Here is a 72,089-nt window from a genome sequence, read left to right as displayed (position 1 = left end):
ATAGATGGGGTCCCTGTTCCCAGGAAATATGGGGTCCCTGTCCCTAGGGGAGAAGGTGTCCCTGTCCCAAGGGGAGAAGGGATCCTTGTCCCTAGGGGAGATGTGGGTTCCTGTCCCCAGAGGAGATGGGGTTCCGGTCCCTAGGGCATATGGGGGTCCCTGTCCACAGGGGAGATGGGGGTTAGTGTTCCCAGGGGAGATGGGGTCCCTGTCCCTAGGGGAGATGGGGGTTCCTGTCCACAGAGAAGATGGGGGGTCCCTGATCCCAGGGGGGATGGGGTCCCTGTCCCCTGGGGAGATGGGGGTCTCTGTCACTAGGGGAGATGAGGGTTCCTGTCCCCAAGGGGAAATGGGGGTCCCTATCCCTAAGGGAGATGGGGGTCTCTGTTCTCAGGGGAGATGGGGTCCCTGTCCCTTGGGAAGATGGAGGTTCTTGTCCCCAGGGGAGATGGGGTCCCTGCCGCTAGGGTAGTTGGGGGGGATAGGGTGGGATAGAGGATGGTGTTTGGGGGATGGGTTTGTCTCACTCACTGTGACTGCAGTGCAGGGTCAGGTTGATGTAGTGCGGTACTAGATCCCAGCCAGCATGTCAGACTGTGCACACTGAAGCTAGCTGCACTCCAAGCACTTATCCATGGCTGCTTTGGCTCCCTCCAGCAGCAGAACAGAGAGGACGTTCAGCATGGGAAGCTGCATCTCAACTCCATGGGCTCTCTAAAGGGAGATTTCTGCGTGAAAGGGGTTGGGGAACTGAGAGAAAAGTCTATGGTGTCTACCCGGAAGCCTGCTCTGATAGGGCTGCACCAGTGTGCTAGAAGTTTGTTTGTCTGGCACTGGAGGGCTCGCACTGGAGGGCTCTGTGCAATGGACGGAATGGAGGTGACTCGGAGGTCCCAGGACTCTGGCTGGGGAGGACACTGGACTGAGTGTCATTCTTTGGGGAAGGAGAAAGGGAACAGTCGAGGATGCCAATGGGAAATGTGAGACTGAATAACAGCCACAGAAAGCTGGCGACATCCCTGGGTGGAGTGGTACCTATCAGTACGCTCTGCTTGTTAGGACAAGCGGGCCTGGTGTCACCCTTCTGGTGGGTGCACCCCCATAGTGAAGGAGAACATAAATAGTCTGGGGTCTGGTGAAGCCCAGGTCTTATCCTGCTAGAGAAGTTCCCAGCCTTAGGGGCTAATGCCCCTTTTAGGCAGCTTGCTGGAGTTGCCATAGTTCATCAAGGTCCCAGCTGTGGCAGAACTGGGGGGGTATTCCTAATCATCTTTGGAGCTAACCAGTAGTCTTACCTAAGGATTTGGTATGAATGACTTATTGAAGAGAGATGAGTGGAAGCTGGAAAGTGTGTGGTTGTCTTGTGGCACTGTGAATAACAGCCATTCCCTCACTGAAGATTGTCTGTCTGGTGGAAGCTAAGAACGGAGCAGAGTCCTAAAGCATAAAGAAGTCTGAAGGAAACTGGGGGAGCTCAGCTTTCCCGGAGAGACTTTGTGAGAATAGACCTGAGCTCAAGATCCAAGTGACTGTGTGCTAATTTGGAAAGATAAGTGCCAGCAGTGTTTCTTTCTGAGACAGCTCTTGCTTGGTCTCAGCTCTGGCCATTCCTTTTACCCCTGGCATAAAGACTGTTCAGAGAAGCTTAGCCCAGTTAAGAGTGTCCTTCTGTTACTGTTCAGCATGCTTTAAGTATCCCTCCCTTGAATATCTGCATACTTGCAGCTGCTGGGGAGCAGAGAAGCTTTCCAATACATAGGGTGCTAGAATCATTAGCATATAAATGCTTTTTGTGAACTATTTGTAGAAAAGACCCTGTGGTGACTGGGTGACCTTAACTTTGAGCCCACGATCACATTGATGGTGGGTTTCAAACTGGAATTTCAGCCTGGCTTCGGGGGGGGGGGGGGGGGGGCGATTTGACAGACATCTGTGCAGGTTCATGCACAGATGTCTATTGAAATCACCCCCAAAGTCGCCAAAAGTTGTGCAGAAACTACATTTGGAAATTGGTGCTGTGCCGCAAAGTTGGCTTCGCACAGATTCGGACGGTGCCTTCGTCAGCAAAAGGCTCCGATTTGGTATGCAATTTGACATGCATGTCAAATCAGCCCAATGTGAACGTGGGCTCAAGGTCAATTTTGCATATACAGTACTTTTAAAGCATCTTAGCCCACTTTCACTATTTCCACTTGTACAGCAATATTTTGGAGCCGCAGTCTCTACCTCAGACGGGAACTACAGTAGAAACTGAAACTCCATTTTACTTCCAGAACGTGTCTTTTGCAATAACTATAGTATTTAATAGATCAAAAGGGAGCAAATAAGAGACTTTAATATTTAGGGTTCACAAACACTATAATGAACTTATTTTATAACCATGCAAATCAGAATCTAAGCTTGCATTTTTTTCAAATTATCAAACATTTCTAATCTTCCAAATAATGCAAGAAAGTATAGACAGATGAGCACATTTCCTTCAGAATATCCTTAACAATGAATTCCAGGTATAAATATTTTTACAAAGTGACATTGGTCCAGCTTGAACCAACGTAACTATATATGCCATTCCTTGCCAATGCCCCTGGAAGTTGGAAATCACTGAAAATCACTGAAGTTAACAGCGCTATTTTAGTGCTCTCCACTTGTTACTAGGTCCTGTGCTAAAAGTCTGCCCCACTGCTGCATTCTGAACACAGAAGGTCTGCCACTCTGCACAGGAACCATTCAGAGAACTCTTTGTAATTTCTGAACGAATGCAAAACATTCTCTAATTGAATGAGGTGGAGAGGAAGGGTGGTGATGCCACGTTCTCCACCTCATCCAATCAGAGAACACTTTGCATTCATTCAGAAATTCCCTGAATGGCACCCATGCCTCCAATATTTACAATATTCATAATACATCAGGACAGCTTCTCAGTATGGGACCCGGAAGCAAGTGAAGATCACTAGAGTGTCTATTTCAGTGATTTTCAGCTTCCAGGGTGATCAATCACATATGGTTTATGCATAGTTACATTAGTCCAAGCTGCACGCATTGTACTGTGGACGGATGGCTCTTACAGGCATAGTGACATACCTATATGTCACTGGCCTCTAGTGACATACCTATACCTCGCCCCCCAACTCTCGCTGTAATTGGACACAGAGGGTTTTTGTCAGCAGATGAAAGCCAACTACTCACACCTGGAACCTTCTGAATAGCTGGGTCCAATTACATCCCAGAGCCCTGTGTTGACAAAGGTCTCTGTACAGAGTGAATGATCTCTTTGTTTCAAAGAGATGTTTAGCACATAATACACAGATTAAAGCCCCGTACACACGATAAGAAAATCTGTAGGGAAAATTCGTCCTACGACCGATCTGCCGATTTTTGGATTGTTAGTATGGTACTTTCGACAGCCGACTCCGACTTTTCGGCTGACAAAATCCTGGTGTGCAGGCTATAAAATTTTTGTTGTCCGTAATACAACGTCCGATTTTCGTCTCATTAGTGCAGATTTCGACTGAAAAAAATCTTAAGAGCAAGACTAGGCATGCTCAGAGACGAAAGAACACATACAAAGCAATCCAACACATGACATCACTTCTGAAGTAGAATTCTGTCATACGGGAAAATTCTTATGAAAATAACCTCTTCACTTTCCACATCAGACTAGCATGCTACAAAGAACGGACGACAGATCGTTCGATAATCTGATCGTGTGTAAGGGGCTTAACACGTTACCACCAATTGCCAGTACAATTAGCGCAGTGCAGAATAGCAAAAAATGGCCGGTCATGAAGGGAGTAAAACCTTCTGGAGCTGAAAGACAACTTCACCATTAGTTTTGTGTAGTATGGAGAGGAACCAGCCATGTTAAACAGTTAAAAAATGAAAATCATAGCAAAGCCACAGTAAACGCTTCAAGCATTAAATATTTTGTTCTTTTCTCACATCTATAGTTTTATCAATGTAAGAAAACATTTTATGTAATTAAAATATAAAAAGTGCATTTTCTGGAGATTACAGCTCATCATTCTTTCTGTTCCCATAAGTAAGGCCCCTCTACTGTTTGCATTATACCTCTTTAATGGGCAGACTTTTTGCCATCATTCATTGTAATTTGGAATTTAGAAGCAAAAACATCTTACTGATTGTAATGTTATTTTCACACAGCAGTAAATCATTGTGACAGTGAGTGATTTTTATAACACTAGGGTAGGTAATGCCAAAAGGTTTCAAGGTTCTGGCAGTAAGAAACGATCCCTGAAGTGGAATTCATGTTCTAGAATCTTGCAGACCCATTTCATTGCATTGTTAAATTGAACACATTGATGTTTTTGAGGATAAAATTTGTAAGTATCATAAATAAATGTATTTTAAATCAATATAAAATAGATCCATGTTATTTTCTTACCTGTTGCTGTAATGTTCGGTAGTAATAGAAGGGCTACAATAAAGGATGAGAAAGGAACCTTCATCTCTCTTCTTTAAAACTACTGTGAGGAAAGAAAACAGCCTTAAAATGATAGCACCAGGAAATGTACTTGTGTGTTCACGCAGAAAAGGAAAATCTTCTTCTTATTTACCGTGGAGGAGGAACTGACTGTTGGGTAGGTGTCTATTGCTATACACGCACATTAGGGTCACATAAAAGACCCATCTGCCCTAAAGTTTATCTAAACCCATGAACAAAAATATATTGCAGTTTACGTGTCCCGTGACGGCTGCATTAGTTCTCATTTTGTTACACTACGAACATGTTTAGAAAGCACATAAAAATGCTTGTTGATTCTACCAGAAATGCTGTGTCCTTGTCACTTTCTTTTAGCTTATCTGAAAGCAAAAAATAACGTTGTCTTCCTTCTGTAAAACACTAATTTCCCCAATTCCAATGTAATAAAGAAGAAGAGTTTAAAGCTGTTGAAGATGTTGGTGCCAAATTGTATGATTACTCACCCTGCTTCTTCTTGAATAGGACGACCACCCACTTGTGAAACTCTCTGCCATCTTTTGTCATTTTCCTGGCCTGAGGCCCGCTCATTGCATTCCCAACCAGAGGCCTTAATGTTTAAGAATAAAGGAATGTCCATATACAGATGCATTTCAGCACTTCACTGTAACTTCTTGAGACATCCTGGCAGAATCTTTGGCATTTTGTTAGAGTCATTTTAGAGAGGGGCAGAAGTATACATCTTTTAGGTCATTGTCCCTTCACACCGGCATTCCTCTCCTAGGGGGAACCAAAGATTTGGGATCACTTTCCTATGTATATAGCATTAAAGGAGTTGTAAAGGTAGAGGGTTTTTATCTAAAGCATTCTATGCATTAAGATAAAAAGGCTTCTGGGTGTAGTAGCCTTCCCAGCACCCCCTCATACTTACCTGAGTCCCAACTTTGTCAAGCGATATCTACGAGTCCCTCAGCCATCCGGGACTCTTCCTCCTGATTGGCTGAGACACAGCAGCGGCGTCATTGGCTCCCACAGTTGTCAATCAAAGTCAGTCAGCCAATCAGGAGAAAGAGGGGCAGGGCCAAATGGCAGCTCTATGTCTGAATGGATACACGGAGCTGCAGCTCAGCTCGGGTGCCCCCATAGCAAGCTGCTTGCTGTGGGGGCACTCAACAAGAGGAAGGAGCTAGGAGCAGCAAAGAGAGACCCGAGAAGTCAAAGTTCCGGGCTGCCCTGTGCAAAACCAACTGTACAGAGGATTACCTCCTCTGTACAGTTGGTTTTGCACATGGCAGCCCGGAACTTCGACTTCTCGGGTCTCTCTTTTCTGCTCCTAGCTCCTTCCTCTTGTTGAGTGCCCCCACAGCAAGCAGTATAACATGTTTGATATTTAGTATAAACAGAGGGGACAGCTAGCCAACAAAAGGATTAGTAAAAAATACAAGTATCCACGTCCCAATTAAATGTAGAAAAGGAAAATGGATGGGCCAAGGGGACTTTTAAAGGGATACTGTCATCGAGACAAATAGCAGAGAATCCACATATATGTAAAAACACACAAATTTTATTGATACAACACCAAAAATAAAGAAGAAAAACATTAAAAGTAACTATTATCGTGTTGACAAAACACTAATAATATTACAGCATACAGAGCAATTGGGCAGTACATACAATATACAGGCTTGGGAGAGCCAAATATCCACGGAGGGTGGGTGTAGATCACGCTGTCCACTGCAGACCTTTACCAGAGATGGTAGGACTGGTGGGTCTGGTGTGATGGACCTGGGTGTCTAAACCCAAACCCAGCCCGACATGTTTTGCGGGTGACCGCTTCCTCAGGGGCAAATAACGTGGGTATGTATATCAACAATGCTACTAGAATTATTAAGAGAAAGCAAAGTCAGTGCATATCTATTTGAGAAACATGTCACATAATAAATCTCATAACGGTAGGTCAAAACAGAGGTAAGCGCCAGCCAACATATAACCCACCTGTGTAGCCGGTTCTAAAAGCAACTGGAGACCTAGGGGATCACGACTGGGACTAATACCCCCCCGGCGGACATGGGAGTAGTCCACACCAAACAGGGGTCCAAATCACAACGTTTAAGGTAACTGTATTCTGGATAATGAGAAGTATATAATTAAAATGTCTATCCCAACTATCCCATTTTAATTATATACTTCTCATTATCCAGAATACAGTTACCTTAAACGTTGTGATTTGGACCCCTGTTTGGTGTGGACTACTCCCATGTCCGCCGGGGGGGTATTAGTCCCAGTCGTGATCCCCTAGGTCTCCAGTTGCTTTTAGAACCGGCTACACAGGTGGGTTATATGTTGGCTGGCGCTTACCTCTGTTTTGACCTACCGTTATGAGATTTATTATGTGACATGTTTCTCAAATAGATATGCACTGACTTTGCTTTCTCTTAATAATTCTAGTAGCATTGTTGATATACATACCCACGTTATTTGCCCCTGAGGAAGCGGTCACCCGCGAAACATGTCGGGCTGGGTTTGGGTTTAGACACCCAGGTCCATCACACCAGACCCACCAGTCCTACCATCTCTGGTAAAGGTCTGCAGTGGACAGCGTGATCTACACCCACCCTCCGTGGATATTTGGCTCTCCCAAGCCTGTATATTGTATGTACTGCCCAATTGCTCTGTATGCTGTAATATTATTAGTGTTTTGTCAACACGATAATAGTTACTTTTAATGTTTTTCTTCTTTATTTTTGGTGTTGTATCAATAAAATTTGTGTGTTTTTACATATATGTGGATTCTCTGCTATTTGTCTCGATGACAGTATCCCTTTAAAAGTCCCCTTGGCCCATCCATTTTCCTTTTCTACATGTTTGATATTTAAAAAAAAAAACAAGACTTTACAATCACTTTAAGCTTCCATCACAAAGATGAAAGACTTCCATCGCAGAATAATAAAAAAGTAAAAGGTTGGTACCGGCGCTACCTGGTATGAATATATATAGAGACCAAGATCCTATGAATATCTAATAATGAGCCATATAAATAAATATATACACAAGTGCAAATTAAAGGGCAAATGAAGTGCAAGTGCAAATGGCAGAATCTCCATCCGGGCTGACTTAAGTGCCCTAAAAGTGCTCTGTGCTGAGAGAAGATTTAAAAAACGTAACAATATTATATATATATTAATTTATTCGTGAAGTGCTGACGGTATGTATCCAGTATAGAAATATGAATCAGGATATAATAAGCAACCTGAGTGACAATATAAATCAGATAAAATAATAGTGGACTGATGATATAGATCAAATAAAATAATGTGGGGGAGAGGTCCCCTTTAAAAATTGTGCTGGGAACAAGGCCAGTGACACCTTAAAAACAAAGGGTAGTGGGTGAAATATAATGAACTATTTGGATCCAGTGCCTATACTTTTGGTGCCCACTAGGTATCGCACTCACCCCTATTTCCACCTTTCAATCTAAAAACGTTGATTGAGGATAGGTTGGAATTCCAAGTTCAAGCAAATAAAGATGGTGTATAGGGTCCAATCTGTTGTAATGAGCCAAGTTCAGGTGGATACTCAAAGAAGGCAAGAACAACGATATGACGCACGCAAGCACGCTGCGGCCATCTTGGATTTCCACTGCTGTATTCATGCAAGAAATGTTGTGAGTACCTGTCTTATACCTTTTAATAAACTTGATTATTTGAACGTATTACACGATCGGATGCCTTCTGTTTTCCTCATGGGGTTCATGCTGCTCTGTGACTGGTGGATTAACAGAGGGGAGCTCATATGTCACTAGCGCATTCACCTACATTCTGGTCCCTGGTTCTGGAGAGGTTCTGGAAGCTGATGACCGGGCTACTGATCCCTGCCACCCATGCCTGTTTGATGACCATAAGCTGATCTCTGTCATACATGTCTGTTTGGCTTTTGATCTGGTAAGAGTACCCTGGGATTCACATTCTGGTGGTGGATATCAGTCTTCAGTGGGAGCGGCTTCCTGTCATCACTCTTTTCCTTTTTCCTCAGAGACTGCCTTACGATTCAAAAACTGTACAATTTTTCAGTTTATTTGATTCATTTATTCACCTTGGTTGTGTCCATGATTGGATACCTCTATCCATGTTTTTATGGTTTATGTATATTATGTCTGTATGCATATAGAATTTTTTCATTAGGCGCTGCACTTTTTATTTATTATTTTGCTTTTTGGATTTGTACTCCTGTTGTGCTGGCTGCCGTACCCATTGGTATTTAGTATATGCTGAGCATTTATTTGTTTGGTTTTGGAAATCACATCGGTCCATTTGCTTATTAAGAGACTAGCGCAACTTTACCCACACACATTTCTTTTGGCTGTGGATTTTGTATACTTGGATTTTGCAAAAGAGTTTGACACAGTTCCCCACACACGGCTAATGTGTAAGGTTAAGTCTACAGGCCTGGAAAAATCAGTTTGTAAATGGATAGAAAACTGGCTAAAAGACCAGATTCAGAGATTATTGGTTAATGGTTCATACACTGAATGGTCTAAGGTTATTAGGGGTTCACCAAGCTATGCAGTGGAATACTGCCCTTACAGGATGTCTCCAACTTACAAGCCAACCTCAATGTACTATTTAATTGGGCAACTATGTGGCAGATGAGGTTTAAAAAAAAGATAAATGTAAAATTCTGCACTTGGGGGCTAAGAATGTGCTTGCATCATACATGCTATGGGGAGTAGAACTGGGGGAATCAATGGTGGATAATGATCTGGGAGTTTTGGTAAATCATAGGCTTAACCACTTGCCGACCGCCGCCCGACTATATACGGCGGCGGTCAGCCCCTCCCAGGCAAAGTGACGTACCGGTACGTCACTAGCCTGGGAGCCAATAGGGGGCGAGCGCGCGCCGCCGGAGGCGCGCTCCCGCCCCCGCTCGTTCCCTAAGCAGCCCGCACGTGTGACCGGCGGACCCGATTACTCGCGATTGTCGGGTAGAGAGGGAGAAAGGCAGGCGGCTAATGTAAACAAAGCCGCCTGTCATTCTCCCCTGTGTAAAAGCACAGATCATACGGTCCTGCTATGTAGGACCGTATATCTCTGCTGTTACACACACAGCCACATCCAATCACAGTTAGAAGCACGCCCCTAGGGACACACTTAACCCCTCCCTCTCCAATAAAGTTAACCCCTTCCCTCCCAGTGTCATTTTTACAGTAACAGTACATATGTATAGCACTGATTACTGTAGTAATGTCACTGGTAACCCCAAAAGTGTAAAAAATGGCAGTCAAGGGTCCAATCTGTCTGCCTCAATGTTGCAGTCCCGCAAAAAAAATCGCAGATCGCCGCCATTACTCGTTAAAAAAAAAAAACAATAAAAATGACAAAAATCTTTCCCATAGTTAGTAAACGCAATAACATTTGCGCAAACCAATCAAAATACGCTTTTTGCGATTTTTTTTTTTTAACCAAACATATGTAGCATAAAACAAATTGGCCTAAAATGTTAAAACATTTTGATTTTTACATTTTTTTGGGGGGAATTTCATATAAAAAAATGTAAAAAATATTGTTATTTTTGCAAAATTGTCACTCTTTTTTTGTTTATAGCGCATGATCAAAAAATCGCACAGGTGATCAAATACCACCAAAAGAAAGCTATGTATGTGGGAAAAAAAACTACTTCAAATTCGTTTGGGTACAGCCTTGCACAACCGCGCAGTTTTCCGTTAAAGTCACGCAGTGCCGAATCGCAAAATAGGCCCTGGTCAGGAAGGGGGTAAAATCTTCCGGGGCTTAAGTGGTTAATATTATATTGCAATACCAAGCTGGGGTTTCCAAAGTGAGCAAAGTCTTTTCTTGTATGAAGAGAGGTATCGACTTCAGAGAGAGATATTATTTTGCCCCTGTACAAATCATTATTAAGACTAGTGTTGAGCGAACACGGACTGTATTATTCGTGTTCGTACCGAATAATTGGATTTTTTGTACCCGAACACGGACACGGACACTTTACTGTATGTTCGGGTAAAAATCCGTGTTCGGTCGTTTTATTTCCGGGTTTTGCATGCTTTGGCGCTCTTTTCATGGCGGGCTTTCAACAGCCAATCAACAATCGTTTAACTGGTGTGCCTTAAGCCATCCCAGCCATGCCTGCAAATGTCTCAGTAGCTGTGATTGGCCGTCTGAAGCATGTGACCAAGTCTTTATAAGTTCGAGGCAGCCGCAGCGGCGTCATTATGCTGCTTAGATTCAGGGACAGAGCACACATCAACGTGCTGGCTGCTGATTAGGGAAAGATAGGCAGGAAAAAACCATTTGTGTCCGGATAGAATTGAGGGACAGGTCGGAGTGTTTAGGCAGGGCGAGTTGTAGGCATTTTAGGGATAGAGTCTGCTGAATTATATAGGGTCAGTGTCTTCTACAAACTACAATCGATATTGCTGTGTGGGGGGTGGGGTCTGCACTCAATCCTGATCTACGATCTCTTCTCAATCCTGTTAGGGACAGAGTCTGCTGAATTTTAGGGAAACTGTGTTCTACAAACTACAATCGATATTGCTGTGTGGTGTGGGATTGGAGATAGGCAGGTGTCAGTGATCCACATCCATTTTTCTGTGTGTGAGCTGCAGTGAACACAATCTTTTTGGGCTGCAGTGAACACAATCTTTTTGGGCTGCAGTGAACACAATCTTTTTGGGCTGCAGTGAACACAATCTTTTTGGGCTGCAGTGAACACAATCTTTTTGGGCTGCAGTGAACACAATCTTTTTGGGGTGCAGTGAACAAAATCTTTTTGGGGTGCAGTGAACACAATCCTTTTTGGTGTGCAGTGAACACAATCTTTGTGGGGTGCAGTGAACAAAATCCTTTGTGGGGTGCAGTGAACACAATCTTTTTGGGGTGCAGTGAACAAAATCCTTTTTGGGGTGCAGTGAACAACATCCTTTTTGGGGTGCAGTGAACACAATCTTTTTGGGGTGCAGTGAACAAAATCCTTTGTGGGGTGCAGTGAACACAATCTTTTTGGGGTGCAGTGAACACAATCTTTTTGGGGTGGAGTGAACAACATCCTTTTTGGGGTGCAGTGAACAAAATCCTTTTTGGGGTGCAGTGAACAAAATCATTTTTGGGGTGCAGTGAACACAATCTTTTTGGGGTGCAGTGAACACAATCTTTGTGGGGTGCAGTGAACACAATCTTTTTGGGGTGGAGTGAACAACATCCTTTTTGGGGTGCAGTGAACAACATCCTTTTTGGGGTGCAGTGAACACAATCTTTTTGGGGTGCAGTGAACACAATCTTTGTGGGGTACAGTGAACAGAATCTTTGTGGGGTGCAGTGAACACAATCTTTGGGGGGTACAGTGAACACAATCTTTGTGAGGTGCAGTGAACACAATCTTTGTGGGGTGCAGTGAACACAATCATTGTGGGGTGCAGTGAACTCAATCTTTGTGGGGTACAGTGAACACAATCTCATACTGAAGGTTTGAGGGTGCTGCCTGTTCCATACTCCCCCTACTCCTCATCTAGCCTTTTAGGGGTACAAACAATAGTAATTGGGGCCTAGTGTGGTTGTGTACGTGTGATATACATACACTTTTTTGGGATCATATTTTCTATTCCGCTATTTAATCAAAAACCTTTGGGGATCAGTTAAATTGGGGGATAGTCTGTGTTGGTACGTGTGAGAGAGATCCACCTTTCCAAGTTGTTGGGGTTCATCTCATACTTCTGAAGGTTTGAGGGTGCTGCCTGTTCCATACTCCCCCTACTCCTAGCCTTTTAGGGGTACAAACAATAGTAATTGGGGCCTAGTGTGGTTGTGTACGTGTGATATACATACACTTTTTTGGGATCATATTTTCTATTCCGCTATTTAATCAAAAACCTCTGGGGATCAGTTAAATTGGGGGATAGTCTGTGTTGGTACGTGTGAGAGAGATCCACCTTTCCAAGTTGTTGGGGTTCATCTCATACTTCTGAAGGTTTGAGGGTGCTGCCTGTTCCATACTCCCCCTACTCCTAGCCTTTTAGGGGTACAAACAATAGTAATTGGGGCCTAGTGTGGTTGTGTACGTGTGATATACATACACTTTTTTGGGATCATATTTTCTATTCCGCTATTTAATCAAAAACCTTTGGGGATCAGTTAAATTGGGGGATAGTCTGTGTTGGTACGTGTGAGAGAGATCCACCTTTCCAAGTTGTTGGGGTTCATCTCATACTTCTGAAGGTTTGAGGGTGCTGCCTGTTACATACTCCCCCTACTCCTAGCCTTTTAGGGGTACAAACAATAGTAATTGGGGCCTAGTGTGGTTGTGTACGTGTGATATACATACACTTTTTTGGGATCATATTTTCTATTCCGCTATTTAATCAAAAACCTTTGGGGATCAGTTAAATTGGGGGATAGTCTGTGTTGGTACGTGTGAGAGAGATCCACCTTTCCAAGTTGTTGAGGTTCATCTCATACTTCTGAAGGTTTGAGGGTGCTGCCTGTTCCATACTCCCCCTACTCCTAGCCTTTTAGGGGTACAAACAATAGTAATTGGGGCCTAGTGTGGTTGTGTACGTGTGATATACATACACTTTTTTGGGATCATATTTTCTATTCCGCTATTTAATCAAAAACCTTTGGGGATCAGTTAAATTGGGGGATAGTCTGTGTTGGTACGTGTGAGAGAGATCCACCTTTCCAAGTTGTTGGGGTTCATCTCATACTTCTGAAGGTTTGAGGGTGCTGCCTGTTACATACTCCCCCTACTCCTAGCCTTTTAGGGGTACAAACAATAGTAATTGGGGCCTAGTGTGGTTGTGTACGTGTGATATACATACACTTTTTTGGGATCATATTTTCTATTCCGCTATTTAATCAAAAACCTTTGGGGATCAGTTAAATTGGGGGATAGTCTGTGTTGGTACGTGTGAGAGAGATCCACCTTTCCAAGTTGTTGGGGTTCATCTCATACTTCTGAAGGTTTGAGGGTGCTGCCTGTTCCATACTCCCCCTACTCCTAGCCTTTTAGGGGTACAAACAATAGTAATTGGGGCCTAGTGTGGTTGTGTACGTGTGATATACATACACTTTTTTGGGATCATATTTTCTATTCCGCTATTTAATCAAAAACCTTTGGGGATCAGTTAAATTGGGGGATAGTCTGTGTTGGTACGTGTGAGAGAGATCCACCTTTCCAAGTTGTTGGGGTTCATCTCATACTTCTGAAGGTTTGAGGGTGCTGCCTGTTCCATACTCCCCCTACTCCTAGCCTTTTAGGGGTACAAACAATAGTAATTGGGGCCTAGTGTGGTTGTGTACGTGTGATATACATACACTTTTTTGGGATCATATTTTCTATTCCGCTATTTAATCAAAAACCTCTGGGGATCAGTTAAATTGGGGGATAGTCTGTGTTGGTACGTGTGAGAGAGATCCACCTTTCCAAGTTGTTGGGGTTCATCTCATACTTCTGAAGGTTTGAGGGTGCTGCCTGTTCCATACTCCCCCTACTCCTAGCCTTTTAGGGGTACAAACAATAGTAATTGGGGCCTAGTGTGGTTGTGTACGTGTGATATACATACACTTTTTTGGGATCATATTTTCTATTCCGCTATTTAATCAAAAACCTTTGGGGATCAGTTAAATTGGGGGATAGTCTGTGTTGGTACGTGTGAGAGAGATCCACCTTTCCAAGTTGTTGGGGTTCATCTCATACTTCTGAAGGTTTGAGGGTGCTGCCTGTTACATACTCCCCCTACTCCTAGCCTTTTAGGGGTACAAACAATAGTAATTGGGGCCTAGTGTGGTTGTGTACGTGTGATATACATACACTTTTTTGGGATCATATTTTCTATTCCGCTATTTAATCAAAAACCTTTGGGGATCAGTTAAATTGGGGGATAGTCTGTGTTGGTACGTGTGAGAGAGATCCACCTTTCCAAGTTGTTGAGGTTCATCTCATACTTCTGAAGGTTTGAGGGTGCTGCCTGTTCCATACTCCCCCTACTCCTAGCCTTTTAGGGGTACAAACAATAGTAATTGGGGCCTAGTGTGGTTGTGTACGTGTGATATACATACACTTTTTTGGGATCATATTTTCTATTCCGCTATTTAATCAAAAACCTTTGGGGATCAGTTAAATTGGGGGATAGTCTGTGTTGGTACGTGTGAGAGAGATCCACCTTTCCAAGTTGTTGGGGTTCATCTCATACTTCTGAAGGTTTGAGGGTGCTGCCTGTTCCATACTCCCCCTACTCCTAGCCTTTTAGGGGTACAAACAATAGTAATTGGGGCCTAGTGTGGTTGTGTACGTGTGATATACATACACTTTTTTGGGATCATATTTTCTATTCCGCTATTTAATCAAAAACCTTTGGGGATCAGTTAAATTGGGGGATAGTCTGTGTTGGTACGTGTGAGAGAGATCCACCTTTCCAAGTTGTTGAGGTTCATCTCATACTTCTGAAGGTTTGAGGGTGCTGCCTGTTCCATACTCCCCCTACTCCTAGCCTTTTAGGGGTACAAACAATAGTAATTGGGGCCTAGTGTGGTTGTGTACGTGTGATATACATACACTTTTTTGGGATCATATTTTCTATTCCGCTATTTAATCAAAAACCTTTGGGGATCAGTTAAATTGGGGGATAGTCTGTGTTGGTACGTGTGAGAGAGATCCACCTTTCCAAGTTGTTGGGGTTCATCTCATACTTCTGAAGGTTTGAGGGTGCTGCCTGTTACATACTCCCCCTACTCCTAGCCTTTTAGGGGTACAAACAATAGTAATTGGGGCCTAGTGTGGTTGTGTACGTGTGATATACATACACTTTTTTGGGATCATATTTTCTATTCCGCTATTTAATCAAAAACCTTTGGGGATCAGTTAAATTGGGGGATAGTCTGTGTTGGTACGTGTGAGAGAGATCCACCTTTCCAAGTTGTTGGGGTTCATCTCATACTTCTGAAGGTTTGAGGGTGCTGCCTGTTCCATACTCCCCCTACTCCTAGCCTTTTAGGGGTACAAACAATAGTAATTGGGGCCTAGTGTGGTTGTGTACGTGTGATATACATACACTTTTTTGGGATCATATTTTCTATTCCGCTATTTAATCAAAAACCTCTGGGGATCAGTTAAATTGGGGGATAGTCTGTGTTGGTACGTGTGAGAGAGATCCACCTTTCCAAGTTGTTGGGGTTCATCTCATACTTCTGAAGGTTTGAGGGTGCTGCCTGTTCCATACTCCCCCTACTCCTAGCCTTTTAGGGGTACAAACAATAGTAATTGGGGCCTAGTGTGGTTGTGTACGTGTGATATACATACACTTTTTTGGGATCATATTTTCTATTCCGCTATTTAATCAAAAACCTTTGGGGATCAGTTAAATTGGGGGATAGTCTGTGTTGGTACGTGTGAGAGAGATCCACCTTTCCAAGTTGTTGGGGTTCATCTCATACTTCTGAAGGTTTGAGGGTGCTGCCTGTTACATACTCCCCCTACTCCTAGCCTTTTAGGGGTACAAACAATAGTAATTGGGGCCTAGTGTGGTTGTGTACGTGTGATATACATACACTTTTTTGGGATCATATTTTCTATTCCGCTATTTAATCAAAAACCTTTGGGGATCAGTTAAATTGGGGGATAGTCTGTGTTGGTACGTGTGAGAGAGATCCACCTTTCCAAGTTGTTGAGGTTCATCTCATACTTCTGAAGGTTTGAGGGTGCTGCCTGTTCCATACTCCCCCTACTCCTAGCCTTTTAGGGGTACAAACAATAGTAATTGGGGCCTAGTGTGGTTGTGTACGTGTGATATACATACACTTTTTTGGGATCATATTTTCTATTCCGCTATTTAATCAAAAACCTTTGGGGATCAGTTAAATTGGGGGATAGTCTGTGTTGGTACGTGTGAGAGAGATCCACCTTTCCAAGTTGTTGGGGTTCATCTCATACTTCTGAAGGTTTGAGGGTGCTGCCTGTTCCATACTCCCCCTACTCCTAGCCTTTTAGGGGTACAAACAATAGTAATTGGGGCCTAGTGTGGTTGTGTACGTGTGATATACATACACTTTTTTGGGATCATATTTTCTATTCCGCTATTTAATCAAAAACCTTTGGGGATCAGTTAAATTGGGGGATAGTCTGTGTTGGTACGTGTGAGAGAGATCCACCTTTCCAAGTTGTTGAGGTTCATCTCATACTTCTGAAGGTTTGAGGGTGCTGCCTGTTCCATACTCCCCCTACTCCTAGCCTTTTAGGGGTACAAACAATAGTAATTGGGGCCTAGTGTGGTTGTGTACGTGTGATATACATACACTTTTTTGGGATCATATTTTCTATTCCGCTATTTAATCAAAAACCTTTGGGGATCAGTTAAATTGGGGGATAGTCTGTGTTGGTACGTGTGAGAGAGATCCACCTTTCCAAGTTGTTGGGGTTCATCTCATACTTCTGAAGGTTTGAGGGTGCTGCCTGTTACATACTCCCCCTACTCCTAGCCTTTTAGGGGTACAAACAATAGTAATTGGGGCCTAGTGTGGTTGTGTACGTGTGATATACATACACTTTTTTGGGATCATATTTTCTATTCCGCTATTTAATCAAAAACCTTTGGGGATCAGTTAAATTGGGGGATAGTCTGTGTTGGTACGTGTGAGAGAGATCCACCTTTCCAAGTTGTTGGGGTTCATCTCATACTTCTGAAGGTTTGAGGGTGCTGCCTGTTCCATACTCCCCCTACTCCTAGCCTTTTAGGGGTACAAACAATAGTAATTGGGGCCTAGTGTGGTTGTGTACGTGTGATATACATACACTTTTTTGGGATCATATTTTCTATTCCGCTATTTAATCAAAAACCTCTGGGGATCAGTTAAATTGGGGGATAGTCTGTGTTGGTACGTGTGAGAGAGATCCACCTTTCCAAGTTGTTGGGGTTCATCTCATACTTCTGAAGGTTTGAGGGTGCTGCCTGTTCCATACTCCCCCTACTCCTAGCCTTTTAGGGGTACAAACAATAGTAATTGGGGCCTAGTGTGGTTGTGTACGTGCGAGATACATACACTTTTTTTGATCATATTTCCTATTCCGCTATTCAATAAAAACCTTTGAGGATCAATTGAATTGCGGGATAGTCTGTGTCGGTACGTGTGAGAGAGATCCACCTTTCCAAGTTGTTGGGGTTCATCTCATACTTCTGAAGGTTTGAGGGTGCTGCCTGTTCCATACTCCCCCTACTCCTCATCTAGCCTTTTAGGGGTACAAACAATAGTAATTGGGGCCTAGTGTGGTTGTGTACGTGTGATATACATACACTTTTTTTGGATCATATTTTCTATTCCGCTATTTAATTTAACTGGGCCTCCATGCGAGACCTGTGTGCCTTGTTGCGCTGTTTTGAGTACTCCACCAACATGGCCAGTGGCAATGACGCCGTTCTCAGCTTAACTATCCCACTTCTATGCCTCCTTGAAAAAACAATTCGGGCGATGATGGAAGAGGATGTGGCACAGGATGAGGAGGAGGAGGAGGATGAAGAGGTAACATTTCCAAGGCTTTCAGGGCAGTCATTCGCAAGGGGCTCCGAGGGTGGGTTCCTGCACACGCAAACGCCAGGGACGCAATTGTCCAGCAGGGGCACAGTTCTGGAGGATGAGGAGGATGAGGAGGAGGAGGAGCTGGAGGAGGAGATGGAACCATGTTCACAGCAGGGTGGCACCCAGGCCAGCTCATGGCCATCACTGGTGCGTGGCTGGGGGGATACAGAGGACACGGACCATACACCTCCCACAGAGGACAGCCTTTCGTTGCCTCTGGGCAGCCTGGCACACATGAGCGATTACATGCTGCAGTGTCTCCACAACGACCGCCGAGTTGCCCACATTCTAACTTGTGCTGATTACTGGGTGGCCACGCTGCTGGATCCCCGTTACAAGGACAACGTACCGTCCTTAATTCACTCACTGGAGCGCGATCGCAAGATGCGCGAGTACAAGCGCACGCTGGTAGACGCCATGCTGCTGGCATTCCCATCTGACAGCGGGGCCACAGTGGAAGCACAAGGCAGAGGAGGAGGAGGAGGAGGTCGCCAACGCAACCAGGGCACCGCCAGCACCTCAGAAGGCAGGGTTAGCATGGCCGAAATGTGGAAAAGCTTTGTCAGCACGCCACAACAAACAGCAGCACCAGCAGCTCAGATGGAACGTCTTAGCAGGAGGCAGCATTTTACCAACATGGTGGAGCAGTATGTGTGCACACGCCTACATGTAGTGAATGACGGGTCTGCCCCCTTCAACTTCTGGGTCTCCAAATTGGGCACATGGCCTGAGCTTGCCCTTTACGCCTTGGAGGTGCTGGCGTGCCCTGCAGCCAGTGTATTATCTGAACGGGTATTTAGCACGGCTGGGGGCGTTATAACAGACAAGCGCAGCCGCCTGTCCAGAGACAATGTGGACAAGCTCACGTTCATTAAAATGAACCAGGCATGGATCCCACGGGACTTTTCCGTACCTTATGCAGAATAGCAATGGATACCGACCTTACCCACCCATTGTTCCATTTTTGCTCTTTCTCACTCTTTTGGGGTGTACCCTCATTTAAAATTTGTGAAAAGAAGCAGTGTTGGCTACCTCGTCCTCCTCCTCAGGGCCAGATTAATGTAGGGGCTATTGGAGCTGCAGCTCCAGGCCCCTACCTTTTATATAGGCCCCGGGTTGGCCATATTCACTGTTACCGCTCTTCTGTCACTTGTAAACACAGAAGTCTGGCTTCTATGCTCGCTTCCCCAGGCAGCACCCTCAGAACCTCCCCACACAGCGTGAAGGCCGGACAAGGAGGGACAGTTGGCGATGCATGGATGTGTTTATGGGCTTCAGAGACAGCATCCCATGTTGAATTAGGCATGCATGGCTGCACCCTTCCTCCTCTGGGTGCATGGCAAGGCACGGCCCTAAGGCCCTTCAAAATCCTCAGCACCAAGCCCATGATGCTGTTAATCCGGCCCTGGTCCTCCTCCACCGCCGCTTCCACCTACACCGCCCATAGGTGTGCGCAGCCTATTGCATTAAGGTGTGCACCCCAAAGTTGAAATACACATGCATGTGTTTGCCAGCAGGGAGAGTAATGTATCGGGGCCATGTACCTGTAGGCAAGGAGAAATAGAGCAGAGCAGGTCCCAGGGAGATCTTTCCCATCTCCTCACTGGCAATGCTATGTGCCCTAGGTGATTAGGGTGTGCCCAGGCACACCCAGCACACCCTGTGCGCACGCCTATGTCACCGCCACATCCACCACCACCTTAACCTCCCTCCTACTCCATATGGGCCTCGTCCTTCAGAGATGAAGAAGAACATTGTTTTATTTTTCTGTTTTTTTTTGTTGTTTTAAGTTATTTCCCTATCCACATTTGTTTGCAGAGCACTTGCCATGCTCTTAATTACGTTTTGCTGCCATTTGCAGCACTCTAGCCCTTTCCTTTGGTGTTTTAGAGCCATTTTAGTGCCTTAAAGTTCGGGTCCCCATTGACTTCAATGGGGTTCGGCGTCCGGGAAAAGTTCGGTAAAAGTCCGGGACACGGACCCGGACTTTTTTTTAAAGTTCGGCCGAACCCGTCGAACACGGACATCTAGGTGTTCGCTCAACCCTAATTAAGACCTAATCTAGAATATGCAGTTCAGTTTTGGGCACCAGTTCTCAAAAAGGATATCAGGAAACTTGAGGAAATGCAGAAAAGGGCAACCAAACTGATGAGAGACATAGAGGAGCTCAGCTATGAGGAAAGATTAGAGGAACTGAAGAGGAGATCACAGGGAAGATACCATCAACAGGTATAAATACATAAGTAGTCCATATAGTAACAACAAGGAGTACAGTGCCACATATGATGATTAAACCCAAAAATGTCAATAATGAGTAAGAAAGGGAAAAACATGCATCTGTGCTAATAGAAAGACTAGAGGTCAGTCCATCAGTCCCACAGGATAATAATCCAAACACAATTTCCCTTCTCTTAAGCCAATAGATGTAGGAGAATTAAGGAGAGTCCCGCACCAAGGAATAGTTCAAAATTCCAAATGATGCATCACCACATGCTCAGAGAAAGGTATCTGCTTACCAGATCATCTTGATCCTCGGTTAAGAGTGGTCAAAAAGCATATGATGAGATGATAGACCCAAACGATTAGCAGCAAACAACCAAGCTCCGGTCAGTGATCCAGTCTCGTGCGTACACTGATATACGTGGCACCTCCAGATACTCCCAATCTTAATGAGCTCAATGAGCCAGAAAGTACCTCTGAAAAAAAGGGAGGACTCCAATGGCATAGTATGTATTGTTTATTGAACATAGAACATAAAACAGCAAATAGGCAACTCGCATGTCAGCAGAGGATACAAACATGGGTATGCAAGATGCTGCGGCGTGGGCATGGTTACGTGCGGGCGTTCCTGATGCATTTCGTCATCATGGGGACGTTGTCAAAGGCATGGCCAGCACACGTAAACACGCATTAAATAGAGACACTCCCGGAAGCAACGTCACGGTGGAGCCACCCAGAAGAGTCTCAACTCAAAACCACCAGCAGGACACTTGCGCTCCACACTATGTGATATGAAGAGACCTCAGTGTATATTAAATATCAAAGAAACGATGAAAGCAATTAATATATTACCAAAAAAGGACATAGTTAAATGCATTCAGGTGTATTCCAATTGATAACATATACACCTCAAAACACACTAAATAAAAGAAAAATGTAAAAGGTGTTAAATGGATATTCTTAATCCTCACCCACTAAAAATATATAATGGCCAAGATGTACTTACAAAACCATACAAATGGGTCAAACTTCATAAATATGCATCCAGCCAAATACAGATGTTGAAATAAAAATAAAAATAAACATAACACACTGAAGGTTATGCAACATTCCCCATAAAATTAATATAAGGACCTGTTAGCCATCACATGCTGCACTAACATATTATACCGATGACGTCCCAACAAGTACAGACATATATATGTAGGAAGATAAAGTAGGCGCTGGTATAAATAGGCGTTTTCATATTTGGAGAGTATATTTTAAAGTGTATGTTATCAAGTGAACATACTTATATTAGTGTTAGTAGTGTGTATTGGACACAAATAGTGTTGAGCGAACACGGACTGTATTATTCGTGTTCGTACCGAATAATTGGATTTTTGTTACCCGAACACGGACCCGAAAACTTTACTGTATGTTCGGGTTTAAAATCCGTGTTCGGTCATTTTATTTCCTGTTTTGTATGTAATGGCGCGCTTTTAATGGCGGGCTTTCAACAGCCAATCAACAAGCGTTTAACTGGTGTGCGCCATCACAGCCATGCCTACTAATGTATTAGTAGCTGTGATTGGCCATCTGAAGCATGTGACCATGTCTTTATAAGTTTGAGAGCCCCAGCGCGCCGCGTCATTCTGCTGTAGTTTAGGGACAGAGCACACATCATACGTGCTGGCTGCTGATTAGGGACAGACAGTGATTCTGTGAAAAATTGTGTCCGAAAAGAATGCAGGGACAGGTCGGAGTGCAGGCAGGGAAAGTTATTAGAGCATTTTAGGGCCAGGCTGGAGATTAGGCAGGGACAGTCTACATTGATTTTGCTGTGTGGGGGGTGGTGCAGTGAACAATCTTTTTGCCCTCACTTGAGCCCACTGAGGAGGAGGAGGAGGAGGAGAAGGAGGAGGAGGAGGGAGAAAAAAATCTATTTTTATCAGTCTGTTGTGTGCAGCGTTCAGCTATATTTCACTACAGATTGCTAATCTAATCTGCTATTAAAAAATTTATTTAAAGGGGAATTTTTTTTAAGAGCACTTGCCATGCTCTTAACTACATTTTGCTGCCATTAGCAGCACTATAGCCCTTTCCATTGGTGTTTTAGAGCCATTTTAGTGCCTGAAAGTTCGGGTCCCCATTGACTTCAATGGGGTTCGGTGTCCGGGTAAAGTTCGGAAAAAGTCCGGGACACGAACCCGCCGAACACGTACATCCAGGGGTCCGCTCAACTCTAGACACAAATCAATATCCTCAAAAAATGCAAATAAGTGAAAAAAAATGTGCAATCAATGGTAGGTATCTGTATCATTCGTGTGAATACATGACCCGATTAATGTGAACCAATAAATAACGTTGAACAATCAATCACAATATTAATGCAATATGTTACTATTGTGATAAATAATACACAATATGTGACTGTTGTGTTGTGTAATCATCTGTAGTGATGCACAAGGTATTGTGCAAACAGTGACTGTAGCCCGTGCAAAAATAAATATATATATATCTCAAATTTCTTTTCTTCAATTGTGCTCTTGTGATCATAAGTAACCCATTTTGTTCCTCCAGATTTTATTATAATATATACATATAATTTTACATTTTTTAATTTTAAACATATTCTCCCCTCTGGGTCTCCCACATACACATTCCCCTATATATATCGGGCATGTGGGCAAATAATAACCATGATTTTTAACAATAAATCCAATTTTATTTCTATTTTGCTCAATTTGTATATGCGCACAATAATTCCACACACCGTTCCCATCACTCAAACCTATAAAATCCCCTAATAGTTGCATATTGATGCAACACTGTAAAGGAATGTTTTTAAAATGTATACATATCTTGGTATGATTTATTGTAATTTTAAGATTTTAATAATACTATTTATTTTTATTACATTAAAGTATTGTGGTTTTTAATATATGTAATATATGAACTGGCATTTAAATATTGATAATAAGTAGTTTTTATGGTATTCACACCAAGGTATAATAGGCAACCATATAACAATTATTCTATTTACATATCAAAAGTATTAACAACAAACAATTCAATACACTATTAATGGAGTACATTGATATATAACATGGCACGGGTCACATGATATGCTGCAACAATGTTGTGTGAGTCTCCATACGGTGAAAAAACTAATACCGGCAGCAAATAATTGAACACTTCCAGACACAATGATAAGGGAATCAGTCTCCAATATAGTGTTAAACGGGGAGGGGTTGCCTAGTAACAAGAGGTGAGGCAATATGGCGCCACGCCTGATGACATTGTTCTGACGAAACGTACTTAGGGTGGGATCTTCAGCGTTGTTGCGTCACTTCCGCTAGAGGGTGCAGAGGGCCGTGGAATGCACGGACCCGGATGTATGCTGTTTACCGCATCTTTACTGCCTAACTGTGAGTGGATATTTGTTTTGAAATAATAAATTATTTTAACATACTACACTATGGGCGTATTGCTATACGTTCTCCATATGTGGGTGATGGTACTGTAAGAAATCCAGTAGGAGAGCTGGGAAGTCCAGGGACACATCCTTACTGCAACTAAGGCTACATTCTTACAGCCACTAAGTAGTAGCAGTCGTAGATCAGAGATAGGTGCTATACCAGTTTCCAGTTCAACCCACAACGGAGGGCTTTGACTTCGGAGCCAACCACTGGTTTGAGATAAGATAGATGCCCAGTAGTAAGCCAAGAGGTCGGGCATGCCAGCTCCACCTAACTGTTCGTGTTTGGTCAGAACCGAGGTGGCACAACGTGCTCGTTTACCATCCCAGAGAAAGTTATGCATGGATCTAGACAGTAACAAGAAACCGGTTGCCGGGAAAGGGATCGGGAGGTTTCGGAATAAATATAGGATTTGGGGGAGTATGAACATTTTATAAGCAGCCAGTTTGCCGCACCATGCCAGCTCCAAGGAGCCTATGCGTTTAAGTTCAGGGGTAATCTTGGAGAGAATCCTTTTAAGGTTGGTGTAGAGTAGCGGCAATGGCTTAGCCTTGATATCTATGCCTAGATAATGTATGCTATCGGATGCCCACGGAACGGGTACCGAGAGTTGAAGGTGGCGTTTAGTGGCAGAATAGAAGATTTGGATGCATTTAGCCTGTAATAAGATACTTGCTGAAATCTTAAAAGTGTTTTATGCTGCTGGGATTGGGAGGGATTGGTCAGCATGAGAATGATGTCGTCGGCAAAAAGATCAGGAGATCGGAAAGCCTGAAATAGAAGGGTGTGCCCGGATGGTTTCGGCCAGGGGGTTCGATTATCAAGTTAAAAATGGTTGGGGATAATGGGCATCCTTGCCTAGTGCCATTGGATATGGAAATGGACTTGGAGAGGAGATTGGAGGTATACACTTGTGCCGTAGGGATGGAGTATAGGGCAGCCCTCAAAAATTCCACTCGCCTACTAGCATTTTGCGAGTGGAATTTTGAGGCTGGCGAGCTGTGCATGCCGCCGCCGCCATTAACAGCAGCCGGCGATTACTTTTACTTTCTTTTTTAGAAAAGGATGGGCTCTAGGAGCAGAGCACTGCGTCCTGAGCCCACCCATTGTGTGACAATAGCGAATGAGTATTCACTATTGTCACAGGGATCCTCCTCCTGATCCTCCTACTGGCCAATCAGGAGGCAGGTGTTTCCTGATTGGCCAAAAGGCGAACGATTGTAACTGGCCGAGGAGGAGGAGGAGGACTCGGGAGACACGGAGGACGCACAGGATTGATGAGAAGCCGCCTGCTGCAGGTAAGTGCACGCTGTGATCGCTCTGCAATTAAGGGGACATGCTGTGGGTGCTCTGCAATTAAGGAGACATGCTGTGGGCGCTCTGCAATTAAGGAGACATGCTGTGGGCACTGTACAATGAAAGGGGACATGCTGTGGGCACTGTACAATGAAAGGGAACATGCTGTGGGCACTGTACAATGAAAGGGGACATGCTGTGGGCACTGTGCAATGAAAGGGGACATGCAGTGGGCACTGTACAATGAAAGGGGACATGTTGTGGGCACTGTACAATGAAAGGGGATATGCTGTGGGCACTGTACAATGAAAGGGGACATGCTGTGGGCACTGTGCAATGAAAGGGGACATGCTGTGGGCACTGTGCAATGAAAGGGGTCATGCTGTGGGCACTGTACAATGAAAGGGGACATGCTGTGGGCACTGTGCAATGAAAGGGGACATGCTGTGGGCACTGTGCAATGAAAGGGGACATGCTGTGGACACTGTACAATGAAAGGGGACATGCTGTGGGCACTGTGCAATGAAAGGGGACATGCTGTGGGCACTGTGCAATGAAAGGGGACATGCTGTGGGCACTGTGCAATGAAAGGGGTCATGCTGTGGGCACTGTGCAATGAAAGGGGACATGCTGTGGGCACTGTGCAATGAAAGGGGACATGCTGTGGGCACTGTGCAATGAAAGGGGAGATGCTGTGGGCACTGTGCAATGAAAGGGGTCATGCTGTGGGCACTGTGCAATGAAAGGGGACATGCTGTGGGCACTGTACAATGAAAGGGGACATGCTGTGGGCACTGTGCAATGAAAAGGGACATGCTGTGGGCACTGTGCAATGTAAGGGGTCATGCTGTGGGCGCTCTGCAATGTAAGGGGACATGCTGTGGGCGCTCTGCAATTTAAGGGGACATGCTGTGGGCGCTCTGCAATGTAAGGGGACATGCTGTGGGCGCTCTGCAATGTAGAGGGCGTGTTTAGGGGCGGAGCAGGGTGGGGTTTGGGTGGGGCAATAAGTGGCGAGTAACTCTTAAGGCCTGGCTAGTAGCTCATGGCTTGAAATTTTGAGCCCTGGTATAGGGCATATATAGCAGATAGGATGGGGCCGGAAAATATCCAAATTTAGTTAGGGTAGCGTGCATATATCCCCAGTGAACCCTATCAAACGCCTTCTCTGCGTCGATGGTTAGGAGAACAGAGGGCGATTTGGATTGGGTTGCGACGTGAGCGATGTCTATTATGCATCTAGTGGCGTCTGCTGTTTGTCGGCCTGGCATAAATCCCATTTGGTCTTTCTAAATCAAGCACGGGAGAACAGCTTGAATGCATTTGGCCAGGATTTTCGTGAATATTTTTGCATCTGAATTTAGCAGGGAAATTGGGCAAAAATTTGCAGGGGTGGTGGGTTCTTTACCCAGCTTTGGGAGTGTGACGATGTAAGCGCTCAACATTTCATGAGGTAAGAAGGCCTCCTGTACCGCTTTCGCAAACGTCGCTGTAAGATGGGGGTTTAGTAAGGGAAGAAAGAGCTGGTAGTACTCATTAGTGAGGCCATCTGGGCCAGGAGATTTGCCCTTGGGTAATGATTTGACACTGTCAGCTATTTCCTCCGGTGTAAAGGAGGTGTTCAAAGTCTGTAATTGAGATTCAGTAAGGGAAGGGAAGTTTATGGAGCTTAGGAATCGATTAATATCCAAGTGAGATGGTTGATGCTCTGTGGGGCTGTCTTTTAGGTTATACAAGGTGCTGTAGAAATCAGCAAAGGCATCGGCTATCTCTTGGGGTTGAGACATTTTCTGTTGGGGAGATGCGCCTAATAGGAAGGGGATTCTATACTTGGCCTGCCTGTGCTTGACCCTGTTAGCTAGATGCTTGTGTGGCCTATTTGGCTGTGTGTAATATTGTTGCTTAAGGCATCTTAGGTGTCTGTCCGATTGATCCAGCAGCAGAAGGCAAAGTTCTTGCCGCAGTTTGAAGATATGAGAGGAGACAGAGTCAGAGGGTTGTTGTTTGTTTTTGGAGTCTAGAGTGCAGATTTGTGAGAGAAGTGAGTTCAATTTTGATTGCCACCGTCTCTTGGCCCGGGCGCGCTGCTAGATGCACACACCTCTAATGAAGGCTTTGTGAGCCCCCAACAGCACCCAAGGATCAGGCACCGATGAGGAATTAAGTTTGAAAAATTCCTGAAGACTCTCATTGATGCGGGCATAGCATTTAGGGTCTTGCAGAATTTTGTTGTCAAAGCGCCAAACAAAAGCAGATTTAATGGAGGTTCTCTCCTCAATGGTCAATTCGACTGCCGCATGGTCAGACCAAGTGATGTCCTTGACCACCGAGGAGGTAGACCTTCACAGAAGATATAGGTCCACGACAAACAGGTCTATACGTGAATAAGAACGGTGCCTGGTGGAAAAGAACGTATAATCCCTTTCAGATGCATGTAAGCATCTCCGCACTTCAAACAATATCCTCTGTTCGGAATGTAATTAAGAAATGGCAGTCATCAGGAAAAGAGGAAGTTAAAACAAGATCTGGAAGACAAAGAAAAATATCAGACAGTACAGCTCACAGGACTGTGAGAAAAACAATTCAAAACCCACGTTTGACTGCACGATCCCTCCAGAAAGATCTGGCATAAACTGTAGTTGTGGTACACTATTCCACTATAAAGAGATACTTGTACAAATATGGTATTTATGGAAAAGTCATCAGAAGAAAATCTCTTCTACGTCCTCACCACAAAAATCAGCGTTTGAACTTTGCAAATGAACATATAGACAAGCCTGATGCATTTTGGAAACAAGTTCTGTGGACCGATGAGGTTAAAATTGAACTTTTTGGCCGGAATAAGCAAAGGTACGTTTGGAGAAAAAGGGGCACAGAATTTAATGAAAAGAACCTCTGTCCAGCTGTTAAGCATGGGGGTGGATCAATCATGCTTTGGGGTTGTATTGCAGCCAGTGGCACAGATAACATCTCACGAGTAGAAGGAAAAATGGATTCAATAAAATTTCAGCAAATTTTGGATGGTAACTTGATGCCATCTGTGAAAAAGCTGAAGTTAAAGAGAGGATGGCTTCTACAAATGGATAATGATCCTAAACACACCTCGAAATCCATGGGGGATTACATCAAGAGGCGTAAACTGAAGGTTTTGCCATGGCCTTCACAATGTCCTGAACTCAACATAATTGGAAATCTATGGATAGACCTTAAAAGAGCAGTGCGTGACAGACAGCCCAGAAATCTCAAAGAACTGGAAGACTTTTGTAAGGAAAAATGGGCAAAGATACCTCAAACAGGAATTGAAAGACTCTTGGCTGGCTACAAAAAGTGTTTACAAGCTGTGATACTTGCCAAAGGGGGCAGTACAAGATATTAACTCTGCAGGGTGCCCAAACTTTTGCAGACACAATTTTTTTGTTTTCTGTTACTTTGAAAGTGTAAATGATGGAAATAAAATCTAACTTTTGTTGACATATTATAAGAATGTCTAATCTGTAATTTGATGCCTTTTGGAGATTTTTTCCATCTTTCCTTGGCTTCTTTATGCACATTAATACAAATTTTTACCTGGGGTGCCAAAACTTTCGATCACCACTGTAGGTGAAGAATACAGAAGCTAGCTATAGTGTCTGACCACCTGCATTTTGGGTAAGCATGACAGGTACCTGCTTATTTTTTGCAAGCAATGAAACATTTGTGCATCATCTCCAGTAACAACATAGAAGATAAAGAAGGAAATATAACAACTTAGATGAAAGCAAATATTCTTATTAAAAGGAAAGAAAAAATGATCATGCAGACTAAAAAATTGAATTTACACACAGAATTTTATATAAAAAAATGTAGTTTGAGTGGATAAATAAAATAAAGGGATGATCTTGTGAAGTCATACTTCTAGAGTTTTTTTTTTGGTAATGATTGTGGATTTCCAGGGATGTTTTGCACTATACTGCATTTATATTTCTTGATGATATCTTGTGCTTTTTATACAACTTCACAAAGCACGCCAGTCCGAACACACACACAATGACAGCAACTGTTGTTCCTATGACCAGCCCGATCAGGTTGTGATGTTCCTTATCTGCAGAGGTGATGAAATTAGGTAAAAAAAAATTAAAATGTAATGCTTGGCTAAATAGTAATAACTACTATAGAAAAAAAAGGAAAGATTACATGAAGTCTACCTAAAGTGTTACTAAACCCAGGACCCTGCATTCACTATTTCTGGTCTGCACAGAACATGGAAATGGAAATTTAGTAAATCTAAACTGCTAAAAACCTTTTCTCATTAGCAGCACATAGTCTTGTGACTTCTATCAGCGTCCAGCCAAGCACTGGTTAAAGCTTGTAGGAGGAGTTTTCATTCTACTCTGACTGTGCTATGAGGCTGCAGGACCCCGATCCTCTGTCTGGACAGTGCTGACTGGCCCTGTTCTGATCACATGCATCATCCCAAGTTAAAAAGAAAAAAAAACTCTCCTTCAATACACACCAAACTGAGCATGTGCAGAGTGACTCCAAAGGCTCTTTACTATCAGCATATGGATTTGGGACAGTGGAACAAGGGGAGGATCAATGCAGAGGATTACCCCTTAGGTTCCACAGTGAGCAAAACAAGCATGCTTTACTACATATACAGACTTAATCTACTGTTGTGGGCTTAGTAACACTTTAACCACTTTACCACCGGAGGATTTTGCTGTCTTACGTCCAGGCCACTTTTTGCGATTCGGCGCTGTGCGACTTTAACTGACAATTGCGCGGTCGTGCGACGCCGTACCCAAACAAAATTTACGTCCTTTTTTTCCCACAAACAGAGCTTTTTTTGGTGGTATTTGATCACCAGTGCGATTTTTACTTTTTGCGCTATAAACAAAAAATAGCGTTTATTTTGAAAAAATAACAATATTTTTAACATTTTTTTATAAGAAATTCCCCCGCAAAAAAATGTAAAAATCTAATTTTTTTAACATTTTTGGCCAATTTGTTTTCTGCTACATATGTTTGGTAAAAAAAAAATCACGATAAGCGTATTTTGATTGGTTTGCGCAAAAGTTATTGCGTTTACCAACTAAGGGAAAGATTTCTGTAATTTTTGGTGTTTTTTTTTTAAACGTGTAATGGCGGCGATCTGCGATTTTTTTTTTTTTTTGCGAGACTGCGACATTGTGGCAGACAGATCGGACCCTTGACTGACATTTTTGACACTTTTGGGGGTACCAGTGACATTACTGCAGTAATCAGTGCTATATATATGCACTGTTACTGTAAAAATGACACTGGCAGGGAAGGGGTTAATTTTATTGGAGAGGGAGGGGTTAATGTATGCCTGGTGCTTACTAACGTGTGAGGGGGGAGGAGACTGAGTGACACAAGGACAGATTGGATGTTCAGCTATGCTGAACACTCCGATCTGTCCCTGCCTTTCACTTTGGAGATCCGCCCGCTCTGTTTACACAAGCGGGCGGATCTCCTCACTCGATTACCCGGCGATCGGGGAAGAGCGGCGGCGATTGCCGCCGCTCCTCCCCTGGCCCGACTCCCACTGTGACTGAAAACAGCGGGAGCGCTTTCGGCGGCGCGCGAGCGCCGCCTACAGGGGGAGGAGTCCAGCGACGTGCCACATTGCTGCAGTAGCAGCAATGTGAGCAGAGGTAAAGTGGTTAATGTATTTGAACCCAATCACCAACATCTCATATAAACTTTGAAAAAATAAGTATCACCACAAGTAAAAAATGTTTGTTAAACACCACAGGGCACCCAGTGAACATAGCACTTGTCCTAATTTAAATCTAAGCTATGTTTTATGAAAAGAATTGCACTACCATTGGACAACACTGGATGACGGAAACAGACATTTTGAGGGACTGTTTCAAGGAGACGGAGCATGGTGGATAGTGTACACAGAGCCCGCACAGCCTCTGCTCCCCCTCCTCTGCAAGCTGTCAGCTCTCTTAATTGTGTTGCCCTGTATGTTCCTCCTCTGAATCTTTCCATGTACAAATAACACTAGCTTGACTGAGCCAAGACCCTCCTGCTATTTCGGAAGAGATAGATTATCAAGCTGTCAACTTCTGTTTTCTTGTGAAATTCACAGTTGTTGCACATGACAAGGTACCCACTCGGGAGGAACCACACACACACATCGGCATATTTTACTATATGGTGATTGCTAAGAGTTATGGAAATCACAATAAAATAAAATGATGACACACTGGACAATGTATCAGTTTCAGTACATCTTTTGTACTGTGATTTCATGGTAAGGTTACTGGAGGACGGCCTCTGCTGGAGGATTGACGGTTCCTTGTGTAACCACAGCTGAACTTGCTCACTGTGAGAGATACTAAGAATGCTCTTTAGTGTTTCCTGAACTACTGTACTTCTACTCACCAGGAACCTTTCCCTGTTCTAAGTACTGTCCCTAACCAGCGGGTTCCTTTCCCTAACCTGCCACTAGCTCAAACCATGCCCAAATTACATGGGATCCCTTATTTAAAGGCTCCCTCATTAAGATGGTTGTGTGAACTCTTGCCGGAATTTGGCATCAAATCAGACACATACCTTCCTAGAGGTGACTAAAGGGACAATTTCCCTTATCAGACCCCTTTTGCCTTATAGCAGGTGGAAAGAATGCCTGAATTGCCTACACCCATATTTACCCAATGTTACATAGTTAGCCAGGTTGAAAAAAGTCCATCTAGTTTAACCAATAAAAAAAAAAAAAAAAAATCATACAATACCATATACACAATACCATACCCACAGTTGATCCTGAGGAAGGCAAAAAAACCCCAGCAAAGCATGATCCAATTTGCTACAGCAGGGGAAAAAAATTCCATCCTGATTCCTGGAGAGGCAATCGGATTTTACCTGGATCAACTTTACCTATAAATGTTAATACCCAGTTATCCAGGCTTTTTGAAAGCAATCTACTGAGCTGGCCAGAACCATCTCTGGAGAGAGTCTATTCCACATTTTCAAAACTCTTACTGTGAAGAAACCTTTCCATATTTGGAGATGAACTTGCTTTTCATCTAGACGTAAAGAGTGCCCCCTTGTCCTCTGTGATGACCCTAAAGTGATGACCTCTGTGATGACCCTAAACTCAACACCAAGTTCACTATATGGACCCCTTATGTATTTATACATGTTGATCATATTCCCCCTTAATCGCCTCCTCTCAAGAGAGAATAAATTCAGTTCCTCTAATCTCCCCTCATAGCTGAGCTCCTCCATGTCTCTTATCAGTTTGGTTTCCCTTCTCTGCACTTTCCCCAGTTCCCCGATATCCTTTTTGAGAACTTGTGCCCAAAACTAAACAGTTTTTTTTCCAGATGAGGTCTTACTAATGATTTGTACAGGGGTAGAATAATAATTATCTCTCTGGAGTCTAAACCTCTCTTAATACAAGAAATGATTTTGCTCACTTTGGAAACTTCAGCTTGGCATTGCATGCTATTATTAAGCTTATGATCCACCAGTATACCCAGATTCTTCTCCACTATGGATTCCCCCAGTTGTACTCCCCCTAGTATGTATGATGCATGCATATTCTTGACCCCCAAGTGCATAACTTTACATTTAGCAACATTAAACCGCAACTGTCACATAGTTGCCCACTTAGGCAGTGCATTGAGGTTGGGTTGTAAGTTGGAGACATCCTTTAAGGAAGTTATTCCACTGCATAGCTTGGTGTCATCTGCAAACACTGAAATTGTACTTTTAATCCCAGACCCTATATCATTTATAAAGATATTAAAAAGTAAGGGTCCCAACACTGAACCTTGGGGTACACCACTGATAACCTTAGACCAATCCAAGTAAGAATCATTAACCACTACTCTCTGAATTCTAACTTTTAGCCAGTTTTCTATCCATTTACAAACCGATTTTTCCAAGCCTGTAGACTTTACCTTACACATTAGCCGTGTGTGGGAGTCTGTGTCAAAGGCTTTTGCAAAATCCAAGTTATACTACGTCCACAGCCACCCCTCTGTCCAAGGTTGTACTTACCTGCTGATAAAAAAGAAATCAGATTTGTCTGGCAACTTCTGTCTTTAATGAATCCATGCTGTCTGTTGCCTAAAATGTTTTTTTTTCCCAGCAAGAACTCATCTTTTAATAAACTCTCCGGTATCTTCTCGACTATATTAAACTAACAGGTATATACAGTAGTTACTTGGTAATGACTTTGATCACTTATTAAATATGTCATCATTTCGATGTATTTTTTCTAGTACTAAAACTAAGCTAAAAAACTGAAACTAAAAGTAGTTTCTTTTACATTTCAGTACTTTACAAATTACTTACCCAGATGTACTATAAGTGGTTCTTTCAAGCTGCTGTGCTCCACTCGGCAAGAGACAGTTTGCTCTTCTAGAAAATTTACAGTTATCAACACTGTTATCTGGTAAGTCTCATCTCCATTAGGTAGAATCACAGTGGATATAGCATCTTCCATTTTGTTCTCCTTCCACAAGCTTACATTGATTTGTTTTGGATAGAAGCCAGTCACCATACAGATGACCTCTATGTCAGAGTTAGAACGTTTCTTGGTGATGTAGACCTGTGGCTGGACTGATATACATAGAGGAAAGTCAATGAAAGAACACCACATGTAAAGGCACATACAGTATGTGATATGTTTGATAATAGTCATTTCCTTCTAACAAACAGGAAGGACATGTACGGCCAATAAAGAAGGACACATATTTGGTACAGTATCTCACAAAAGTGAGTACACCCCTCACGTTTTTGTAAATATTTTATTATATCTTTTCATGTGACATCACTGAAGAAATGACGCTTTGCTACAATGTAAAGTAGTGAGTGTACAGATTATATAACAGTGTAAATTTTCTGTCCCCTCAAAAATAACTCAACACACAGCCATTATTGTCTAAACCGCTGGACACAAATGTGAGTTCACCCCTAAGTGAAAATGTCCAAATTGGGCCCAATTAGCCATTTACCCCCCCCCCCCGGTGTCATGTGACTCATTAGTGTTACAAGGTCTCAGGTGTGAATGGGGAGCAGGTGTGTTAAATTTGATGTTATCGCTCTCACTCTCTCATACCGGTCACTGGAAGTTCAACATGCCACCTCATGGCAAAGAACTCTCTGATGATCTGAAAAAAAGAATTGTTGCTCTACATAAAGATGGCCTAGGCTATAAGAAGACTGCCAAGTCCCTGAAACTGAGCTGCAGCACGAGGGCCAAGACCATACAGCGGTTTAACAGGACAGGTTCTTCCATGAACAGGCTCAGAACAGGCCTTGCCATGGTTGACCAAAGAAGTTGAGTGCACGTGCTCAGCGTCATATCTTTGGGAAGTAGACATATGAGTGCTGCCAGCATTGCTGCAAAGGTTGAAGGGGTGGGGGTCAGCCTGTCAGTGCTCAGACCATATGCCACACACTGCAACAAATTGGTCTGCATGACTTTCATCCCAGAAGGAAGCCTCTTCTAAAGATGATGCACAATAAAGCCCACAATAAGTTTGCTAGGACAAGCAGACTAAGGTCATGAATTACTGGAACCATGTCCTGTGGTCTGATGAGACCAAGATAAACTTATTTGGTTTAGATGGTGTCAAGCGTGTGTGCCAGAAACCAGGTGAGGAGTACAAAGACAAGTTTGTCTTGCCTACAGTCAAGCATGGTGGTGCAAATGTCATGATCTGGGGCTGCATGAGTGCTGCCGGCACTGGGGAGCTACAGTTTATTGAGGGAACCATGAATGCCAACATGTACTGTGACATACTGAATCAGAGCATGATCCCCTCCCTGCGAAGACTGGGCCTCAGGGCAGTATTCCAACATGATAATGACTCCAAACACACCTCCAAGACAACCACTGCCTTGCTAAAGAAGCTGAGGGTAAAGGTGGAGGACTGGCCAAGTATGTCTCCAGACCTAAACCCTATTGAGCATCTGTGGGGAATCCTCAAACGGAATGTCGTCATGGAGGAGTGGAAGAGGACTCCAGTGGCAACCTTTGAAGCTCTGGTGAACTCAATGCCCAAAAGGGTTGAGGCAATGCTGGAAAATAATGGTGGCCACACAAAATATTGACAATTTGGGACCAATTTGGACATTTTTACTTAAGCCCCGTACACACGTACCAATTGTCGGCCGTAAATATTCGGCCGACGACCGATTGGCCGATTGTAGGCTTGTTAGTATGATGCTTCCGACAGCGCATTTTCAGGCGAACAGAATCTGTTGTGCAGGCATTAAAATTTTTGTTGGCCAACACCAGAACGGCCGATTGTTCCTCAGTCAGTACAGAATTCGGCCGACAATCAGCAGATTTGCAAGACTGGGCATGCTCAGAGAAGAAAAAACACACGGAAAGTTAACCATCACATGACATCACTTCTGCAGTCGGCTGTTGTTGGCTGACAAAATTCGTGTGCAGTCTTTTGCACTTTTCAGCGGACAGGACATCCCTGGACAAAAGACGGCCGATCGGTCGGCCGACGATCGGTACGTGTGTACGAGGCATTAGGAGTGTACTCACTTTTGTTGCCAGCAGTTTAGACATGAATGGCTGTGTGTTGAGTTAATTTGAGGGGACAGGAAATTTACACTGTTATACAAGCTGTACACTCACTACTTTACATTGTAGCAAAGTGTCATTTCTTCAGTGTTGTCACATGAAAATATATAATAAAATATTTGCACAAATGTGAGGGGTGTATTCACTTTTGTGAGATACTGTATATATTATTTAATTTAATACTAAAGATTATCTAAGCTACTATTAGCTAAGATTTTCTTTCTACCTTTGGATAGAATGTAGAGGCATTAGAACCTCTGTTTGCTGTCTGTGATTCACCCTCTCTATTTAATTGGCTGACCATTGTCACTGGGAAAGATAGTGATGGGAAACCTAAAATTTTACATTTGCCATCTTAATAGGTGGTAAGTAGAAGGGGATGTCTCTTTCAAAGCCAAATGTTTAAGAGAGAATTTCTATTCACTTTGTTGAAATCTCCATTCACTTCCTATTGCATCTGCAAGAGAGGACTTAAAGGAAAATTTGGCATACATAGGGCAAAGGACAAAACCTACTCTGTCCAAAGCTAAATAAAAAAGGCTTGTCATTAGGGATGTGACATCAGAATTGGGCGGTGCCACTGAATGATATAACAAGGTGGCCCGCCTCTTGTCTATATAAGAAATGTCAAAGCGTGGAGCTGGCATACGTTGGGAGGCCTCGCAGGAGGCGAGAGCGTTTTTAATTTTTTCTATTTTTCGGATGGGCAACTAGCTGCCATAACCCTGGTATCTTTTTTTTTTCGTTATGACTTTCCAATAAAAGTGATTATTGCCATGGGATCACTTTTATAGGTGGCAGGAGAGGTGCTCCATTTCCACCACTTTCCAGTCGTTTTTGAGCTTACCAGAGCCCCCACTCCGCTCTATGCCCTTGGAGGACTATAGCGACCTCTGATGTCACTTCCAGGTCTTGGGCATGAACAAGGGATTTTTTTTCCCTTAAAGTCAAAATGTAAAAAACAAAAAAAAAAACAAAAAAAACTTTTTTCTTTTGCTTTTAAAGGTAAATTAGAGATCTGGGGTCTTTTTGGGATGTTTACATTCCTTGTAATAGGAATAAAAGTGATAAACAAATAAAAATAAAGTGACAGTGTAAAAATAAAAAGTAAAATAAATAGGAGAAAAAGACTTAAAACACCCCATCCCTCCATGCTCGCACACAGAAGCGAACGCATACGTAAGTGACGCCCACATATGTAAACACTGTTCAAACAACACATGTGAGTTATCGTCATTGCAAATGTTACAGTGAGAGCAATAATTCTAGGGCAAGACCTCCTTTGTAACTCTAAACAGGTAACCTTTAAAAAAATTTAAAGCATCGCCTATGGAGATTTTCAAGTACTGTCATTTGTCACCAATCGATGAGCGTGTGCAATTTTAAAGCACTGCATGTTAGGTATCTATTTACTCAGCATACCGTTATCCTTCACACGCTACAAAAAATTGGGCTAACTTTACGTTTTCCTTTTTGTAGCACCCTCCTAGGTAGGTGCTAGTGAGAGAGTATGGTTTTGAGCTCTGTCTGTTTACCAGAGGAGCTGCAGGTAAATCTATATTGTTCTCTGCCTACCAGGGAGCAAGATCTGTTAGTAAGGTCTGCTCATTGTGCTCACTATGTGATTCATTCAGTCTGAGGAGTGTTTCACGCTGGTCCAATAGGGAGGCATGGACAGTGGGAGGAAACCTGAATGGGTGTATAGGCTTTGATACAGTCCTGATGATTGGCAGAGGGCAGGTCGCCTCGGTGCTCTCTGGGATACTGTATAAAATCCAGGAGCATGTGTGCTGCAGGATCTTTGGCTGGAGAGGGGAGTCCCGGAGGGGGGGGGTGGCTGCCTCCTCCTATGTAGAGGTCAAAGGAGGTCATCCTGAGGGCCAGAGGAGCGGTTGAGAGGAGCTGAATCCAGAGTTTCAAGGAAGCTGACTGAGAGGGGAGGCACTGGAGACCCTGGGACTTCAGTATCGGGAGTACAGGGACTCGTGTCAAGGGGCCTGACCTGAGGGGGGGCCACCTCTGCTAGTAAGACAGCCAGTGGATGGGTGTCAGCAGAGGAAGAGAGAGAGGATACTAGGGAGAGTGTCCTGAAGACAACTAGTTGTTCACCAAGTCATCTTAGGGATAAGACACTAAATCCACATTCATCCAAAGTAGCAGGCTGAATTAACAGCCTGGCTGTTCCACATCTATACAGAAGCAGAGAAGATAGGAGTCCTCAATCACTGGGAATAGTTAAAGTCAGAGTATCCCACCATTTCCTTCTCCTATCTAGGGATGATCGAACGGTTCGGGTCACACTATCGGTTCGGCCAGAACATTGGGTGTTCGAGGTTCGGCCGAATTTAGAACTTTTTGCCCAAAAAGTTCGGAATTCGGGAACCAGAACCGACCAAAATGCAATGCTTCAGGAAATGGGCTTTAAAAGCCCGTGATTGGACCAGAACCATTAGCAAAAGCCAATTGAGGGGGCAGGAGAATGCTAGGAATGTGATTGGAGTGACTAGGGGGTCCCTAGACCAATCATTATTTGATACGCTCCCCAGTATATAAGATCGCCCCCGCCATATTCCTAGCATTGTTATACTGGACATGGAAGAGAGTGGAAGCAGTTCTGTTAATTTTACTTTAAAAGTGTCATTTAGCTATTTATTAGTGTGAGGAAAGGGATATCTAGTGTAGTTAGAGTGCTCCTTTACACTTAAGTTAGCTTCAAAAATGTAGTTTCTGTAGGGAAAGTGTTAAGTGTAAGGGGACCATAGTGTAGTGTAGGGTTAACTGGCAGTGACTGCTATGGCAGGGTGACAAAACCCTTCCATAGCAGAGTGACCGCTATAGAGAAATGATCATTTCTCTGAATTGCTTCGGGACAGGAATATGGCTTCTCACCAGCCAAGCATTTTTTATGCTGCAGGGGCTGCCACTGCCAGTGCTTTTTTGAGGACATGTTTGATGTCAGACATGACATCTGAACATGTGTATAGGGGGTATATATACACATATATGTCTGTATATATACCCCTAGACATATATAGGTGTGATAGTAGCAGAAATAAATGCTTGCGCTAATGAAATCATTTACTGTAATATATTTCTGCTACTATCACACCTATATATGGCTAGGTGTCTATATACATATAATTATGTGTGTATATATACCACTATACACAAGTTCAGATGTTTTGCCTGCCTCAAAAGAACCCAAAAAAATGCCAAAAAAACGCTAGCGTCAAAAAAAAAATGCCCAGGTGTGTTTTTGCTGGCATTTTTTTGGGGGTTTTGGAGGCAGGCAAAACATCTGAACTTGTGCACAGTACCACTATACACAAGTTCAGATGTTTTTCCTGACTGCAAAGAACCCAAAAAAATGCCTGCTTTGAAACCGGCAAGGTGTGAAAACCGAGGAGAGAAGCTAACCCCCAGAGCTGAAAGTTTTCTAATACATACAATCCTTTTTATTTCTGGTTCTGGACATGCTACAGAGCTGAAACTTCACAGGTACACCTTTTAGACCCCCCAGACACAAAATCACACAAAAAAAAGTTCTTAAAAATTGTCATTTTTGATAAAAAAAAAGCCAATTATTGACAAAATTAAAAAAAAGATTTTTTGATTTTTACTTTGGATTTCAGATCTGGGGGGTCTAAAAGTGTACATGTGAAGTTTCAGCTCTGTAGCATGTCCAGAACCATAAAAAAAAGATTGTTTGTATTAGAAAACTTTCAGCTCAGGGGGTTGGCTTCGCTGCTGTAACACCTTGCCGGTTTAATAGAAGGCATTTTTTTTGGGTTCTTTGCAGTCAGGAAAAACATCTGAACTTGTGTATAGTGGTACTGTGCACAAGTTCTGATGTTTTGCCTGCCTCCAAAAACCCCCACAAAATGCCAGCAAAAACACACCTGGGCATTTTTTTTTTTGACGCTAGTGTTTTTTTTGGCATTTTTTGGGGTTCTTTTGAGGCAGGCAAAACATCTGAACTTGTGTATAGTGGTATATATACACACATACTTATATGCATATAGACACCTAGCCATATATAGGTGTGATAGTAACAGAAATATATTACAGTAAATTATTTCATTAGCGCAAGCATATATTTCTGCTACTATCACACCTATATATGTCTAGGTGTGTATATAAATATATGTATGTGTGTATATACACCACTATACACAAGTTCTGATGTTTTGCCTGCCTCAAAAGAACCCGAAAAAATGCCAAAAAAAAACGCTAGCGTCAAAAAAAAAAATGCCCAGGTGTGTTTTTGCTGGCATTTTCTGGGGGTTTTTGGAGGGAGGCAAAACATCAGAACTTGTGCACAGTACCACTATACACAAGTTCAGATGTTTTTCCTGACTGCAAAGAACCCAAAGAAATGCCTTCTATTAAACCGGCAAAGTGTTACAGCAGCAAAGCCAACCTCCTGTGCTGAAAGTTTTCTAATACAAACAATCTTTTTTTTTTTATGGTTCTGGACATGCTACAGAGCTGAAACTTCACATGTACACTTTTTAGACCCCCCCAGATACTAAATCCAAAGTAAAAATCAAAAAATCTCTTTTTTTTAAAAAAATTTTTTCTATAATTGGCTTTTTTTTTATCAAAAATGACAATTTTTAAGAACTTTTTTTGTGTGATTTTGTGTCTGGGGGGTCTAAAAGGTGTACCTGTGAAGTTTCAGCTCTGTAGCATGTCCAGAACCAGAAAAAAAGATCATGTAGGTGTTAAAGGAGGGTCCCACATCCCTGTTCTACTGAAAAATTATATATTTTTTTTTCATGGTTCTGGACATGCTACAGAGCTGAAACTTCACATGCACACCTTTTAGACCCCCCAGATACTAAATCCAAAGATAAAATCAAAAAATCTCTCTCTTTTTTTTTTTTTCAATAATTGGCTTTTTTTTATCAAAAATGACAATTTTTAAGAACTTTTTTTTGTGTGATTAATAGTTAATGGGGCATGACCCAGAACCCTAGGCACTTTTTAGGGGCATTTATTTGGGTTTTAGGGCTTAAAAATTGTGTTTTTTGATTACCGAAGTTCGGGTCCCATTGATTTCAATGGGGTTCTGAAATCCGGGCCGAACTTTCGGGAAGTTCGGATGTTCTGGCCGAACCGAACTTTTCAAAAGTTCGATCATCCTTACTCCTATCGCCATTTTACCTGGACTGATTATTTGAGTGTGAGCCAAGGAAAATTAAGGACCCGTCTTTACTTATGGCTGGGTGCTGGTAACCAGGGGGAGCGTACAGAGTGAATAGTATGCAGTCCCTACGGGGGCAGTGCATTTTTTTTTTTTTTTAATTCATTAAAGATTTTTAAAAAATTGCGTTTGAAAGACCGCTGTGCAAATACAGTGTGACATAAAACATTTTAACACTTACCATTTTATTTTCTAGGGTCTCTGCTAGAGAGAGAGTGTGTGTGTGTGTGTGCGTGCGCGTGTGTTTCTAAGTAATTTTCCTGCGAAAAATATGATTTTTACTTGTAAACAGCAAATTTGTGAAAAACCCAGGCCCAGCAAGTGGTTAATAAATTCTGACACTTTTCTGACACAAATTTACAAATTGCTTTCTGATCTATGCCTTAAATGAGCTCTAGAGACACAGCATAGGCTTTGATTTTATAATATCAGAATTATAATAGCAATACAAACAATAGTTATATTTGACAATTCAGTATGCACTTACTTGAAAAATCTACTTTCATTTTGTGAGTGCTGCCTGTCTGCTGGCTGTCTCTTTCCATAATTTTCTGGATTCTCTGCATGCTTTGCAGCTTCTCCTCTGCTGTTTACTTTCAGTTTCTAAGGACTATATATCCCATGGTACTTTGCTGCCCACAAACTGTGCTAACTCTGCCTCCTGAAACTCCTCCTCTCAGCACCTACTTAGTACAGGATCTGTGAAACCTGTGACACAGCAATTCCTACTTACACTACTACGTTTCACAGTATTGAAGAAAGTAAAAGTATGGGGATCTTCCCAAAGTAAGTGTACAAACCTCAAGATCATTCAGACTAATAGGAGTAGGCTAGAGATAATTGAAATACAATGTGGACATTTTTAGAGACACTTTAGGAATAGTGAAAAAAGGCACAAATAGGGAAGTAGTACTTGGAAGCCCCCATACTTTTCTTTTGACCTCAAGGATGTAAACCAAATGGTACCTTTGTAATCAGCTCTATCAGATGTTTCAGATGCACTGCTTCTTTAGTAAAAATGTGCAGTCAAAGTAGCCCAAACAGTGGTACAAGGACATCTTTAAAAAAGATTGTAGTTTCATGGTGAGAAGTATTAAAAAAAGCACATCATATAAGAAGGACAATAAGGTGACAAAATACCCCAGGGTTTATAATTGAAATTTAACTGTATTTAATGTGTCGTGTTTGTACAAAAATGATGAATAAATATGCTTTTCTTCTCGTTTTCCATTGTTAAATGCTCTGGTTGAAACTGAATCATAAAAGTCCCTATTTTAGGGATGTTGGAACACACTCATAAAAAAATATAGGGAATATATTGGATAAAAAAATAAAAAGGAAAAAACTTTAGAGATGTGATTTCAAACGTTTTCCCAGGACATCAGTTTTAAGTGTCCACAGTTCATACTTACTCTTTCTTGCAAGAGTTTCCCTCCCCACAATTGAATACACGGCAGCCAGCGAAGGGCAATAGTTCATCAATATGTTAATAATGCTCTCTTTTGCAGCTTTGCCCTCTCTCTTCAGTGTCCTCTGAACAGATTGAGAGTGAGGGGCATTCCCAGCCATCCACACTCCTTCTGTGACATTTAAGTACACCAGATCTTCTCCTTCTTTAGCCACTCTGTAAGTGAGGCCTTCATAGTCATCCAACGAAGAGGAGCATCCTGCCCAGGTCTGAATTAGATAGGAACCTAAGGTGAATGCATTCTCAGTTAATTAAAGTAATAATACATTTAAATTTATGGATGCTATGCATTGGTGTAACTATATGTGTTGATATCAAGTTCCTAAATCCACGCTCCAATCTGCTTAACCGGAAGTGACGTATGACATACATAGCTCTGCCCTACGTGTTTTGTAAGCAGACGTCTACTGGAGTTGGCCGCTAATGATTAAGCACACAGTCAGTGTGGGAAACGCGTCTACCTTGTCACGATTGTCATATTTGGATGTCCAGTCAATAAATCTGGATTTTGACTCAACCTGGAGTGCTGCCAATTCCTTTTCCTTTATTATGTTGTAAACACAGGTGACCGTTTTTCTCCCTGGAATGATCATAGAACCCATATGATCCTTCTATATAGGATCACAGATCTCTATGGTCATTTCAGAAGCCACGCCCTCCCACAGTTAGAATCACTCCCCTAGGCTCACATTTAACCGCTTGATCACCCACAATGTTAAGCCCTTCCCTACCAGTGTCATTTTTACAGTAACAGTGCATATTTTTAGCACTGATTACTGTAGTAATGTCACTGGTCCCCCCAAAAGTGTCAAAAATGTCAGTTAGGGGTCCGATCTGTCCACCGCAATGTCGCAGTCCCTCTAAAAATCACAGATCGCTGCCATTACTAGTAGAAAAAAAAAAAACCAATAAAAATGACATAAATCTTTCCCGTAGTTTGTGGAATAACTTTTGCGCAAACCAATCAAAATATGCTTATTACAATTTTTTTTTACCAAAAATATTTAGCCGAAAACAAATTGGCCTAAAATGGTAAAAAATGTTGATGTTACTTTTTTTTTTTTTTAAGAATGTTATATAGCAGAATGTGAAAAATATATATATTTTTTTCAGAATTGTCGCTCTTTTTTTGTTTATAGCGCAAAAAATAAAAATTGCACAGGTGATCAAATACCACCAAAAAAAGCTCTATTTGTGGGAAAAAAAAGGACATCAATTTTATTTAGGTACAGCATCGCATGACCGCGCAATTGTCAATTAAATTAATGCAGTGCCGAATGAGCATTTAACCCGGTGTGCGGTATGCCCTTACATGTGAGGCCCCTTCCAGCGTATTTCTGCGTAACAAGCGTTGTCTGTGGATCTGGGGTTTATGCGGTACACCAGTACATCGACTTATATACAACCCAAAGGGGGATATCGAGGCTCGGGACACCTGTGCATAATTATCCAATCTCCAAAAAGGACATATGGAATAAAATGTCCCAAGCGTTAACCCACAACTGAAAGTTTAATATATCCCGTATGCAAACTAAAATATATTTCAACTAAATTCCAAATGATATTAAACCTTCATTTTTTTTTCTTAAAATAACAAACATGTCATACCTACCTGTTCTGTGCAATGCTTCTGCTCAGAGCAGCCCTGGTCCTCTTCTTCTGGGGTCCCCCACCGACGCTCCAGGCCCATCCTCTTCAGTGGTTCCCCCACAGAAAGCCTCTTTCCATGGGGTCATGCCCCGTGCTCCCGTATCACAGCATTTGATTGAAAGCAGCAGGAGCCAATGGCTCCCACTCTTATCAATCTGCCGAATGAGAAAAACGACAGTGGTGGGATCCGCTGCACTTGTGCACATCCCTGGATTGGATCAGGTTCAGGTAAGAAAAACGGGGCAGGGGGGAAACTGCAGCACATAAGGTTTTTCAATTTAATGCATTAAATGCAATAAGGGGAAAAACCTTAAGGCTTTAGAACCACTTTAACATAAAAATGTGAATATAAACTAGTGTATGCCAACGAGTAAACATCTATTAAAACAGTGCCACCTGGTGGTTTAACATTTGCTAGCATACAAATTTGACATTGCACATCCCATGCCTCAAATATGTTACCTCTGGGCTAATGAGATCATGATACAAACAAAAGGGCTACCTTATATACATTTAAAATACTAGTATCACCAATCTATTTCTAAAAATTAATTAATACTTAATAAATAAAGACATTTTACACAGTTACATATATTATTGGAAAATGTAATTTATCTAAGGATTAGAGCAGAGTTACAGTATATGTTGGAACATCAATATTTCTTCCTTAGATACACGAGTAGAGATAGATAGAACAGGGCTCTGCTCATTGCTACTAGCGAGTTAGTATTCTATAGAGTGTAAAGTATCAGTGTAGTGTGAATATAGTGATAGTGCAGCGTTTTTACTGTACTGTCAGTTTATTGTCTCAGGGGAGGTTACCTGCAGGATATTACCTGTTACCTGGGACCAATCCTGTTTAATTTATTCATAAATGATCTAGAGGAGGGGATATCTAGTACAATCTCAGTATTTGAGGATGATACTAAACTAGGCATGCCAATATCTTCTATGCAGGATGTGGAAACCTTACAAGCAGACCTGAACAAAATAACGGGGTGGGCAACTACATGGCAGATGAGGTTTAATGTTGAAAAATGTAAAGTAATGCACTTGGGGGCCAGAAACCAGAAAGCAAGCTACTCACTAGGGGGGGAACCTGTGGGTGAGTCTAGGATGGAAAGGGACCTGGGGGTACTGGTAGACAACAGGCTTGGCAGTGGCATGCAATGCCAAGCCGCTGCAAGCAAAGCCAACAGAATACTGGGATGTATAAAAAAGGGGATTCACTCCAGAAATAAAGAGATTATTCTCCCGCTCTACAAGACTCTGGTCCGGCCACATTTGGAGTATGCTGTCCAGTTCTGGGCACCGGTCCTCAGGAAGGATGTGCTGGAATTGGAAAGAGTCCAGAGAAGGGCAACAAAAATAATTAGGGGAATGGAGGACATCAGCTATGAGGAAAGACTACAAGCACTGAACTTATTCTCTCTGGAGAAGAGACGATTGAGGGGGGATATGATATCAATGTACAAATACTGTACTGGCGACCCTAGCATAAGGAACAAACTATTCAGAGAGAGGAGATACAATAAGACACGTGGCCATTCACTAAAACTAGAGGAAAGGTGGTTTAACCTTAAAATGCGTAAGGGGTTCTTCACTGTAAGAGTGGTAAGGATGTGGAATTCTCTTCCACAAGCAGTCGTATCAGCTGGGAGCATTGATAGTTTCAAAAAACTATTAGATGGGCACCTTGGAGACCACAACATACAGGGGTACACAATGTACGGTTAAAAGCAAACACACACACATCATAGGTTGAACTGGATGGACTGATGTCTTTTTTCAACCTCACTAACTATGTAACTATCCCGTAACTATATTGAAGTGTGTCAGTGAGTGTCAAGGCAGTTGTGCATCAGTAGTGCACTTTTACTGCAGTACATTGAAGTGCGTTAGTGAATGTTTGCTGCACCATATTAAAGTGCATTAGTGCACATTTACTGCAGTATATTGAAGTGTGTTATTGCATGTTTACTGCAGTATATTGAAGTGCGTTAGTGCACGTTTACTGTGTATATTGAAGTGCGTTAGTGCACATTTACTGCAGTATATTGAAGTGCTTTAGTTCACTTTTACAGCAGTATATTGAAGTGCATTAGTGCATGCTTACTGCAGTATATTGAAGTGCACTGGTGCACATTCACTGCAGCATATTGAAGTGATTTAGTGCACTTTTTACTGCAGTATATTAAAGAGCTTTAGTACACGTTTACTGTAGTACATTGAAGTGCCATAGTGCACATTTACTGCAGTATATTAAAGTATGCTAGTGCACGTTTACTGCAGTATATTGAAGTGCTTTAGTGCATGTTTACTGCAGTATATTGAAGTATGTTAGTGTGCTTTTACTGTAGTATAATAAAGTGTGTTAGTGCATGTTTACTGCAGTATATTGAAGTGCATTGGTGCACATATACTGCAGTATATTGAAGTGTGTTAGTGCATGTTTACTGCAGTATTTTGAAGTGCATTAGTGCACATTTGCTGCAGTATATTGAAGTGATTGGGAGTACTTTTACAGCAGTATATTGAAATGTGTTAGGACACTTTTACTGCAGTATATTGAAGCATGTTAGTACACTTTTACTGTAATATATTGAAGTGCATTGGTGCACGTTTACTGCAATAAATTGAAGTGCGTTAGTGCACACTTACTGCAATATATTGAACTGCGTTAGTGCACGTTTACTGAAGTATATTGAAGTGCAGTAGTGCAGGTTTACTGCAGTATATTTGAAGTGCATGAGTGCATGTTTACTGCAGGATATAGAAGCGTGTTAGTACACATTTACTGCAGTATATTGAAGGGTGTTAATGCATGTTTACTGCAGTATATTAAAGTGCATTAGTGCAAGTTTTCTACAGTATATTGAACTGCATTAGTGCACATTTACTGCAGTATAAAAAAGTGTGTTAGTACTTTACAGCAGTATATTGAAGTGTGCTAGTACACTTTTACTGCAGTATATTGAAGTGCATTGGTGCATGTTCACTGCAGTATATTGAAGTGCATTAGTGCACTTTTACTGCAGTACATTAAAGCGCGTTAGTGAATTTTTACTGCAGTATATTGAAGTGCGTTAGTGCACTTTTACTGCAGTACATTAAAGCACGTTAGTTAATGTTTACTGCAGTATATTGAAGTGCATGTGCAGCCGATCACATTGTTGCAATTTGCAAACTTTGTCTCACGCTGTTCAAGCGTGGCAAAACACCAGCCATTTGGGTTACACATGCTTGACAAGGTATTTAAACTCGCACCACTCAGCCTGTTAGCAAAAGCTCCTGAAAGCCACACAAAAGGTACGCAATTCTTCTCCTCTTCATTCCTCATCTTTCAGGTTTACCACCGCTATATGTCATGACTAGGGATGATCGAACTTTTCAAAAGTTCGGTTCGACCAGAACACCCAAACTTCCCGAAAGTTCGGCCCGGATTTCAGAACCCCATTGAAATCAATGGGACCCGAACTTCGGTAATCAAAAAACACCATTTTGAAGCCCTAAAACCCAATAAATGCCCCTAAAAAGTGCCTAGGGTTCTGGGTCATGCCCCAGGGACTATTAATCACACAAAAAAAGTTCTTAAAAATTGTCAATTATTGAAAAAATTATTGAAAAAAAAAATTGATTTCTTTGGATTTAGTGTCTGGGGGGGGGTCTAAAAAGTGTACCTGTGAAGTCTCAGCTCTGTAGCATGTCCAGAACCAGAAAAAAAAAAGTTTGTTTGTATTAGAAGTAATATAGAACAGGTTAGTAGCTTTGCTACTTTTACACCCGGCTTTTTGTTGCAGGCGTTTTATTGGGCTTTTTTGAGGACATGTTTGGAGTCAGGCATGACATCTGAACTTCTGTGTAGGGGTAGATATACACACACACATGTATGTATATATACACATACACATATATAGGTGTGAAAGTAGCAAAAACCTATGCTTGCGCTAATGAAATAATTAACAGGCATATGGCTTCTCTCCTATAACACCTATATGTGTGTATGTGTATAAATACATATAAGTGTGTGTGTATATATACCCCTATACAGAAGTTCAGATGTTATGCCTGCCTCTAAAGACCCCCAAAAAAACGCCTGCGCAAAAAAAATGCCCAGGTGTGTTGTTGCAGGCGTTTTTTTGCGCCTTTTTTGGGGGTCTTTGGAGGCAGGCATAACATCTGAACTTCTGTATAGGGGTATATATACACACACACTTATATGTATTTATACACATACACACATATAGGTGTTATAGCAGAGAAGCCATATGCCTGTTAATTATTTCTTTAGCGCAAGCATAGGTTTCTGCTACTTTCACACCTATATATGTGTATGTGTATATATACATACATGTGTGAGTGTATATATACCCCTACACAGAAGTTCAGATGTTATGCCTGCCTCTAAAGACGCCCAAAAAAAACGCCCAGGTGTGTTGTTGCAGGCGGTTTTTTGGGGCATTTTTTGGGGGTCTTTGGAGGCAGGCATAACACCTGAACTTCTGTACAGGGGTATATATACACACACACTTATATGTATTTATACACATACACACATATAGGTGTGATAGGAGCGGAGACCTATGCCTGTTAATTATTTCATTAGCGCAAGCATAGGTTTCTGATACTTTCACACTTATATATGTGTATGTGTATATATAAATACATGTGTGTGTGTATATATACCCCTACACAGAAGTTCAGATGTCATGCCTGACTCCAAACATGTCCTCAAAAAAGCCTAATAAAACGCCTGCAACAAAAAGCCGGATGACAGGGGCGAAGCCACCATCCTGTTCTATAAGTGTTCTAAGAGAAACAATCTTTTCTCTATAGCGGTCACCCTGACATAGAAGGGTTTGGTCACCCTGCCATAGCAGTCAGAGTCAGTTAACCTTACACTACACTACGGTCACCCTGACACTTAACACTTTCCCTACAGAAACGAAATTATTAAATCTAACTATAGTGGAAAATAGTACCCTAACTACACTAGATATCCCTTTCCTCACACTAATAATTGCTAAATGACACTTTGAGAGCAGAAGTAACAGAACTGCTTCCACTCTCTTCCACATCCCTGTATTAAAATGCTAGAGATTTGGCGGGGCTATCTTATATACTGAGGGGCATATTCACTAATGATTGGCCTCTGGACCCCCTAGTCACTCCAATCACATTCCTAGCATTCTCCTGCCCCCTCAATTGGCTTTTACTGATGGTTCTGGTCCAATCACGGGCTTTTAAAGCCCAGTTCCTGTCCCATTGCATTTTGGTCGGTTCTGGTTGCCGAATTCCGAACTTTTTCAGCAAAAAGTTCGGAATTCGGCCGAATTTCGAACAGTCAATGTTTGGGTCGAACCGATGGTCGCCCTGAACCGTTCGATCATCCCTACTCATGACCTCTCAGTAGTCTCCAATGACAGGGATGACGGCATAGCCAAGGGTGTCACAGGTCCTTGCAGCATGTCTGCCAGCAGCACACCACCAGCTGTACACTATAGAAGGTGAATATCTTTACCCCAGCTGCTGTACCAAAACAAAATCCAGTCATTGTCACACACATACCCAGCATCTAAATTCAAACTTGTTCAATTACGTCTAGTGGATTCTGAGTTTGCAGAATGTGCTGTACCACAATGGCAGTTTCCCAGTTGCTATTTCTTTGCACGTAAGGCCATTCCAGCTCTATGCCATCACATGGAAGGCAATGTTGTGTCATCGTTGGGCAAGGCAGTCAGCTGTAAGATCCACGTTCCTGCTGACACGTTGTCCACAAGCATGACCAGGGATTATATATTTCATTCACAGCACACTGGTTAACTCTGCTTGCAACTCGGAAGGATGCAGTACAGGGCTCAGTGCTGCAGCTTGTTTTGCTGCCAGGTCTCCATACAGCTGGTGGTGATGATGCAAGAGTTGACAGCTCCTACCCCTCCTCCTCCATGCCCTCCTCTGCTGAATTGTCCTATGAACCACCAGTACCCCCTAAGCATTTAATGGGCTATTTAATGAGTCAGGCTAAAAGATGCTGTGCAGTGCTTCAGCGGGTCTGTCTAGGGGACAGAGACCACACCGGAGCAAAGATTCCTTCAGCTCTGCAGGGGCAGGCCCAGACTTCATGTCATGCCAGCTGGAGCCAGGAATGGTGGTGTGCGATAATGGCACAAACCTCCTGTCCTCCCTTAGACAGGGAAAGTTGACACATGTACCAATCCAGGCACATGTCCTCAATTTGGTGGTTCAGCGTTTTTCTAAACAGGTACCCAGGGTTGGAAGATCTGCTAAAGCAGGCCAGAAGAGCCTGTAGCCATCTCAGGCGGTCATACACATGTAGCTGGTGCCTCGCATCTCTCACGTCATGCCAAGCTAACAGAGGCTCTCACTGAGACAGAGAATGCCTGTCAGCCCCTATGGGAGATTTATCTCCCCTCCTTCTCACTGACATTGACTCTGTTTGTTCTTCTCCCTCCCCTGCATCCTCATTGGCAGGGAGAAGAGAGCCAATCAGCAGCAATCAGGAAAGCATTCTGGGGCATGTAGTCCCCACCAAAAATGTCTCCATAGCATTATGTGAGAACAGAACTACACACCCCAGCATTCTCTGGCAAGAGGAGGGGAAGAGGCATTCATCTTGTGTGCTAAGCAGTTGAGTTCACCATGAGGCAGGGGAATAGACTGGATGCAAGAGAGAGGTGCTATCTCCCCAGTCAACCCACTGCATTGTTCCGGACATCCAGCCTGAGAAGGGGGATCCCAGGTGCATATCCAAGTACATCTGCATCGGCTGTATGAAGTGATCAAAGGTGAGGTGACCAGTCTGGTTACCAGAAGAGCCTGCCTGTTCCACAATGTTTGATTTGGGCCTTGACTGCAGGATTGGTGAGTGAGAGGGCACTTGCCCATTTGCAGGAATCCAGGACATTGCATAAAGACAGAGTTAATCCACTTTACCCTCACTTGCCAGCACCTGGATTTCATTGAAGTCTTGTTAAGCAGTCACAGTGTCAGCCCTGCTATCTGGATACTGTCAGTATACAACAGTTTACACTTTGCCAAGCAGGAGTTTAAAGCTTCATCATCTGCAGTGGCTAGCTGAAGACACAAGACCTCATCTTTCTCCTGGGGACTGAAGTTACTGGTGCCATACAAATTTATACACACACGCTAAGGGCTCTGTGTATGTTGGGTGAATGGGGGGGGGGTCTCATTTGAGAGTTAAGCCACTGAGCACTGGATTAGATACAGTGTTGGTGATTGGGCCTGTGGTGTGGGGATAGAAGAGAGAAGTCTGACATAGGAGAAAGTCATTCTTCTGTTCTCCTCCTGCCTGGACCCATAGCGCCATATTAAGAAGAGGAAAGCAGGTTTGTGCAAAGTTATTATACTGTGGCTCATTGAAGTTTAAGTGCGTGCCTCTGCTTGTGGGGTTAGTTACAGTTGTGGAATCCTCTAGAAGCAGGCTGATATAATATATTGAATCATATTATTCCTGAATTTAACTATTGCTTTCTAGTTAATTCATCCAGGAATATTCTGTTATTATTTGTAGCTTTTCATAGAAGCCTTATAGTAAAGATATTTCTGTGTTTTATCATAATGTGTGTGTTTCCATTGGTCTTTGTACTTGCACTATTACCAGGTGTGCCATAGGGGCTGAGATTGTTCCTAGGATTGAGAGATAGAGTGGGGAACCCATATTACTTAGGCGGCTCCTGCTGGGGTGCCGCTACCAAAAACCGCCTGATTTGTGACATGCCTACCAGGTGGAACTCAACCTTGGCAATGCTGTAGCGGCTGTACATGCAGCAGAGTGCCGTCAACGAGTAATTGTGTCAGTATGGCACAACAACAGGCTTGGCTTGTTTTCCTAATGCCAATGGCTGCTGATAAAGGATGAACTGTACTGTCACCATTTGAGAAGGCCACAAGGATGGTGAGCCATGACAATGCATGCATCAGTGACACAATCCCTGTTATGTTCCTGCTGGAGCACACTCCTGGTGGCAATATGGACAGGGCATTTGCGGCAGAGCAGTGGGAGGAAGAGGAGAACTTTCTTTTCTCTCAAGGCCTGCTTTATGCAGACACTATTCTAGCCACACCACAGAACACACAAGAGGAGAGGGAGGAGGAGGAGGAGAAGGATTCTGGTAGGGATGATCGAACTTTTCAAAATTTCGGTTCGACCAGAACACCCGAACTACCCGAAAGTTCGGCCCGGATTTCAGAACCCCATTGAAATCAATGGGACCCGAACTTTGGTAATCAAAAAACACCATTTTGAAGCCCTAAAACCCAATAAATGACCCTAAAAAGTGCCTAGGGTTCTGGGTCATGCCCCAGGGACTATTTTTCACACAAAAAAAGTTCTTAAAAATTGTCATTTTTGATAGAGAGCCAATTATTGAAAAAAATATTGAAAAAAAAAAAATTTGATTTCTTTGGATTTAGTGTCTAGGGGGTCTAAAAAGTGTACCTGTGAAGTTTCAGCTCTGTAGCATGTCCAGAACCAGAAAAAAAAAAAAGTTTTTCACACCTTGCCGGTTTAGTAGCAGGCATTTTTTGGGCATTTTTTGGGGGTCTTTGGAGGCAGGCATAACATCAGAACTTCTGTGTAGGGGTTTATATACACACACACATGTATGTATATATACCCATACACATATATAGGTGTGAAAGTAGCAGAACACTATGCTTGCGCTAATGAAATAATTAACACCCACATGGCTTCTCTCCTATCACACCTATATGTGTGTATGTGTATAAATACATATAAGTGTGTGTGTATATATACCCCTATACAGAATTTCAGATGTTTTGCCTGCCTCCAAAGACCCCAAAAAAATGGCCAAAAAAACGCCTGCTGCAAAAACACACCTGGGCGTTTTTGTAGCTGGCGTTTTTTTGGGCATTTTTTGGGCGTCTTTGGAGGCAGGCATAACATCTGAACTTCTGTGTAGGGGTATATATATATACACACACACGCACACACACATGTATGTATATATACACATACACACATATAGGTGTGAAAGTAGCAGAATACTATGCTTGCGCTAATGAAATAATTAACACCCATATGGCTTCTCTGCTATAACACCTATATATGTGTATGTGTATAAATACATATAAGTGTGTGTGTATATATACCCCTATACAGAATTTCAGATGTTTTGCCTGCCTCCAAAGACCCCCAAAAAATGCCCAAAAAAACCGCCTGCAACAACACACCTGGGCGGTTTTTTTTTGGCGCAGGCGTTTTTTTTGGGCATTTTTGGGGGTCTTTGGAGGCAGGCAAAACATCTGAAATTCTGTATAGGGGTATATATACACACACACACTTATATGTATTTATAAACAGGCAAAAAATTTGGGGGAGTATACCCATGTATTTCCAAAGCTGACCAGACTATCGAGGTTGAGCAGCCCTCCCCACCCCCCACACACACCTGTACTCAATCAGTGTCCACCATCAAGTGGATATAGGAGGAGTCCCCTGTAGTGCATTTGCACATCTCTCCCTCCAAGGGTTAGAAAGGCTGGATTCATCTCTTTTTCATGGATAGTGTAGGACCCACTGATAATGGGGTACTTTGACGCAGTAGTGGGCTTGAGCACGATATGGCCATATGGTGGGACCAAACCCCCATTTTTATTTATGGACTCTTTTCAGATTTGGTAGTAATTTCTTTTGCATTTGCGCGCTATTCTTTTTTAATATATATGTCTTTTGGTTCATAGCTGCAGCAGCTTTGGAAATACATGGGTATGCTCCCCCAAATTTTTTGCCTGTTTATTATGTATTCGGTCTGACCAGACTATCGAGGTTGAGCAGCCCTCCCCACCCCCCACACACACCTGTACTCAATCAGTGTCCACCATCAAGTGGATATAGGAGGAGTCCCCTGTAGTGCATTTGCACATCTCTCCCAGCAAGGAGTATTATCTCCAAGGGTTAGAAAGGCTGGATTCATCTCTTTTTCATGGATAGTGTAGGACCCACTGATAATGGGGTACTTTGACGCAGTAGTGGGCTTGAGCACGATATGGCCATATGGTGGGACCAAACCCCCATTTTTATTTATGGTATGGACTCTCTTCAGATTTGGTAGTAATTTATTTTGCATTTGCGCGCTATTCTTTTTTAATATATATGTATTTATACACATACACATATATAGGTGTTATAGCAGAGAAGCCATATGGGTGTTAATTATTTCATTAGCTCAAGCATAGTGTTCTGCTACTTTCACACCTATATATGTGTATATATACATATAAGTGTGTGTGTGTATATATACCCCTACGCAGAAGTTCAGATGTTATGCCTGCCTCCAAAGACGCCCAAAAAATGCCCAAAAAAACGCCAGCTACAAAAACGCCCAGGTGTGTTTTTGCAGCAGGCGTTTTTTTGGGCACTTTTTTGGGCCATATGGGTGTTAATTATTTCATTAGCGCAAGCATAGTGTTCTGCTACTATCACACCTATATACAGTATGTGTAAGTGTATATATACATATAAGTGTGTGTGTATATATACACCCCTACACAGAAGTTCAGATGTCATGCCTGACTCCAAACATGTCCTCAAAAAAGCCCTATAAACACCTGCAACAAAAAGCAGGGTGACAGGGGTGAAGCCACCTTCATGTTCTATATGTGTTCTAAGAGAAACGATCTTTTCTCTATAGCGGTCACCCTGAAATGGAAGGGTTTTGTCACCCTGCCATAGCAGTCAGATTCAGTTAACCCTACACTAAGGTCCCCTTACACTTAACACTTTCCCTACAGAAACTAGATTATTAAATCTAACTATAGTGGAAAATAGTACCCTAACTACACTAGATATCCCTTTCCTCACACTAAAAATTGCTAAATGACACTTTGAGAGCAGAAGTAACCGAACTGCTTCCACTCTCTTCCACAGCCCTGTATTAAAATGGTAGAGATTTGGCGGGGCTATGTTATATACTGGGGGGCGTATTAACTAATGATTGGCCCTGGACCCCCTAGTCACTCCAATCACATTCCTAGCATTCTCCTGCCCCCTCAATTGGCTTTTACTGATGGTTCTGGTTCAATCATGGGCTTTTAAAGCCCAGTTCCTGTCCCTTTGCATTTTGGTCGGTTCTGGTTGCCGAATTTCAAACTTTTTCAGCAAAAGGTTTGGAATTCGGCCGAATTTCGAACAGTCAATTTTCGTCTCGAACCGATGGTCGACCCGAACCGTTCGATCATCCCTAGATTCTGGCAGTTTTTGAGGCATTGAAGCAGAGGAAGACATAAGTCAAACCTTAAGAGATGGTTTTCCGTCCCCAGAACCCTTGGGAGTAGTATGTAGCTGGGAGGAGGCAGTTCCAGATAATGTAATCCTCAGTGAGCCTGAGGACTCATTGACTCATCTTTCATGCCTTGTGGAGCATGGGCTCCCTCATTCTTCATGGGCTCCCTCATTCCCTCATTCTTCAAAGCCTGTGAAAGGACCTGAGAGTTTGTGACATCAAGGACAAGGATCACTATTGGTTGGCAACCCTCTTTGACCACTGTTACGAGGAGAAAGTCTCAGAACTCATCCCATCCTCACAGAGGGAGCAGAGGATAAAATATCTTGAGGACACCTTAACCTCCCTGGCGGTATTCCCAAGTGCCATTAGCGGTGACCCGGAGTCACGCTCGGGGTACCGCCAGGGAGAAATCGCTGGATCCTGGAAGAGGTTACCTACCTTGTCCCCAGGATCCTGAAATGTATAACTTATTTATAGTTATTTATTATATTAGAATTTATGATTTTGGGTTTCAAACTTTATCATACCCGAGATGTTATAAAGAAGAACGCACAGTAAAAAAAAAAAAATCATATGTAAATAGTTGGTTTGGGCTGCTCGTCCTTAAGAATTACATGCAAAATAATGGTACTGCTTTCAGCACCTAAAATCTGAAATAATCATACCGCCAGGGAGGTTAAAGAGGAGTTTATGTAATGCCTTTCTAAACTCTGCTAGGTTACAGTCTCATGGAAAGGCTAGTTTTGAGGCTTCTGTTGGTCAAGCGAGGAGCGCTGGAGAAGGAGGCCACCTCTGTGATGCATTTTAAAAAATGTTTAGTCCTCGGTGCCCAGGGCTGTCAGCTTCCACATCACATCAGCAGCATCTGCACCATATGGTGGGGGATTATTTAAGAGTGAAAACAGACATGGAGAGCTTTCCAGTTGACAATCCACTGGGTCATGAGAATAGACCACTGGCCAGAACTTGCCCAATATGCAATTAGGCTGCCCTGTATCCAGCGTGCTTTCTGAACAGGCAGTCAGTGCAGCAGAGGTTTTGTGACAGATAAAAGAGCGTGTCTGTCCAGACTCCGTTGATTGGCTGACATTTATCAAAATGAATCAGTCCTGGATTAGCAGCAGCTATCAAGCCCCTGATGCCAATGTCACCGGTTAATGGTTTTCTGGATCTGGAATCTCTGCAAGACTGTCTACGCTTCCTAGCTTTGTGGGTGTTGATTGTATCTGTAATACTTTTTCTGGTATTAGTTTCATGGACACAGGTAACACCCAAAGACCAATTTTTCCACACCTATTTGACAGGTGCATATAATTTTAATTTTTTACAACAATTCTTGCTTTCATCAAGAGTACCTCTATAGGGTTATGGTGTGAAGGCACCACCAACACCCAAAGCCCAATTTTTCTGCCACTGTTTGACCGGGGCATATCATTTACATTTTTGACAGCAAGATCAATTATTCTTTTATAAAGAGTACCTCTATAGGGTTTCGGTGTGAAGGCACCACCAGCACCCAAAGCCCAATTGTTCTGCTCCTAATACTTCTATCCAAAGTCTGTGAAACAGAAACCAGAATTTATCCAAAAAAACTCTAATCTTGTTCTGAGTGCACTAAATTGTGGCCTCATCATACAGACTGGCTCCTCCAAATAAAGAAAGCTTGCAGGGAAAATTTTGCCTTTATAAATGTTATTTATGCTGCAGCAGGTTCTATACACGGTACAGATGCTCCACTTTACAGGCAGACTAAGGGGACCCCCAGGCACTATATTTAAAGGAATGTTTCATTGTGATTGTTTCACTTTACGCATCAGTAAATCACTGCTCATTTAAAAATTATGTTTTTTACAAACTTTGCTTTCATTAATACATGTCCCCCACGGCAGTACCCCAATCCCCATACCCTATGTATGCCCAATAACGTCCATGTAGGCTTTCAAAATGTTAGGGTCCCATAGACTTCAATGGGCTTCACGATGTTAGAGAGTTCTGTCGCGAACCTAACCAGGGGGTGTTCGGCCCATCTCTAAATTTAATGAAAGCTTCAGAATTCAAAACTCTGAAGACAACCTCTGAAAAATACATTTGCATAATAAATTTAGTATGAGATTTTAGTTATTTGGTTTAGAACTAATTTAAACTAGCATGTATTGTGTGTATTTCCAATATTTTGTATGGTCCAATATTGCCTAAAAATATTATGTAGTCTTCTATCCAGCCAGCAAACAGAGCTTTAGGATGATTTCATGTTTTCTTATGTCTTATCTAGCTCTGGGATTTTTTGCACATATTTCACAGGCTCTTCCTAATTCCCTGTTGAAAGAAAACCCTGTTGTTTACAGCCACCGATAGCTCAAGCTGAAATTCACAGCTTTGCTGAAAGGCATGTTGAATCTTTGTAAAAAAAAATTGTTACAAGTTTTTGGAATATGAAAAACAAATATTTTTTTTTTCACCCAAGTTGTCATTTTTATGAGATACTTCTCGCACACATCATGGGTATGCGTGGCATTACACTAAAAGCACATTCTGCTATTTCTCCCGGGTATGGGGATACCACATGTGAGAGATTTTTGGGCAGCCTGTGGGCTGAATGGAAAAAAGAACCTAACAGTTTCCTCTATTCACATTGATCGATGTGGATGAAGAAATCTCTGCTATAAAAAGTGTATGGACCAACATTAGAAGCTTCCACCACACATCCACCCACTCTTCAAATGTTAGGCATACATTCAGTCTGTGGGATTGATTGATGTGGATGAAGAAATCTTTGCCAGAAAAAAAGTGAAAAAATTACAGTAGAAGTATAGGAGCCACCACCCATTTGACCACCACACTCTCTTAAAGCTGGGCATAAATGGTCTCTTTTTTTAACTGCAGATGGAGAAATCTCCCCCTGCAGGCACTGACATATGTATTCTGACAGCATCACCCTGCTGCTGTTAGAATACATAGATCAGGGCTGTAGCTGATTAGCATTCCTGCAAAGCAAACAACAACAGTTAACAATAACACACAGTAATGATATAACATTAACTCAATAAAACAACTTCTTTTCATTTTACTTTTTGTTATTTTTTTTTTAATTACTTTTTTTATTGTAGCACTGACTGTCTTTTCCTGCATAAATTCTAAAGCAGTATGTATACACTGTGTCCCTTTCATAGAGCTTATACATTTGACCCCCATATCTGGCCCGCTTGCTGGGGAGAAACTGCTTAAAGTGATTATAAAGGAAAAAGAAAAAAAAAATAACAAATATGTCTTTAAATACCTGCTCCGTGCAAAGGAATTACACGGAGTGGCCCCAATCCTCCTCTCATCCAGTCCCCTGTGGAAGATCCTTGCCCCTCCTCTTCGTCCAGTGCCACCAGTGAGGGGGGAGAAGAACTGCAGATGTGCACAGCGCTGGATCGAATGAAGGCTCAGGTAAGTAAAAGAGGGGGTGAAGGGCCAATATTGTTGCCTAAACATTTTTTACCTTTTTAATGCAAGGAATGCATTAAGGTAAAAAAATGTTTAGGCTTTAGAACCACTTTAATTGCAAGCCTGCCAGTAAGATGTACAAAGGACTGATCTATGCCGATGTTTTGTAAACACATCTGCAAATTTCTGGGACAGGTGATTTATGAGGGGCCAAATTTTGTGGAGCCCACCATAGTCAGGGTCACCCTGGGAATGACAAAAGGTAATGTCACTGAAATGCATAAAATGCGTTATTGTCTCATGTCTGTGGACCAATATGACCACAATTAGTTTGTTTTTGTTATGCCCATGTTATGGGTTTGGCCTGAAAAAGGTTTTTAATTGGCAATGGCGTGCCAAGGTATGAATTTGGGTTGGAAGCGATTTACTGTTGGGCATGAACATTAATTTGGTCCACTATCAAGTTATAGAGGTCTTCGGTGAAAAACAGTTAAAAAAGTCAAGGGTCATTGTTAAGTTGACTGTTTCCACTTGAACTCTGGGCTTGGCTGTGAAAGGAAGGCCCAGAGCTGCGAGGAACAAATTAAGTTTAGGGCTGGCATGGCAGGGTGGAAGGGGAACCAGATAGCATAGAGTTAACGTGTTCAAAGGGGAGAGGTGTGAGTCTTACTTACGTAATTGGTTGAAGAGATGGGGTGATGGGGAGAGGCGTAGGAGGGTAGACTGCAAAATGGGGGGTGGGACAGTAACAGTTGGAGTTGGGAAGCCATTGGAGGAATGTCCCTCCCTCCCTCTCTCATATGGAGTATGTAGGCAGGAGGTATGTGGATATTATGATGGTGGTTGGGGCCCCTTAGATAGGGTTAAAAATCTTTTGGTGGGATACAAGTAGGGAACCAACATTTGGTATGGTGTCCTCTGGTTGGGTGTGGTCCAATAATAGAGACCAGGTAGTGATAGACCTGTAAGGTCTGTGGCAAGTCTTAATGTCCCCAAGGCAATGTTTTGTGGCTGTGGGCATGTAAATTTGCTTGTAATGTATTGCTATTTATTTATTTGTTATTTATTATTATTTTGTTCAGTAAAAGGCCTGACGGCCATTTAGCTCCACCCTGTGTTAAGCATTTTTTGGGAGTTAAAGGGGGGGATAGAGTTTTAGAGGGCTGTGTAGGAGTTTAGGTGTTGTGGGTGGGGGTGGGGGGGGGAGATAACAGGTGCTGCTGAATCTAGAGACAGACAATTAGGATTTGCAAGCACCTCTGGAAGGCTATTATGGACTCTAGGTGCCTGTGCTCAAATTATTGGTGGCTACATCTGCATTATACTACTAGCACTAGCTACTCCACCAGCTTGTACTGCATTGCTGGCGCTTGCCACTTCTTCATGAAACACTGCAGCGCTGGTGTCTAAAAGGCCAGGATGTACTACACTGTTGGTACTTGCCAGCTCACCACAGCATAGTCCAGCACTAGTACTTGGGTCCTGCTGCATATGAGCATAGTCATAGTCATATAGCATTTTAGGGGTTGGGCATACCTGGTTTTAGCAGGGACCTTTTCTCTGTCATCTAAACCAGCAGTCAAGGTGCCGCTGCTTTCTGCAGATTCATATTCTAACCCTAATTCTGACAGTGAGGCTTCCCTCTCGCTCTCATCTGTCATGCTCAGAATGCTATAGGCCTCCTGAAGAGCTCCTGGCTAGCAATCAGGGACTGCTTGCCTGCTAGAAATAAAGTTAACTGCCAGTGCTAGCAGAGATCAAGCCTGATCTTGCCAACACTGCAGGTTTGTGGACAATGATAAGAAAGATTATACTGACACTGCACTTGTGTTACAAAATACAAGTGCTGGCAGGTGTCAGGGCTGATCCCATTAACGCTGTGTTTTTGTGGATACTTTACTATTGAGGACACTAGTATAGTTCTGATCATGATCAAGATACTGTATATAGGAGCAAAGTAATGCGCTCACCGGACCCACAATAAAACTTCGCTCACCCGGTGCCAAAATATTCCTGAACACTAAATAAAGTCAGCTGCTGCTATAATTTCATACGTGTATATAGGTGCATCAAGATTCAAACAGCTCCACGCTAAAGATTCGTTCACGCACTAACAGCGCTAAAGTCCATTAAATAAACCATGAATCAATCTATGACTATATGGATGAATAAATCAATAAAGGGAAGTCCATGCATGCAGTCCCAGAATGTAAGGAGATGATGTAAGTGGGTATATCCCTGCAGACACCCAAAAGCCTTCACCACACCGCTGTGTGCACCCTTAAGTGGGGACACTTACCAGAACCAATCTGTATAAGAGCAGAATACAATAAGCGGGAATGCCTTTATCGCCTTACTCCTCTGCGTTGAAACTCCAACAGGGACCGCCAACAGATATCTCATGTAAATCCCCTCACCAGCATAAAGAGCATATGTATGGGAAATAAAAAAGCAACATAGCGTAGTCCAGCTAAAACACGTATGTCTTTATTTCCCAACAATTACCCTTCAAACATTGCACTTACAAAATTACAATTCTTTAACAGCATGTCAGCAAGTCAGCCATTGGTTCCTACCGCTCTCTCCCGTCCTAGACGAATAGAGCCCGGTACCTGGCCGTGAGCCTCGGGGGATCGCGTGTCACCACGGCTTCCTGCGTGATTGCGTCACCACGCCCTGATGCGTTTCGTCATCAAGTGACTTCCACCGAGGGCGTGGTGACGCATCGCAATCACTTCTATTTACATGGCTGAAAAGAGGCGGAGACAGCAGTGTGCCGATCACGTGGTAGGGTGATGCCCGTCCCACTTCCGCCCTCTTCCTTGCAACTGATCATGTATGCCGCACTTCCGCCCTCACACGGCATCACCACCTTCGCCGTTCGGGACCAGGCATGCGTAACCACACACCGTACGATCATCAGCGGATCACATAGCCTGTACTACACCTAATATCAATAGGCAGTACTACATCAGACCTAATGCTGACATGTGGCTATACTTATATAAAGTGCATAATAGGTACATCAATACAGTACATCAATGTCATTTTAAATACCTTAAGATTTGATGTACTGTATTGATGTACCTATTATGCACTTTATATAAGTATAGCCACATGTCAGCATTAGGTCTGATGTAGTACGAAGTGCGGCATACATGATCAGTTGCAAGGAAGAGGGCGGAAGTGGGACGGGCATCACCCTACCACGTGATCGCCACACTGCTGTCTCCGCCTCTTTTCAGTCATGTAAATAGAAGTGATTGCGATGCGTCACCACGCCCTCGGTGGAAGTCACTTGATGACGAAATGCGTCAGGGCGTGGTGACGCAATCACGCAGGAAGCCGTGGCGATCCCCCGAGGCTCACGGCCAGGTACCGGGCTGTATTCGTCTAGGACGGGAGAGAGCGGTAGAAACCAATGGCTGACTTGCTGACATGCTGTTAAAGAATTGTCATTTTGTAAGTGCAATGTTTGAAGGGTAATTGTTGGGAAATAAAGACATACGTGTTTTAGCTGGACTACGCTATGTTGCTTTTTTATTTCCCATACATATGCTCTTTATGCTGGTGAGGGGATTTACATGAGATATCTGTTGGCGGTCCCTGTTGGAGTTTCAACGCAGAGGAGTAAAGCGATAAAGGCATTCCCGCTTATTGTATTCTGCTCTTATACAGATTGGTTCTGGTAAGTGTCCCCACTTAAGGGTGCACACAGTGGTGTGGTGAAGGATTTTGGGTGTCTGCAAGGATATACCCACTTACATCATCTCCTTACATTCTGGGACTGCATGCATGGACTTCCCTTTATTGATTTATTCATCCATATATTCATAGATTGATTCATGGTTTATTTCATGGACTTTAGCGCTGTTAGTGCGTGAACGAATCTTTAGCGTGGAGCTGTTTGAATCTTGATGCACCTATATACATGATCAAGATACTGATCAGTATGGACACTATACTAGTAATGGCAGTGAACAGCAACTTAAAGTGTGACTACAACAGTGTGGCGGCCAATCTGACACTAACTTATACTGGCTGGGAGAGATGCCAACTGACTCTGACACTACCTGATTTAACTAGTGACACTAATACAGTGATCAGAAATAAATACTGTTCACTGTAGTAATGACACTGGTGACAGGGCAATCAACGTATTAAATATGCCTAACAAGTGTATGAAAGTGTATATGTGTTGGTTTTACTCACACATGACCTGTCTTTCTTTTCTTCCTGAATGGCAAAATGCAGCCAGATCCTGTGTCTGTGTTTACAAACAAGTCACAGAGGCATGCTGTTATTGGCTACAGCTAATCAGGAGGTGCACAACCAAAATCATTGGACGAAACCTGCTGACAAACTTGTGCTGTAGCCAATCACAGCACAGGTCAGCAGGGGGCGTGCCCATGAGCATCCCCAAACCAGGAAGTACACCGCGATGCACAGGGACTTCATTGTTCCTGGCTGTGTTGCCCGCTCACAGTATATCTACGATGTGCTGTACAATCTCTCACCTTCAATTCCAAGCTCCTCATCCATTTTTCTCAAGAGTCTTTGGGCGTTATCTATATAACGTCTTATGAACAAATCAATAAACTTCCAGTCAAATAAACTAAACTGTGCTTTCGACCAGCTTTTCTTAAATTCAATTGTTTGTGTATCATTGTGGAATGCCCCTATCTCAATGTCTTCTATTTGCAGGGAGCCCCAGACAGTCTGTATTTGTCCTTTTGAGAAATAGACGTTCTGCGTGCATATCATCCTTTCAGAGCCTGGGAAAAGAATAAAAAGCTATCATGATATATATCTAAGTATGTCTCTTCTCCCACAAAGAAGACCTAACATAAAACAGTACTATGAAGTGTCTCACATGCATTGACTTACCTTGCATTTTGAAGTTTCAGTTTATTAAGCGATGAGAGCAGGGCTGGTAAAAATCACGGATCCCCATACAGTATACCTGAAAAGCCCCCCCCCCCCCCCCCAGTCGCTTCCCTCACCCCTAAAAAAATACAGCAAGTGATATTTATCTTTTTCCAGCTTGTTATGAATTTGGTTATCCAAAAGGAATACTGTTTTCAGATGAGAACAGACATCTTTAAAATCCACCAAACATTATATATTTTTTGAAATCAGAGGCCCTGTAGAATAATATGGTCATTGTTGCAAATGCTTATGTCACACGATATTTGCACAGCCATTTTTAAAATGCACATTTTCAGGAAAAAATACATGAATTTTAGTGCACACAACTTAATATAACAACCACTTTTTGGGGAAAAAAAAATAAAAGATTCTGTTGCATTGAGTGAATACTGTAGATACCAAACATGTCAACATTTAAAGTTGTGCACGCCTGCAAAATGCTGACAAACTTCAGTACCTAAAACTGTCCATAGATGACGCTGTAAAAGCCTTTACAGGTTACCTGTGTAGTACAGATGCTATGGGACAAGCTGCACATGCTCAGTTTGGTGTGTTGCTAGAAAGTTTTTTTTATTTTTTTTTTGGGAGAGTGCATGTGATCAGCACAGGGCCTATTCACACTGTCCAGACAGAGGGGCAGGGGTTCTGTAGCATCATAGGACAGTCAAAGCAGAATAAAAACTCCCCCTCCAAGCTTTAACCAGACACTGATAGACGTCACAAGACTTCATCTAATAACTGCTGATGAGTAAAGGTATTTAGCAGTTTATATTTACTAAACCGATTGAATTTCCATGTTCTGTGTACTGTGGGAGACCAGATATAGTGAATACAGGGCCCTGGGTTTAGTAATACTTTGAGCTCTGGCACTTGAATTATTGCTTTTTTATATGTAGCTCCCTCCTAGGTAGGTGCTAGTGAGAAAGTATAGTTTGAGCTCTGTCTGCTTACCAGAAGAGCTGCAGGTAAATCTATATTGTTCTCTGTCTATCAGAGAGCAGGCTCTGTTAGTGAGGTCCGCTCATTGTGCTCAGAATGCAACTCATTCTGTCTAGAGAGTGTTTAACACTGGTCCAATAGGGAGGCATGTTGGACAGTGGAAGGAAACCTGATGAATGGGTGCATGGGTTTTAAAACAGTCCTGATGATTGACAGATGGAAAAGTGCCTCAGTGCATGTTGGGATACTGTATAAAAGCCAGGAGCACATGTGCTATGCGGCCTCAGGGGGTCGTCCTGAGGGCCTGGAGAGTGGCAGTGAGAAACTGAACCCAGAGGTCAAGAGAATCTGACTGAGAGGGGAGACGCTGGAGGATCTGTCTCTGCAGTACAGTGAGTACAGAATCTCATGTCAAGGAGCCTGACCTGGGGGGGGACCATCCCTGCTCCTAAGATAGTCACTGGAGTCAGTTGAAAGGGGATGCTAGTGAGAGTTTCCTGAGGATAAGTTATCGTCCATCAAGTTGTCTTGTCAGAGAGTAAAGAGAGCAAGAGACTTAACCCCATCTTCCCTTACGGAAGTGGGGATTACCAGCCTAGCTGTTCCTGCTGTAATTGCTAAGAAGGTCCTGAAGATAAAAGTCCTCAACCAATGTGAATAGTTCAGTAGGAGTATCCCACTATTCCCTTCTCCTATCCCAATCACAAATAAACAACAAAAAACCAACATCCCTAGACTGTTCATTTGTGTGACGAGCCATCAGGAGCAAGAAGGGATCCAGAGACTTTATCTAAAGTAATCATGTGCTGGTAATCAGGGGAGCCCGTCAAGACACTATTTAGCAGGTCCTGTGGGGTCAGTGCTACATACACTTTTTACAATTTATTTTATCAAATTTATTGCTATCACAAGGGATATTGTATATATGAAATGCCACGCCTACCCTTAAAATGTTAAAAAAGGGGGAATTTTGCCATCAATTTAAGTGTGTGCTTAAATTAGAAAATGTGATATAGTGAGGCGCTACTACCCTTGCTGAGTGATGATTATTATATAACTTTTTTAGTACAGACCCAGAAAAAAAAACAAGATTTTTGCTATATCTTGTAATAGGATGCAGTGTACCACTACTATCCTCTGTAGGCACAAGTTTAGTTTATGTTTGGCCTTGAATATTCAAATTATATGAAAGTGCAATTTTGCAATATTAAGTGCAATCAAACAAATGTGCAAACCAATGCATAATGTGCAACAATGCATAAATATACATCAACATAATTTTTTTTATCATGAATGTTATAATAAATTCCAAAGTGCAATAGTGCAATTCCCAGTGCAATCGAGAAAATGTGCAATTGATGTAATATGTGTGGGTTCAAAAGTGCATGTAAAAAGTGCAACTATATTTGTTTTGCTATAGTCCACAACTGGTATTTGTACAGTGATTTTGTGCAAACGTAGAGCGTGAAATTTGTGCAATAAAGAATGACCATTTATGCTCAAATAACAGAGTGCAGTATGTTCATAATAAAGTGCTTGGTGGATATAAATATGCTCAAAAAAATTATATGAAAATAAATAATATATATATGACAAGAAAGGTATGACTATTTTATAAGTGCAATATATTATAATTCAAAACGTCCAAGGGAGTGTGGGCCAATATATATATGAATAAGTATATAGTCCAAAAAAATTCTGTGAGGTCTCTTCTATCCCGTTATTTGGAGTGATCTGTGCCCAAAAGTAGGTTGTGCTCCATGCTCTCCAGCCTAAATATGTGCTAGCAACTGATCAGAAAAATTCAGGCCTCCAGGACCTATAGAGCTGGTATAAACCCTGTTTTTATCCGGATCCTCTGTATGGTCTGGTCAGACTCCTTGGGGTTGAGGTAACATAAAAGTGGCTCGGGGGTAACTTAGGGATAAGAAGCACATAGAAACCTCATTGCGCAGATATATTTATTTAAGAAAGGATGTTCACAGTAAATATAAAAGCTGATAAACTCACATTTGATGGTGCTTTGGAGGTAGCACTGACTCTGGTTCGCCTGTATTGTTAAGGAACCGCCGCTCACATAGCGTGCGTTAAAAATCGTGAATCACCTTAACTGGAAGTGACATATCGGAAGTGATGCCGCGGGATTAACCTCTATGCATTTCACCAAATGTCACCCTCAGGAAGTGTCTTCAGAATTTTTTTTGCCATCTGTGTCCAATTGCAGATATTTTCCTTCATTTCCTGTCCAATAGCCAAACAGGAAGTAAGAGAACATTCCTGTAAATTAAGGGAATTCCTTGGGGACCCCCAGGTCACTAGACTTAGTGGCTCCAGTGGAAGATTTCCCCTCTGTTACTTTTCTGGGGACAAACCAATATTTTAGATTTTCTTTTACTTTCACTTTCAGTGATGATGGTAAGGACAAATAGAGAGGGTGAATATTCCAACGGGGGCACAGATAGCAATAAAAACTGTCAGGGGGTCTGATCCATCTCCACTCTATGCAAAACTAGAAAAAAAAAGTTTGCTTTTAGATATATTTTTATTTCTTTTAAAACGTACAGGTAAAGGGGGAGTGGCAAAAAGTAGATATCTAGGTAAATAAATAAGTAAATTAAAAAAAAAACTTTCAACACCTCCCATGTATATGTAACCACCATGCCCTAAGGAGAAGTTTAAAGTTTTGCTGGACTGTAGTCAGCCTGAGCTGGAATGATAGTTCAGCTTTCTGCAGGTTTCCCCAAATCTCAGTTATTGTTATTTTCTGCCTGATGTTGGGAAGTGTCCCTGGTAGGGATGAGCTGAATGTGCCCAGGTTTGGTTAAAGGGAGTTTTATTGAGCATGAGCAAAGTTTGGGTACCAAATCCAAACCCCAGTGAAGGCAATCAGACCCAATTGTTAAAAGACAATAATGGGCAGTGGACTGTCATGGGGGTTGGACACTGCTCTCGGAAACATGTACCAGTAAACTTACCAGTGGTTACATAGGTAGTCAGGTTGAAAGACACTGGTCCATTTAGTTCAATCAACAGATAAAAAAAAAACCTCCATGTACACAATCCTTTACTCACAATCAATCCTTTAAAGCATGGTCCAATTTGCTCCAGCAGGGGAAGAAATGTCCTTCCTGATTCCCCAGGAGGCAATTGGATAGTCCCTGGATCAGCAATCTTTGGTGCTTTTACCTATAAATGTTAATAGCCAGCTATGTTTTGTGCATATTGGAATGCACATGGCTATCTTTTAAAACAATTTACTGAACTGACCAGAGCTAATTCTATAGGGCAGTGTTTCTCAACTCCGGTCCTCAGGGCACACTAACAGGCCAGGTTTGCATGAAAACTGAAATACATCACAGGTGATATCATTTGCTGCTCAGTGATTGCAGTATTCTAGTCTGCATCCCCCCAGGGTAATACTTAAAATCTGGCCTGTTAGTATGCCCTGAGGATCGGAGTTGGAAAACACTGCTATAGGGAACCTATTTCACATTCTCACAGCTTCTACTGTGAAGAAGCCTTTCCATATGTGGAGGTTAAATCTCTTTTCCTCCAGATGTAAAGAGTTCCCCATTGTCCTCTGTAATGGCCTGAAAATTAATAACTTTACACCAAGTTCACAAAATGGACCATCCAAATATTTATATGTTGATTATATCCCCACTTAATCTCCTCTTCTAAAGAGAGAATAAATTTAGTTCCTCTAATCTTTCCTCATAGCTGAGCTCCTCCATGCCTCTTATCAGTTTGGTTGCCCTCTGCACTTTCTCCAGTTCACCAATATCCTTTTTTGTGAACTGAAGCCTAAAACTGAACTGCATATTACATATGAGGTCTTCCTAAAGAGTTGTACAGGGGCAAAATTATGTATCTCTCTGGAGTGCCTACCTATTATAAAGCAAAAAATAAAATGTCTATGTTTTGAAAATGCAGCTTGGCATTGCATGCTGTTATATGGTCTACCAGGTCCTTCTCTAACATTGACTCTCCCAGTTGTACTCGCCCAAGTATGTATAATGTAACCATGTTTTAGCTGCTAAATAGTTGCTCAATTAAATAATGCATTAAGGTCATCTTGTAAGTTGGAGACATCCTGTGAGGAATGTATACCACTGCATAGCTTGGTATCATCTGTAAACATTGAAATGGTACTTTTAATCCAAAATGTTATATAATTTATGTAGTCAGGTGCTTGGCTTAGACATTAATGGCTGTTTGTTGAGTTATTTTGAGTGGACAGCAAATTTATACTGTTATACAAGCTGTACACTCACTACTTCACATTGTAGCAAAGTAATTTCTTCAGTGTTGTGTCACATGAAAAGATATAATAAAATATTTACAAAAATGTGAGGGGGTGTACTCACTTTTGTGAGATACTGTATGTTGCCCAGGATTCTCAAATAGGCAGGTTGAGGGGCTCCAGGATGCTTGTTTTTTTTTTTTTTTTTTTTTGAGGATTTTCTAAATTTCCTTGGTGGTTGATAAAACACACTCAATTCAGCATATGCCAGTATATTCTTAAGTAATGTCCAGGACAGGCTATAAAATAAAAAGATTTTTGCATTTCAATGACCATTCCCAAAGTTATCGGCATATGATAGGCTCCACAAAATTAGGTCACTTATCAATTTTTTTCCCAAACATCATTCAGAAGCTTATGTATGCCGCAGTGGGTGCGTGGCACGTGCGATCCTGGGAAGACTTCATATGACGCTCTCCTGGCAATGTGCGACTGCGCTGTAGTAGCAATAGTGTGGTTGGGAAGTGGTTAAAATGGTATTAAAGGCTTTAAAAAAAGCCTGCAGGGTAAAGGCATATTGTGCTAGTATACATCGCACACTAGCACATTACGAAAGACTTACCTTGAAACGAAGCCCTCCAGCGGCTTGCTGTCACTGCTGCAGAGGCTTCCATACTCACCAGGTCTACGTTACAGGTTCGCGGGCTGCGGCCCCTTGAATGGCTGAGCCGCGATGACATCACTCCCGTGAATGCGAGCGAGAGTCACAGCCATGGCACAGGGCTCTGAAGGAACGACACTGTATGCTGTTGCTTCAGAGCATATACGCTTTTGACGTCACCAGCTGTTGCTCCCTAGAATATCTCCTAAATGGTGCACATTTAGGAGATATTAATTTTATCTACAAGTAAGCTTTATTATAAACAAAAAGAAAGCAGCGCTAGCTTAGTGAAGCATAAGGTTTATTAATACAAAAAACACATAGTGACTTACTCTTAGGTAAGTAAAGGCCGGTAGGGTAGGTGAATGGGATCATCCATCTTCTTGTCCTGGATACCGTTGCAGAAAGGAGGGATGCAGGGTGCCGGTGGTGCGTGGAGGCTGTTGTCTGGCAGCCTGTCTGATGGTGCTGTAGTGGTGGAGGACTCTCATTGGGGCTCCACTTCCTACTTCCTGTCAGCCCGACATCACTTCCTGTGAGACGGAGGGAAAGATGGGCGTTGCTAGCTTTCAGAGCATCCGTGCTCCTTCATTAGGAGGTGGGGGTGGCTTATCAGGGACAGGGAATATATACCCTGTTGATAAGTAGCTCATTGGAGCATAAGTCCGGAGAGGGTGGGTCCCAAAAGAGGCGGACCGAGGTGCTAGTGTGGCTTCAAACATAAACTCTGCATTAGGTTTAACAGGGAAAATCCCTGGAGGCATGACAGGAGCCATGATAAGTCCATATAACAAGCATATACATGAATAAAACGGTGGGGAGAACATCCCCAAGGTCCAATACTGTCGCCTTAAACATAACTGTACCCAGACTCAAACCTATCTTCACCGCGGATCATTACTTAAACAAAAATTCCTTGAAAAAGGTTACCCCGAAGACATCATAACGAGAGCATCAGACCACTACCTGCAGGAGGACGTGAGGAGAAACAGACTGGAGCACACAGGTGAAAACAATAAACACTCCACCTCAGCATGCTTCACCACTCAATTTCACAGCAAATTTAAACAAATGGAACGTATTTTTCATAATCATTGGGCAATCTTAAAAGAAGATCCACACCTGCAAACAGACCTCACAGAGCGCCCCCGTTTCTCATACAGGCGTGCAAGAAACCTTAAAACCCTAATTGCCCCGAATAAAATCTGCCCCACTAAGCCCAAGAACAATACATCGCTTACCTTTTCTCTTCAAATCAAGGGAATGTATAAATGTCGTAAAGCCCAGTGCCTAACATGCAAACATGTTACACATGGTCTTAAAAAATTTACCAACAACGGGAAAGTCCACACCCTCACAGACTTCTACACCTGCTCCTCGGAGTTTGTCATCTATTGCCTTACATGCCCCTGTGACCTACTATACGTAGGTTGCACAATACGGACTTTACGTAAACGCTTTGGGGAACACCGAAACTTGGTGGAAAAGGGCTCCGACAAACAAAGTGTCCCCCGACACTTCACTGAAGATCATCCAAAGTGCTCTGATGGACTTAAGGTGTGGGTGCTGGAATCTATCCCCGCACACTTTCCCCCCGCCAAACGCTTCAAAAGATTATGCGTTAGGGAAAACTACTGGATATACACCTTGGACACTTTACCACCAGGAGGCTTAAACGAGGGGTTAGAAATTAATATTACACTGTAACAGATATGCCGCGCACGTACACACGGACGTACACACGGACGTACACCTTTCCAAGCGCATGCACGTCAGTGTGCTTGTACACAACAGAGAAGTCATCGTTCATAGAATCTGCTGAACGGAGGCCCAGTCCACTGCCTCATGTTTCTCTTAATTTCACCTCCATCATTATTTTTAGATTTTTTTCTATTTTTACATCTTTCATTTTTAATCTTACCCGTTCCTTATCATCATCTTGATCTCCATTCCTACACCTTTGGGTGTACTGCAATATTGTCACCCCCCATGGGCTAAGTAATGGCAAGTAAGTGCGCCTACCAATTGCCCTACCCCATTCGGGGTCATAGGTGGTGAACCTCCAAAATCATATACCCATACCGGGTGAACCCCCAAAATCATGTCCTGTACTTACTTGTGACCATACATCATTTTTTTTGATACACCCTGGTGGCATCACACACTTATTGCCATACACCTCACACTCATAACCCCATTGCTAGGGTATGCACTGTCCCAGGTGCACCTTGTCACATTACCCTTATAAGTTCAAGTGTTTTCTTTTTTCTTTTTTTTTTCTTTTTTTCTCTCTTGTAATATTATATTCTGTGTTTCCCCACCGTTGTATTCATGTATATGCTTGTTATATGGACTTATCATGGCTCCTGTCATGCCTCCAGGGATTTTCCCTGTTAAACCTAATGCAGAGTTTACAGTATGTTTGAAGCCACACTAGCACCTCGATCCGCCTCTTTTGGGACCCACCCTCTCTGGACTTATGCTCCAATGAGCTACTTATCAACAGGTTATATATTCCCTGTCCCTGATAAGCCACCCCCACCGCCTAATGAAGGAGCACAGATGCCCCAAAAGCTAGCAACGCCCATCTTTCCCTCCGCCTCACAGGAAGTGATGTTGGGCTGACAGGAAGTAGGAAGTGGAGCCCCACTGAGAGTCCTCCACCACTACAGCACCATCAGACAGGCTGCCAGACAACAGCCTCCACACACCACGGG

The 72,089-nt window shown here is 42.6% G+C and overlaps 1 protein-coding gene across 1 annotated transcript; it reads right to left on the bottom strand.

Annotated features, from left to right (window-relative positions):
- Positions 1-28,910: 28,910 nt before the first annotated feature.
- On the bottom strand, positions 28,911-63,369 carry LOC309560845 (T-cell surface glycoprotein CD1a-like). The gene is made up of 4 exons (XM_082264529.1): positions 63,118-63,369; positions 42,178-42,459; positions 33,309-33,575; positions 28,911-29,076 (listed from the first exon to the last, which is right to left on the bottom strand). Exons 1-4 carry the CDS (start codon positions 63,362-63,364, stop codon positions 28,940-28,942), a joined length of 933 nt encoding a protein of 310 aa, XP_082120655.1. The 5' UTR covers positions 63,365-63,369; the 3' UTR covers positions 28,911-28,939.
- Between the last annotated feature and the right edge of the window lie 8,720 nt (positions 63,370-72,089).

Source organism: Pelophylax lessonae (genome assembly GCF_965119305.1).
Source record: "Pelophylax lessonae genome assembly, chromosome: 7".
Lineage (NCBI taxonomy): Eukaryota > Metazoa > Chordata > Amphibia > Anura > Ranidae > Pelophylax > Pelophylax lessonae.
This window is presented reverse-complemented; position numbering and strand designations above follow the sequence as displayed.

Excerpts from the sequence above, each read along its gene's own strand:
- LOC309560845 (XM_082264529.1), bottom strand. The coding sequence starts at position 63,364 with ATGATATGCACGCAGAACGTCTATTTCTCAAAAGGACAAATACAGACT. Across the intron at positions 42,460-63,117 it reads TGAGGAGCTTGGAATTGAAG|GTTCCTATCTAATTCAGACC; the intron begins GTGAGAGATTGT and ends CATTCACCTTAG. Across the intron at positions 29,077-33,308 it reads ACCACTTATAGTACATCTGG|ATAAGGAACATCACAACCTG; the intron begins GTAAGTAATTTG and ends TCACCTCTGCAG.